Source organism: Gorilla gorilla, chromosome 13 (assembly GCF_029281585.2).
Source record: "Gorilla gorilla gorilla isolate KB3781 chromosome 13, NHGRI_mGorGor1-v2.1_pri, whole genome shotgun sequence".
Lineage (NCBI taxonomy): Eukaryota > Metazoa > Chordata > Mammalia > Primates > Hominidae > Gorilla > Gorilla gorilla.
In genome coordinates, this window is record NC_073237.2 from 48,094,401 (window position 1) to 48,166,489 (window position 72,089).

At 45.5% G+C, this 72,089-nt stretch overlaps 1 long non-coding RNA gene across 1 annotated transcript; it reads right to left on the bottom strand.

The window, feature by feature from the left end:
- Window positions 1-9,254: 9,254 nt before the first annotated feature.
- On the bottom strand, window positions 9,255-18,355 carry LOC129524648 (uncharacterized). The gene is made up of 5 exons (XR_008668534.2): window positions 18,267-18,355; window positions 13,978-14,079; window positions 12,202-12,327; window positions 9,724-9,873; window positions 9,255-9,453 (listed from the first exon to the last, which is right to left on the bottom strand). It is a non-coding gene; the product is annotated as an uncharacterized lncRNA (long non-coding RNA).
- Between the last annotated feature and the right edge of the window lie 53,734 nt (window positions 18,356-72,089).

Genomic DNA, 72,089 nt, shown 5'->3' on the forward strand with positions numbered 1-72,089 from the left:
CTTGGGTGTGTTTTTTTACTTACATTTGACCGTGGGTGTGTCTGATGTTCTGGGAATTCACATCATTTCAAACAAAAGCCCAAAGCCACACACTGAGAAGATTGTCTCTGGAGGTTTGGGAAAACTGCTCAGTTTCCCTGAGCTGCCCCCAGCGCAGCTCCTCCCCAATTTCATTTGCTGTTTGAAAAGCATTTTCACAGATATCCTTTCATTAGCTCCTTACAACTCCCCCACTGCCTCAAAGCAGATGGAAAAATACCATTATCCTTATTTTTACAGAGTTCTCAGAGCCTCACTGTCATTAAAATTCTTGCCTGGGGTCAAATAGCCATAGGTGAGGGCACCTGGCCTAATTCTGGCCCTGTTATTCACTACATCCCCTTCCCTAGTGGGGTGGCCAGTCCTGGCCGCTCCTAAGGTCATCCCTAGTTCTGAACATCCTGCCTGGGCTGGGACTGGGGCTCTGTTTATTCTGGAAGGGTGGTCGGGTACCTGTGAGCATTGTGTGTGAGGTTTGTTTGCACAATGTCATTATTTTCATCTCCCTTTCTGGTGGGCCTTAAATTTTTCCAGAGTCTTGGACCAAGCAATTCCATTTGTAGAGGTTTGTTTTTAGGGTGTATTCAGACCCATTTACAAAGATAGAAGTCTAAAGTGTTCATCTATAGATAGTTGTCTATAGAGTCAGTCATAAAAGGAACACATTGAAAATAGCCTGGATATCCAAGAAGGAGTTCTTTTACATAAATTACTGTATATTGAATCAATGTCATATTTTCAGTGCTTAAAAACTCATATAGAAGGAAATTGAATGGCATGGAGGGATGTTCCTGGTCCATTGTTAAATAAGCAAAACAGGTGATGTAAAAAGTGTTTCAGAATGGTTCCATTTTGCTTTAACAAATATTTATATCTCTGTAGACATGTTGACAAATACCCAGAAGGCTATATACCGAAACCATAATGGCAGCTGTTTCTTGTTGCCAAGATTCTGGATGATTTGTATTTCCTTCTCTTTGATTATCTATACTTCTTAAGAACTCTACATCAAGCATGAATTCATTTTATAATGTGAGAAAACTATTTGCAAGATAGCAATGAAGGATTAGCTCTATGGTTCTGGCCATTCATTAATTCATCACTCAGCTTTTCTTGTTTAATGTGTTCAGTGCTGGAGATTTGGAAATGAATTCAGAATTCGGTGTGTAGTCCCTGTGCCATTGCCCATTTCCAGATGCACAAGGTCAACCCTTTAGAAGGAAGCCAACATTTACTGAGCATTTACTCTAGGCCAGGTATTTTTTTTCACATGATACATCTCATTTAATCCCCAGTGCTGTTCTGCAAGACAGGTATTATGATTCCTGTTTTAAAAATGGGACTTAAAACGTTAACTAACTTGGTTAAAGTTGTGCAGCTTGTAAATGGTGGAGCTGGAATTTGGCCACAGGTCTGCTTGAATCCACCACCCCTGCTTCAAGCTCTGGTTGCCTGGCACCAGGCTCGGCTGCCTCTTGGCTGCCTGTCTTTCAGAAGGACTGATCGAGTGGGCATGAATGGTTTCTGATGCTTGCTCCCTGGTTGGAATTTAGGCGAGTGTCTGCAGGACCTGAAGAGGTGGCTAAATTGCCAGGAGCAAACCCGATGACCTGGTTCCCTGAGTTCTCCCTCACCTAGGAGAAGCCAAGCCAATGACAAGACACAGGGACCCACATCATGCCTGTTCTTCCCCACTTGCTTCCCTGGCATGGTGTGCCCTGATCACACACTGCTATGTGTTAGGACTCATGATTCCCTACAATCACACTGGAGTGGAGCAAGGACCTTTTGCTGAAAAAGGAATTTTCCAGTTGGCATTTAAAAGTTTGAGATCCAAAGGAAGGCATAAAAGAAACAAAAACCAAAAACAAAATAAAAATCCACCAGCAGGCTGAGCTCTGGGGATCAAATATTCTCTTTGTATTGTGCAGAGAGAGGCGTTCTGCAGCCTGGGCTGGAGTTTTCAGTTGGCCATGCAGAAAATGCTCCTGGGTACTCCCTTTAAAAACTAAATCAACATTGTTTTAATTTGTGTTCCCTGCTTCCTCCTTCACCATGGAGGAGAAGGTGCGAGGCTGAGAAAGAGCATATTTCTCTCACAAGTTAACTTAACATGCAATATGCAGGGGATTACTCTGCACTCACTCAATACCACAGCCCAGAGCTTTATAGAATTCTATTGATCTTAGCTAAAGCTGTTTAATTTTTTTTGCTTTAATTTTCTTTCCTTATTTGTTCATTAAGTTGAGGTGAGGAAGGGGCGGGGGACTGATGGCAGGCGATGTTCCTTGGATTTAAGATTGGTCTGGAGGACCAGGGAACCAGTTTGCTTGTAGTCACTGGCAGCAAGCAATGGCAGCATTTTGTCCCCTGTGGCTTGGGGTGGGGAGAGGCCACAGGGAAAGGGGAAATAGAATGTCTGGTACCCCCAGATATTTTCTCCTGCAAATTCTCAGAATAAGGACTCTGCACAAGATGGAGGCAGAGCTGGGGTGAATCTGACACTGATATGGCCCACAGGGAGCTTACCATCTAGTAGCAGAGAGAAGCACACTAATCCCAACTGGCACACCCATGTGTCGGCATAACCGAACAAGATATTCATGTTTGCTATTGTAGGAGGCTCAAAAGGATGAGAACCTAATTTCTCCCATCAACCCCTAAGTCTTTTAACTAGGGTGTGATCCCCACATAGGACCATCAAGGACTTAAGTGGGGCTTGCCCAGGAGGGGAAAGCATGGCTAGAGCTTGGGCAGGAAGTGTGGGAGGTGGCAAGAGGGGAGGAAGTAGAATTGATGGTCTAAGGGTCAGAAACTCTGCCCTCCTCCCTTGCTTTCCTTCCTGGGCCAGGTGGTAAGACTTCTAAAAGGGCAGCCCCTGTGTTTCTGGGTTGTGGATTAGGCTCCTGTGCTCCAGGAGCTCAGGGTGGGGAGTGGGCTGTGGCTACACTGAGTCCTGTGGGATGCACTTCTGGAATATGCCCCCTGTAGCGGAGCCCAGCCCGTGGCAGAGGGCTCCTGCTCCCCTGTGGCACCCTATAGTAGAGGAACCACAATGACCACCACCAAAGATGAAGGAAATGGACCACTTCTTATTTCCTTGGTATAATTTAAGTCCTAACAGTCTCATAGGACCAAACATAGAGCTAAAGGAAAATACAATAATACTAATAATAAATGTCATCTGTGGAACTTTACTACATGCCAGGCACTGTGCTAAGTCCCTTTTGTAGATTATTTTAGTGAATCTCTCACACAGGTCCCATTATCATTCCCTTTTTTATAGATGATGATATTGAGATGATGATGCTGCCACTTAAAATACCATCAATAAGAAATAAGTCAGATCCCTTGCTCAGGGTCTTATGGGTGGTAAGTAGCCAAGGTGGAATTTGAGGCTTGTCGTGCTGGCTGCCGGACTCCTTGCCCCAAACCGTTGTACCAGTGCCACCTCTTCCAAGGCCTATCTGTCCAGAGATGCATCCCTTAGTGGTCATTAGTAGAGTTTGTTTGGGGGAAAGAAGATTGAAGCAGAATGTTATTTGCAGCCTAGCATTGTGGGACAAATTCACATCTGATGCGAAATAAATACAACAGAGAGAATGCTATGGGAGTTTAGAGCCCAAACAGCTTACTTCTGAGGGAGAAAATGTGTGTTTAGTGGGGCTGTGAATGCACAAGTGAACATGCAAAAAAGGAGGAGTTTTTTGGACAGGGTGACTGAAAATGAGGGATTTACCTGGAGACAGTTGGTAGTTCCATTTGACTATGGCATGGGATAAGGAAATGGCAGGCAATGAAGTGGGAAGTGGAGGTTGCATCCAGATTATAAAGGGTTGAGGGATCAGACTATGCTGAAGTGTTTCATGCAAAAATATTTCATCTCACGGGCTGTGTGGGATTGGTAGTGGCTTTCTGGACTGTTCTGCATGAAGCATACAGAGTCATTTAAGAGAGTGGAGCAAGTAGCTATGTGCACCATAGGCTGAGACTTACCGATCTCACTTCTTGTCCTGGGGTTCAACAAAGGACTATGAAAGAGGACAGTGAGGTTTGAACCTGATGGGGACGTATTCATGCCCCACACTGTTACCAAATATGCGGTATTTCTGGGGTACAGAGAATGGTTCCTTTATTTTGTCAATTATTCCTTCTTTCTCTTCCCTTAACACCAATTTTATTGGGAATGCCTGGAAATGGTGAAAGCAAATATGTTTGGGGTTGGATGGGGAGCTCTGGTTGTGTGTGCCTCTGATCTGGACCTGCTGGGAGTCTGATACAAAGTGCAGAATGCTGTATGGAATTCTAGAACACCAAGTTCTAAGCTGGGCTCTGCCAATAACTGCTGGGGCACTTTAGGTCCACACTTGAACCTCCCCAAAGTAGTCCTACAACACAAAGTTTCAGTGACAGCAAAGGAAGTAACTGTGATACATCCTTGAAAAAACCACAATAACTAAAATATGCCTTTCTTGTTTAATGCAATCAAAGAAAACATGCCATTGCTTATAGGATATTTTATCATTTTGTGTATCACTGAGATGGAAAAAATCCTGCCAGTTACAATACCCCATCCACTGTCAATCACATTCTATACAGCATTTTAGAATCAATTAAATGTAGTAGATTTTGACAAAACTCCTGCTTTCCCTAACTAGGCATGGTGACTCATGCCTGTAATTCTAGCACTTTGAGAGGCTGAGGCAGGAGGATTGCTTGAGGCCAGGAGTTCAAGACTAGATTGGGTAACAGTGAGATCTTGTCTCTTAAAAAAAAATCCAGCTCATAGTTACTAACCCCTATTTACACAAGTTAAAATGTGTTTGCTAGGATTCCAGTTTAGGTTCCTGAAGCATGAATTTCCATATTCAAAACAACTCATATTGTGTAACACAAAAATCTGGTCTCCCGTTTTTTTACTTTGTAGCTCAAAGTTGGAGAGATACCATTCTTAAGGGGAGACTGTCCCAATTTACAATGACTATGAAAACATTAGTTTGACGGCTGGTTCAGATATAACTGTCTCTAAATCATATGGGCTGCCAAACAGCCCTGATTAAGCACTTGCTAGAAATATTCCAAGGTCAGGGAGCCCTGTGATTCTGTTGTGTGACACAGTAAAGCTGTGCTAGACAGTCCGGGGCTGGCAGTGGGAGAGTGTGGGGCCCAAGCTGATGTTCACAAGCCTGTAATCTGCCCCTGATCTTCATTTAATTATTTGTGCACTCCTTGAGAATAAGCTGTGTGAACACAGACTATCACCTAACCAAGCAGGCCCCCTTGGGGAATGTATATGAAATATTCCTGGGAGCCTCAGGTTAGTCTGCTTATTTGAGTTTACACAAACCTGGGGATCTTTTGGTGAAAGAGTTTTGAGAAACGGTAGAAGCATTTACAAGTCTTCCCTTTGCAAAAAGTCTTCTCTTTGCAAGTGACAGAAACTCAACTTCAATTGGCAATAGGAGGATTATAAAAGGTCTAAGAGACACCTTGAAACCTGGGGAGATGATGCTGCCAGGTCTACTTTTGTGTCCTTTGTCTCTGCCTCCCTCTGTGTTGACTTCACCTCCTCCTCTGCAGACTGGCTGCCTTCACCCAGCTGGGAATGCAGCTGTTGACGGCTCCCAGGACTGTATAGAACAACTTCACCACCAAGGAGGGCCTGAAATGCTTTCTCTAGCTCCAGTTTGAAAAGCCCTAGAAAGAAATCTGATTGGCCCACTTTGGATCATATGTGACCCCTAGACCACTCAATTGTAGCAAGAGACTAGAGTGCTATAATTTTAGACCCCAACCACAAATGGATGATTGGACAAAGAAAAAGGAACAACTTCCCCAAAGGGGTAGCCTGATATCCAAGAGGGAAGGAAAGTGCTGGCAGACAAATAATAGGTGCATTTCAATGATCACATTTATTCTTAGAAAAGCCCTTTCATTTCATGACGGGAAAAGGAAAATACCTTAGAGGTACGGCTGACGACAAAATAATTTTATCATAATAAGAGTCAGGCAATGTTACCTTATTAAGGTAACCATTAATAATGGAGTACCGGGGTCTCCACAAAAAACATGGCCTTCTTGGTGAGGGCTTCACCCCCTTTTCTGCAGAGGATATACTTTGAAAGGCAGTGTGTGTCCATACTACAGAAATTCCTGACCTTCAAAGTATTGTCATTGGAGAACTCAGTCAAGTTCTATCTGTTCAACTGCACGTGTGCTTTGTGGAAGAGTAAATGTGTATGGGCTAATATGCTTAGAAGGACTAGGTCTGATTCAACTACCCAAACATACAAATAGAATTTGAAAGTTTCTTAGGAAGCCAGTCACGTGTGTGTTCTTGACAGAAAACTTGGTCTCATCATCTCATAAGACACAGACTATGAAACTCATTGCCCTGATCAAAGATGCTGCAGAAGATGGCATTTATTATTCCCAGGGATGCTCAGGAGAGCTATTTTATTGTCTTGGCATCAGGAATGGCTATGTTGCTTCTCTGAACACCTGGCTTATTTTTACTTTACAAACTCTACATCTCATGACCTTTCATGTTTCTCTCTTTATAGTGACTGCTAGGAAGCTCAGAGCCAACTTTATGACCCGCCTGTAGTCCAACCTTGAATTCCTAATGGCAGACATTTAGGGACTAAAACTACCTCTTTACTCCATCTTGCTTCCTTGATCTTATTTTCCCTTATTTTGAAACTTATATAAGAGTTATTTAATTTCATGATAACATTTGTATCTTAGCTAACATAAATCTTTTTTTTTAAGATTAAATTGTGGAAATAAGTAATTATTTAACCTTGGACTCAGAGGTTTTGAAGGTGCTTTCTGGCAGAAACCATCTTGGTGGAGTGAGTATTTATGGTGCCGCTCCTCCTGGAACCCAGGTGAAGTCTCAGGGACATCCTTGATATGTTGTCCCTTAGCAGAGATCCTAAAGTCACCTTTTAGATAAACTACATTGTAAATTTGATTTTGATTCCAAAGAAAACAGAATGTTATCTTGTGCTCTTTTCCAAGACTTGGGAGGTAAATTCAATACCACTTCCTTGTGATCATGAATTCCAAAGGAGATTCAGTTTCATTCTCTACTGTACTATTATTCCTTGTTCAAAAATATCTTCAAGCTGCCACAAGTCTGTCGTTGCTGAGAGATATATAGTTAACAATGAATCTCAGATATTTAGCCTTCAGGCATTTAAAATGCCAGCAATAATGATAACAAAACTAAAGCAATTGCTGTCTGTAATAATGATCCATACCAATAATTTTTAGAATAATATTTGATTTTCCCCCATGATTGGGGAGTAGGGTTGAGAGCCTGCTGAAGTCCACCAGATTTAAGAGTGGAAAATTGGATAATCTAAATGAGCCACTCATTTCTCAGGGATGTGGCAAACACTCCTCTGGGAGACGGGCTGGTTCTTTTCCGTCATTTGCTGCAGTTTTCTTCTGGGAGTATTTTAAAGCTTACATTCAAGGTGTACATCCATACGGGCCCTATTTTTCTGAAGTTTCTCCAATGACATGAAAATGAGGCAAACTTTTTCAAAGTAATCTGCATCATATTCTTCTTTGTGCAAGTTCATATTTTGGTTGAAATGATAACTATAAATATTTAACATCCTAAAAGCTGTGGCTTTCCAGCCCCAACCATCTGATGGGAGACAATGTTGCAGACATTAATTTGCAACCCACTTTCATTTCAAGCTGATCGATAATATTTCATAAGGTAGGAAACCAGACAGCGTGATTCTGGTGGAAAGAGGAAAAGAGAAGAGGGTGCTTAAAGACCTAAAGACCAAATTCTGAGAGCAGGAATGGAAGTTGCTTTGTGTTTGAGACTCACTTTTTGTTTTTTCTTAATCATAACAAAAGTTTGATTTTCTCAAACTGAAGAAAGTAATGGTATCATTTTGAGAGGAAGAAGAGGTGAAGGCACTTTTTCTTGGGCTGACTCCACCCCTGCCATCTCTGTCTGTCTGCCCCCCACATCTCTCTCTCTCTCTCTTGCTCACTCTCACACGCACACACACCACAGAGCAGAGTATGTCTGAATGAGGGGTACTGCTGCTCCAGGGACCAACAGCAAGAAAGAAGGAGGGGCTCTGTCCACCAAGGCTGGTCACCGTGTGTCTATGCATTTGACGCAGTTGAACAAAGGTGTTGTTTTGAAAAATGACCTCACGCTTGACATTTACATGATACTGAATGATCTATTTGAATGTCATTATTTAAGTGATTGCTTTTCCAGCTTGCAGACAGTCTAATTCCCATCAATTCCACCTTTAATCTAGAAGAAAAATGTTAACCAATGTTGAGAAGAAGAAGAAGAAGGAAATCACCCCCAATAGAGGCTTGTGTCCTTAAGTTCCAGGGTGGTTTTTCATTCAGAGTGTTTTCTGCAAATGTGATTTTGAATAAACCACAAACTGACAAGTAGACGGTTGGGTAGAAATAAATTCTTCCTTTTTAGTGGAGATTGTAGAAAAACAGGTGACTAATAAAATATTCTAATTATGAAAGCACTACCGTAGGATCTGTTAAAATACATAAATATAAAGTCGGTCACATGAAAGTAATTGTATATCTATATGCTGATGTGTGAACCAGCCACTTTCACTCCAGATAACTGAGTGGCTATTGATTTTTTATTTTATATGTGTAATAACATGCTCCTAAGTTCAAAAGAATCAAAATACTAATGTTCAGCGATTTTCACCTTCAAAGACCTTTACCAGTGTAACTAATTAAAGCTCAGGCATCATTGCCCAGTGCCTCAGTGAGATCCAGATGCTGAAAGCAGAGCTCCAGGCTAGCAGCCCAGAGCCAACCATCCTGTGGGACTGACTCTTTTCTGCTTCTTTTCCTCCCGAACTGAAAGTCTCACACTAGGGTAATGGCAGCAGAGGCACAAAGCTACATCATGTGCCCATAGTTAGGACACATATGGACTCTGGGCTGGGCCTAGAGTCTGAGTCTGTTGTTTCTGGCATATGTTGAGACCAAAGGCCCCTGAATCTCCATTTTCCCCTCAAAGAACTGTTAGTCAGGACTTGTGTTATGGAAAATGACTAAAACAATCAGTTAGACAATGAAGAAAATGTATTTGTTCACATAACTGAAGAGTCCAGTAGTCAGACAGACCTCAGGTCAGACTTGGTCCAGTGCCTCAAAGGATACCCCAGGACCTGGTTTCTCACCATCTCGCTCGTCTGCCTTTTGTGGTGTTGACTTCATTCCTGGACTGCTCAGAGTGGCCCCTCAGCAGCTGCAGTTTCTTATCTGGTGGTTACAAAATCACTCTAGCTGGTCAGATTTCACACCCTCATGCCTCTCCTCATGCAGAAGGGAGAGGGTCCTCCTGCAGCTCCTACAAGTCCTGGGCGTCTCTCTCTTTTGCTCCTGTCACTGGGGAGATAGGATAAGCTGCTTGAGTTCAGCCAATCAGGACCCACCCCTGGAACTGGGGGTGTGGTCATTCCCACCCATGCCCACTTGGAACCAGAGTGGAAGAGAATGGAAGAGGGGTAAATTGCTGAAACTCAAGGTACCATTGAAGGGGGAAGATGGAGGCTGCAGATGAAAACAGCAATTGTTCACTATGACAACTTTGTGGCTTCTTCGAAAGGAATGCCTTTTACTGGACATCTTGATCTTATTTGTGCTTGCCACAGTTACCTGAGGAAGTTGAAGTCAGGTTGCAGGCTGGATTAGGACTCAGATGATCCTTTGATGTTCATCTCCAAGTATTGGTCCTGTGTCTCCAGACCAAGGGGCTGGCAGTGACGGCAGACACCTGGCACACAGCCCCCACATTCCCCTCTCATCCTATGGCAGACATCATCAATCCATCATAGGGCTTCTCCCTGTGCAGTCCAGATGTGGCCCCAGAGACCTCCTTAAAACAGTCCTCTGGAGCGCCCCTACCAATGCATTGGTGTTGACAAGTGAGATAAAACGTACTTGCCATTTCTGGAAAGGATTGCTCACCAGCGACCCAAACTACCAATGCATTTCCCTCATACACTAAGAGCGTTCACAATCACATACTCACACCACCCTAGTGTTTGTCAAAATGCGGCTTACAGATCTCTCACATCAGAATCTCCTTCAAAGACCTTTAAAATGTCTTTTTTTAAAAAGACCTTTGTATTAAAATGTGAATTCGTGAGACCCACTCTAGAGCTATAGAATCAGAATTTCCAGAGCTAGAGTTGTACAAACACCCTGGGAGTGGTTTCCAAACCATATTCTCAAAATAGCAGGCTTAAAGACACAATAGGCTAATACATGCAATCAAATGGGAAGCTTCAGTCATGCTAGGTCCCTGAGATACTGGCTTATTCTTCATATATTCTTTCAGCAGAAGTTTATTGAGCTACTACGTATGGCACTGGGCTAGCTCCTATGAAAGTGGTGAGAGTGGTGCAGTTAAAGATGTCCTAGAATTGCTCAGTGAAACACACCAAAAAACTGCTCTGTGTAAGGGGTTAATTGACACAAGAAAGGATGAGGGCTGTGGGACTTCACATAAGGGCAAGATTTCATCTACATGATGGGGCTACAAAGAGAGAACTTGTCATGGAGAACTTGGCCCTGGAGTCTTTGACGTCAGGAACAGCTGGGATGTGGGATGAGGAGAGTCGAGCCTTCTGGGAAGAGTAAGTGGTAATGGAGAGGGGTGACAATGTGCAGTGAGGGATCATGGACAGGGAGTCATTTAATTCAGGAATTTAAGAAAAGAAGGTGGAAAGACAGCATTCAGTTTTCATCACGGAGGGTTTTGTGGGGCTGGCTTCAGTGTTTAAATTTTATTTTGCAGCCTATTGAGAGCCAGTTTAGGCAAGAGAGTGACATGATATTAAGCCATGCTTGAGGGTGTGGAATTGGAAAATGACATTTCTACATGGGGGAAGAAATAGAGCAGGACAGCTGATGGAATGTTAGCGTAATCATACCATTGAGAAGTTGGGGTCCAAACAGGAATCTTGGCCATTGAAATGAAGGGGAATAGATGCAAAAGACATTTGGGAAGGAGAGCCTTTGTTTGTTTGATAGCTTGGCCAGACTATTAAGGGTGCATTAATCAGATGTGCTGGGCCATGCTGTGATAACAAATTAATCTTGGAATCTCAGTATTTATCATGATAAAAATTGAGTTGCTCATGTTTTACATCCAAGACTGGTTAGCAAGAGGCCCCACATCATGCTCAGGGACTCAGGTTGAAAGAGGCTCTGTGGTCTTTTAGCAGCACCATTTGAAACACATGGCCTCATGGGATGCTGAAGTACCGGAAGAGAGGGAGGGAAGATACACACAAAGACTTTTAACTGACTTGACCCAAAAGTGACCAACACCACTCATAGTCTGTTGGCTTGAACTAATCACATGGCCCCAGTACGACCATACCCATGTGTCAGAAGTCACATATCCACATTGCCCCTAAGAACATAGAAGCTGCTAAGAAAGTAGTGGAAGGAAGAGACTGGAGAATAATTTATGTAACCCACCCAATCACTCCCAAGGTTGGTGTTGTGATTTCAGGCTTGTGGGTCGTGGTATATATGAACCTGATTGGTTCTGACTTAGGGTTTTCGTCTTTAGGAGTCAGTCAAATGAGCCTGACTATGATTATCTGTAGTAGTGAACACACTTCACATAAGACAAACAAGAAACAGTGCTCACACCCACATGTACACACACACTCCTGGGTTTTAATTAATCTATTTTTGCATAAAACAAAAACAAACCCCTCAATTCCAAATGTATTTATTTTCCTCAAAAACCTTAGAGGTTTTTTAGAAAACACAAATATTTTTGTGGCATAAGAAGTCTTTGGTGGCTCCCAGTTCCTATTTTCTTTGAAAGTACTCTGAGAGAAAACCCCTCCCTCCTGAATCTGCAGCAGCATTTCCTCCAAAGAAATCATGGCTATTGTCAAACAGACACATGCATGGAGGACATATACATTTTCCATGTGCCCATGGAGTCCCTGGCACTCTTCTCGGCCCTGGGAATACAATGGCGGGGATGTTGCCTTTCTGGAACTTATATTCACCTGGGGAGATACAGAGCTACTCAGTACACAGCTGGCACTTTGACGGAAACTTGAGACTCCAAATCCTCTGCCCTAGCATGTCATGCTAAAGACTCACCTGTTCTTCAGAGAAGTCTTCCAGCTTTCTGTCACTGCCACCTCCTAAAGCGTTAGCACTTTTCCAGTCCTCCTGAAAAATCACAAACTGGCCCAAGCATATTGAGCAGGATGCCAGGCTGTGGTGCTATGAGGGATGCAAAGATAAAGAAAGCTTTCTCATTACTTTCAGAGGGGCTCCTGCTCTCACTTTGGGGTACCAATCTTTTTCTGACATGTCCCCTGAATTCCCATTACTGATCTTTGTTTTAATCAGATTTCAGTGCCATGCAAGAGCAGTTAAGCAACCATGACAGCAGCATGGCCAGGAAAGTGAAGACCTCTTTCTGCCCTCCTTAGGAAGGGTAGGGAGATGTTCAGGGATGGGATGGGGGTGCCCTTCACCCCTGCACCACTACCAGAACCATTCTGTTCATTTAATAGATGCGTTTCCAGGGAAAATCCAAAACCATCTTCTTTTTGCTCCTGGGGACAGCGGCTCTACCAGAAAATACTTGGAGTCATTGGGGCAGAAAATAGAAGGCTCTCTGGAAACATTGTGCCTCTGATCCCATTCCTTTCATGCCCCAGGAAAAGAAAAGAGGCCCATGCGAAAACCCCTCCTGGGGCTTCCCAACCAGTTAAACACCAGGGAGAGAGAGAAAAGGGGAAAAAATTCTAAATAAAAGCAAAGTCTTTGAAAAACTTCAAAGAAACCTTTCTCCTGTTCAGAAGTCAAGAGCACATCTGGCTGGCGGTAAAAAGAGAAGTGGTGTCATCTGAGCAAAAATGTTCTCTTCAAATATGTCCTTTAAGGAAAGCAAGAGAGGAGAGCGCGAGAGCTGGAGAGGAGAGAAATAATGCAAGGAGGGAAAGGAAGTCAAAGGGAAAAAGAAGAAAGGAAAAAAAATCCCTCCTAAATCTTGTAATGTTTTAGGAGGGCTTACTAGAGCGAAAATTAAGTGTCATACAGAGCTCTGCTCCAGTATTGATGGCTTTTATTCAAAGAGCCATCACCCTGTAAACTCACTTTAACAACTCCCTTCAGATGAAATATAAAAATTAAAGACATTTACAACACAGCTTAGTAGCAGATGTAGTCGTCCTGTTGGGGCTTAGATCAAATAGTGATGTAAACCCCAGCAGGGTAACAGGTCTTATGAAAAAGTCCTTAACAACAGCCCCCAAAAATCTTGGAAATCTTACAAAACATGTTTCCCATTCTCTCCCAACCTCAAGTCCCCCGCTTCTTTTTCCTCAACCACCTCCCCTGATCTGCTAGAGTCCTTTTCCATCGTCATCTTTGTCTGGAGTTCCTATGAGTCACTCTAGACTTAGCAATTCGAAGAAAAAAAAAAAAAAAGCCTGGTTGGGCTCCTGGTTATCTTCTCCATGTAGTCATCTTCCCTTGTTTCCCGAGGGAGTGCCTGGGTAGGGAAGCACTGAGCAGTCTGGGAAAAGGACTGAAGTGTGCATAGAGCTCATGTGGGCATGAAGGTCTGACCTTCACCTTGGTCAGTTCTTCCCTACTTGCCTCTCCTCCTCCTTCAGCTCTCATCTACCCACCCCGAGGAGCCTGAAAGGAGTTTCTAATTTGATTTGAAGGCTGGGACATTCAATAGGGTGGGAAACATTGATATCTGTTATAATGTAACAAACACAGGTCACGGGCTTCTCCACACTTCACCCTTTCCAAAGAAGATTTTCTTGAGGATTTATTCTGGGAAACATCCTCATTCACACAGTCACCCACCCATTCATTCATTCATTATTTCAAAAACTATGCTTGTGTGCTTACAACAGACCAGGCCCTCAGCAAAGTGTTGGAGCAAGGGCATGACCATCGCCTTGGGCAGAGTTCTCTTTGCTCCTGAGTCCTTGACAAGTCCATAGACTGCCTCTGGAAAGAGAACAAGGTTGGGGGATGAAAGTGGAGGGGGTATAAATAAGTTCTATCTGAGAATTTCTGGTTGTTGGTCTAGTTTCTCAATTTCCTTGGCTCTTAAAAATGAAGCCCGTGACCTTTCTTGCCCTCTCAGTGTATGAGAAGAGTCAAGTTGCCCCCAGGCCCAAGTTTTTGTTCCTGAGCTCCTCTTTTCTGGCAGACGAACATTTAGCCAGTAATTTGGGAGTGGCAGTGTTAGATGTTTGGCTGTAGCTTGGCCCTTGGACCAGGCAGAGGCCAAGAGCCTGGAAAATAAGAAAGAATCCGAAGGGCCTTCAAGAACAAGGGAGCAAGCCCCAACTTGTAATGAGCTCCACTCTGAGGCTGGATTGGGGCCCTGCTCCGTTGGGAGCAACCTGATAAAAATCTAAACAAAACAAAATAAGATGTTATCACCTCAACTGCCTAAACAAAGGCCAGTGAGAAAATTGTCCTAGAAAGCTCTGAAAGCAGCAAATGAGAGGCGAACTTGGATGCCACATAGAGCTTAAAGAGGCTGGAGACTTTCCAGGGCTAAGTGGTGGCCTTCTAAGGTCATGCAGTCTAGAGTTTTCCAACGCCCAAGCCAACAGTTACAGCTTGAACTCATGACCTCCCTGCCCTCTTGCTTTACCCAGGAAATCTGTAGTATGATTGAGTTACAAATATTGTCGGGTCCATCCTAAAACCTCCCGGCAGGCACGGCTGGATTTTGTTTCACACATGCTCTAATTTGAAAACAAATGCTGAACATCATCTGATAAATTGGGAGGCCAAGTTGATATGTCCAATGACCAAGGAAAGTCCTCTCTCTGGATCCCTGCACGAAACGACTTCAAAGGTAGCTTCCTCACTCACACTCACATGCATATCCTCCCAGTCACACACGCATCCGAGCACATATTCACGGACACTCGCACACGCACACAGATACAGACAGCCTCAATCCCACTGGATCACTTCACGACTTTCTGGGCTATTTGGCCAAGAAGGAGGCAGCATTTACCTCTGCTAATGCAAGGTCTGATCTGTGAAGAAAATGTGTGCTTATGTAAAAAAAATCAAAGAAGATAATAGTTACAGCCTATGTCACAGGCGTGGGCTAATCTTTGATTAAATAATGGTATTCAGATGACATTTCTTGGCAACTGGCAGACCAGCTGGAAAAATAAGTCAGAATTTCCACAGAGAATAGACTGTTTTGCCATCCAAAGCTGGCCAAGTACAAACAGCAAAGGTTCTAAATACATAGGAATAAAAGGTCCCAGCATTCAGCTTGCAAAAGGGCTCCCTTTTCTCTATGCACAGATACCGCACACACTGGTGTGCAGATGTGTGTAAAGTGCAGATGTAAATTTAATATCTACTGGTATACACTGTTCTGTTTCTCCTGGGATAGCTGACCTTTGAAACCCTCTAATTCAGCTCCTCATTTTTCAGATGAGGAAACTGAAGTCAAGAGAGCTGGGGAGCTGGAGGGACTTGCCCAAGGTCACACAGCAAGACCTTGCTTCACTCTCCCTCCAGGGCTCTTTCAAGTATATTCTGATCTCTACAGAGCTGAGGGGTGGAACGTGGAAGTGCCTGTCATGGGATGTGTGTATGTGCACAGAAAGAAGCTGGAGTGGCTGAGACTGCTTGTGAAAAATACACACTTGTGTGTAACATGGTGTGATGGGAAAACGTGCACTTCGGCTCCAGACAGACCTGGTCTATTGTCAGTATCCCAACGGGGAAAAGATGGTGACCCTAACACGGGAGCTATGTACACAGAGGTGGGTGGGGTCAAGAAAAGCTGTAAGGGATGGTCAGGGACCATGTGAGCACCAGCAAGGAGCTGTTTGCATCCTTAGACTTGAGGGAGGGTAGTGGAGGGAGAAGCTCTCCAACCCAGGGAGATTAAGGTTGATCTTTGGTGCTGCCACTCAGACAACCAGGGTGACCTGCCAGGGAAGAAGCTGGGAAATCAATAGTGTGTTCTTATCCTTCCCTATTCACAACTCCTGCTCATGCCTCCCAGTGGGTGAATCCAACAGGAGCCGGAGGCAAGGGGGCCATGATGTGGTCCATAATAAGCCTCCCAGGGGAAGAGAGGGGCAATTGCATCTGGAGGGGCAAGCAGAATACCCAGCACATCTGGGCTCTGATCTCAAGTAGCTTTGCTACTTCCCAGTGCTATAACTCAGGACAAGTGACCCAACTCACTGACTCTGGCTTCCTCGTCTGTAAGATGGTTGTAATGCCATATACCCTGAGAGGTGCAGTGACTCTTAGAGCCTATGTGTGTGAAGCTCCAAGCTTAATGCACAGCACATTTGATCAGTTCCAACACCATAGGCCTGAGACTATTAGGCACTATCAACCAGAAGGCTTACACTTTTGCAGACCTTTGAATCCAGCAATTCTGCTTCTAGGGACGAATCTCAATGAACAAATCAGGCAAATGCACAAAATTATAACATTGCTCACCACACCGCTACTTAAAATGTGAGAAATGAAGAACAGCTTTACTGTCTGTATCCATCAGGATAGTTGCAATCAATAAAAACTGGGTTAAGTAGAAAAAGAATTTTTTGAAGGATTGCCGGGTGACTCATAACTGCCAGAAGAGGCTGGAGAACCCAGCTCAGAAAAGGCCCAACAATAGTAGATAGGCCAAAATATGATGGTGTTCCCCTAGCATGGACTGTATTACATTTGTGTTGAAGATCTAATAATGTAGAAAGATATTAAATAATGTAGGCATGATACAACTAAAAAGTGTTGGTCACCATAGAAAGACATCTGAAAAGGTACATGCTGAAATATTGACAGTGGTTCTCCCTGGATTGGAGAAAAATGATTTTTTTTTTGCCTTTGTATTCTAATGGTATTCAGTGAACACATACAGCTTTCATAATAAGAATGAAATATCTAAAACAGCAAAATGACTTTGGATATTTGGAAGACGTAGAAATCTCCATTCTGGGCCGGGCGCGGTGGCTCATGCGTGTAATCCCAGCACTTTGGGAGGCCGAGGCGGGCGGATCATGAGGTCAGGAGATCGAGATCATCCTGGCTAACATGGTGAAACCCCGTCCCTACTAAAAATACAAAAAATTAGCCGGGCATGGTGGTCGGCACCTGTAGTCCAAGCTAGTCAGGAGGCTGAGGCAGGAGAATGGCGTGAACCTGGGGAACGAAGCTTGCAGTGAGCCGAGATTGCACCACTGCACTCCAGCCTGGGCAACAGAGCAAGACTCCGTCTCAAAAAAAAAAAAAAAAAATCTCCATTCTGGGCGGTGACTTCTTGCCTTCTTCCTTCTTTGAAGGGCCAGTGGCTTCCTATCCCTTGAGTGTCCAAAGTCCCAGCTATAACCTAGGGCCCTGACACAGATCTAGGAGTGGCATGGCCAAATCACCTGAACACCAGCACACCCTGAGAAGCAGGGATGGGTGTGTGATGAGACACCTAGAGTTAGAGAGAGGGAATGGGAGACTAGGGGTGGGCTAAGTTGTTATCTCACACACAACTCTGGGAAGCTCTTTATATAAATTGCCAGAAACAAACAAACAAAACTGACTGATGCTGTATTTGGGGCTGGGTAGGGGACAACGAGACCCCTAGGACAGAGTTTTAAAATACTATATTTTACTTCCCTGCTTTCTCACTTGAAGCTAATTTCCTAAAATTAAAAAATACTGCTTTCCACCAAAGTGACTCCGAACTGCAAAGGGAAGGCTGTGAGCACATGTACACAGATGCACACATATACATGCACATGCATACATGTACGTATACATGCATGCTCATGCATAAGCATGCAATACATGCAGATGTATACACATATACATGCATACACACATGCTTGCACACATGCACACATAAACTCATTACAAAAGAAGAAGATCCTACAGCTTCCCTGAACACTTTCTCTCAATCTCTAACACCCAGCAGTTGCTTGGGAGCTAAATTCCTGGTTCCCCCTTGAATTCCACTCCTGCCCCTCCAGGCTTCCTGGGTGGGTGGGAGGAATTGACCTTTTCTTACATACTTGAATTTGTGGCTGATAACTGGTGGATGTTGGTGTATAAATCATGACCCCAGAAAGCCGGGGTGCCAAATAGTTTTGGGCAAATCAACTTGCTTCTACCACCCAAAGTTGTGTTTTGTGGACACATACCTGATGCCCAAACAAGATGGGGGAGACATGGCTCAGCACCACCACAGGACAAGACTAAGAGGGGTGGATCCACCCCATTGGACCCCTGCCCATGCATGTGGTTTCACACTGAGGTTCTGCAAGGAACCTGTTAGCTCACCTTTGTTCACAAGAATGTCCTTTCAGAGGTCACAGATAGACCAAAGTGATGTCAGGGGAACGTGGATCTGATGCTGGCCCTTCTGACTCTTATCTGCCTGTAACTGTCCATGTTGAGGCCCCACTCAGATCCCCTTTCTGGGGCCAGTGCACCTGAGACTTTTGGCTGCTGACAGCTCCCAGCTGTCACCTTCTTTGTTAAGCTGACTGCGGAAGCTGCCTGGCCGGGGCTAAGTTTATTCCTCCCCAGACCCCTGAGGGTCAGGAGGACAAGACCTTACCTGAGACCGTATCCTGGCTCTACTCTTTCTCCTTCTGTGACTTTCTTTCCTCCCTCCCTCTGTGGTTTTCCCTGAAGAACGCTCCCTTGATAAATCAGGTGCACTCAGTCCATATCTCAAGCTCTGCTTCTAGGGCAATGGATCCAAGCCACCTCCTGATACAGACTCATGCCCGGTCTGGAGCTCATTTTGTATGTTCATCTGGGCCTTGGCCTCTGCCCTCTGCCTTTTTGTTTCCAGTCTTTATTCTGTTTCTAAGTGCAGTGTGATAGTGAAAGACAAGAAGTGTACAGTGCTGAGGGCAGGACTGGGGTTCACTCAGGGCCACCATTTTGCTTTACCCTCTCACAGGAGCCAGTTCTGTGTGATCAGACTGGGGTGCCTCTCCCTCCTCTGAGCCCCCCAGAACCCTGTGTCTACTTCTGTTGTTACTATATTATAATCTGCCATTTTCTTGTCTTTCTCCCTGAAAAGACCAGAGCACTAGAGCTAGGCAGAGACTTGGTGCCTGCTCTCAAGAAATGGAAGATGGAATGATTGCCATTATTGATGGGCACACAGGTCATCTTTGTCAAATGAGTGAAAGAAACTCCAGAGGACGAGTTTCCTCCCACTCATTGTCACCCTTTGGGGAGAGTGGATTTACCCAAGAGGCAGGCTGCGTTATCAGGGTAGCCCATAGATCAGTTTAGACTGAGAAAAGAATGAGCACAGATTCTCATTACGTAGAAGTTATTAAGCTGTGATTAGGAAAAGGGAGCAGGGAAGAGATGAACATTTGTAAAGGGATACAACATCTGTATTTCTGTGTACACAGATACCACACGGGACCACCTGGCTACCTTTAGTGAACAACATACATTTCCGTGGACCGTATTTGTGTACCTGCTTTGTGCTAGGTGCTAGATGACATAAAGACTGTCAGTTGAGGTCTCTCTCCCCAAGGACCTCAGAATTTCATTGGGAAGATAGACAAAGAGGCAGCCATAATAATGGATAATATTTATTGAGTGTTCACTATGTACCAGGCATGGTTCTAGACATTTCATATATATTAATTCATTTAACCCTCACTGCAACACTCTGAGGGTTATTTTACAAACGTAGAAACTGAGGCACAGAGCGGTTGATCAACTTGCTCAGAGTGACAAGCTGTGTTTCCTAGGTGGAAAAGCCAAGATTTGAACCCATAGCCTTTTAGCTCTAGTGCACTTACCTCACATCTCTGTAACACTCACTGTGAAGTAAATGCCAGAGGAAGCCCACCCTTCTTCCTGAAAGTCTTTTCCTGCCAGCACACATACCCACAAAAGGAAGCATGTCTTCTGTCTCTAATCGTTTCCCCCTTCTCCACCATCTGGCCAACCTTGTCTATATACATGCAATATGATCCTGTTATTTCAAAGGAATCTCAGAGCTGTCCTTACTCCATCTCCTGTATCCCCTGTAACTCTACCTGGTAGTTCAATCTGCTGAATTCTGTATTGGATAAAACTCCATAACTCACCCCCTTCTCCCTGTTTTCTTGGCCCCAGGCCTAGTTCAGGCCCTTCACGTCTTGGTTGGATCATTGCAGTAGTCTCTGACAGGTTTCCTGATTCTTGCTCATTCACCTTTCCATACACTTTTCACACTAATGCCACTCTTCACCAGGTTCACGTTAGCCATATCGTAAGCCTTCAGGAAGGGACTTAGACTTTGGTCAAACCCGTCATGGTAGGCTTGGGTTCTACCTTTATAAGAATGATTATGGCTGGAATTAGGAAGTTACTCATATCCCCAGGACAGAGAAAGAAAGGCTAACTGTGTGCACTAGAAATCACAGTGTGTCACAAACCTTAATGCCCATATGAGTCACCTGGGAATCTGGTGAAAGTGCAGATTCTGATTCAGCAGGGCTGGGGTGGGGCCTGGGATTCTGCATTTCTAATGAATTGCCAAGTGAGGCTGATCCTGCTGCTCCATAGTCTGAATAGTAGGGTATCAGAGAGCAGCTTCAAGGACAAAGGCAGGGATTTATCCAGCCACAGTCTTAGGCCAGGACAAGGGGAGCTGTAGAATAAAGTTAAACAAACACAACACTTTATTGAGCACTAGCTATGGGTTAGATGCCATGCTAAATGTTTGTTTTACATCGTCTCACTTAATCTTTCCAATAACCCCAGAGGCTTCATGGCATTATTATTTATACTTCCTATATTAGAGAATAGAGGCTTAGCAAGATGAAGGAACTTTGCTCAAAGTTACCCAGGGCTGGGAGTCCAAGATCAAGCCCGTTAACAACTATGGAGTTCAACCATGAGTCCCTAGTTTGAGATGACAGGATGGTATTGCATTTATATAGACAAGGTTGGCCAAAGGAGAAGGGGGAGATGATCAGGGAAAGAAGGCATGCTTTCCACTTTGGACACCTGGGCTGCTGTGGTCCATACAGCCCTTGCAGAGGCCTACCTGGAGTAGGCAAGGCCAGAATCAGGAATTCTTGCCCTAAACAGAGACTGCCAGTAGAGTTACACTCAATGTAGACTCTCAACAGAACTGAGAGTTCTCACCCTGGTTCTAGAGCAAAGGACCAGTGTGATCCTGAGCAGCCATTTTCCCTTTCTGGGCCTTTTTTTTTTTTTTTTAAATCTGTAAGGCCATGCGCAGGGCTGGCTATATAATTTGCAGGGCCCAGTGTACAATAAATATACGGGCCTCTTGTTAAAAATAAATTCTGAATTTCAAGATGGCGACAGGAGAGCTTTTAATGAAGAGTAGGTTCTCCCAAGTGTGGGGCCCTGTGTGAGTGAATGGGTCACATGTCCCTGAAGCCAGTCCCGGAGACAGGGTGAGTCCATGCGATATTTAATGTCCTTCAAGCTCTATTATTCAATAAAATTGGTTTCCTTTTGTTTTCTGCTATTATTCCCTCCTTACTGGTTTATTCTTAGGTCACCATGAAAATATTTGAGACAGCCTTTCCACCTGACCGTGTCTCTCTGGCATCTCATAGAATCATCTCTCTCCCTGTTCTGTCTGCTCAGCCATCCAGATACCTTGTAAGGACCACTGTGTCCTGAATGCATGAAACCCTCCAAGATCTGTTGGCATCTTAGAAGGGACAAGGAGCAGCTGGCTTGGAGGAAGGAGAACATGTTATTTTGTGGTCCTGAAACTCAGCCTTTTCAGATAGCTTCTTCATTTCCCAATTCTTTCCCAACTTTTCAAGTATCAGAACGGAGAGGCAGTGAGAATGAGTCAGCAGCTCATGCCCTGTCCTTGGCCAGCACCCCCAACCCCAGGGAGTGAATACCTCAGTTCCCAAACTCTCTGAGTCAGGGAGGTCACTCTGAGGACATCTGCCTGTTTGTCTAAACCATGCCAAGCAAGCAACAGCTGCTGAATGAGCCCAGGAGGCATCACTTCCTGTCAGCCAGGGGACCAGACCAGGTGGCCTCCTTGCCCTCCTCCCTGACTCCTGCCACACTGCCCAGGTATCCCAGTACGGGGAGGGCATTTGTTTTCCTGTCCCATTCCAGAGATTCAGCCTAGGGACCAGGAGCATCTTCTCCTGGGATGCCGAGCATTAGGTTTATCCAAGAGTGGAGGCAACCCCCTGGACAACCCAAACCCTGGAGAGACAGACAGAGCGCAAGCTCAGTGTCTGGAGTCCTGGGGTCTCTCTTGGGCTTTACCACTGACCTTAAGCAAATCTTATCACCTTGACCATTGACATGGTTAGGCTTTGTGTCCCCATCCAACTCCCATCTTGAATTATAATCCCTGTAATTTCCAAGTGTCAAGGGAGAGACCAAGTGGAGGTAATTGAATCATGGGGGCTGTTTCCCCCATGCTGTTCTCATGATAGTGAGAGAATTCTCACAAGACCTGATGGCTTTATAATGGGCTTTTTCCCCTTCACTTGGCACTTCTCCTTCCTGCCACCTTGTGAAGAAGATGCCTTGCTTCCCCTTCACTTTCTGCCACGATTGTAAGTTTCCTGAGGCCTCACCAGCCATGCTGAACTGTGAGTCAATTAAACCTCTTTCCTTTATAAATTACCCAGTCTTGGGCAGTTTTTTACAGCAGTATGAAAACAGACTAATACAGACTAAACAGTTTCGTCATCTGTAAAGTGAGAAATCTTCTTTGTCCCCTTCCCCAGGTGGAATGAATTGGTCATTTTCTGGGAGCCCAAAACATATGACACATGACTTGATCTGGGCACTTAACCCATTGTAATCTGGTTGGCTAATTATGTATCTGACTCTCCATCCAGAATATCAGCTCCTTAAGGACAAGGAGCACCTTTAAGTCTTCCCCTGGTGCCCCATTTAGCTCTAGCCCTCCATCATTCTGTATCGTACATGCTTAGACTGCATTGAGAGGGGCTGCTAGTGTAGAGGAAACAACTGCATTTCACACATTTATTAAGGTGACATTATGACATCACTGCATATCCACCCCCTGCAATGCTTGAGGATAGATTCAAACAAAGAGAAACCCATGATCTCTAGTCACGATGCAGGACCAAATAACCGTAGTTATAAACATGCCCCATCCCATCACTCTCTGTCCCATGCCGGCCACTCACCTGTGCTGAGTTTTTGATCTTCTGTTATCTGATGACTAAAGTCCTGTGTTCCATGGACACATGTCTTGGGGTAAAGACAGATGCTACAGTGCATTGGCTAAGGACCGGCTCTATGGGAGAAGCGGAAATGACAAGGTGCCAGCCATTCTCCACTGCGTCCGTGCAGAGGTGTGCTGATTTTGTGAGGGTTTTCATCCCCACAGGGGGATAGGATCCCCCTCCTTATAGGGTGAGCAAGAGAGAGATCTTGTCAGAGGGGGCAGTCATTAGACCACTTAGTGTAAGACAGGCTGGCATTTACCAGAGTTGTCTGGGAACACCAGCTTCCAGCACCTGGAGCCTTGGGACCCATGTGGTGCTGCAGTCTTCCTGCAGAGGGAGGACACTCAGTCCCATGAGCAGGAGAACTCGGCTACAGACTACCTTCCCCTACTCCCCGACAAACCCTAGGGAAATTTGGGGCCTTTGGTTCCAGCAAGATCATTGTCCAGGTAACCCAGAGTGTGCACCAGGGTCATTCCAGATAATCCAGGTATTTTTGTTTAGGCCTGGACCAGAGTAGATGGGAGAACGATACTTCCCTAGGGTCAGGCTGGTGGGAATGGGATGCAAAGGCAGCAAACCCAAGAGAAGGCCTCTCTCAGGGAGAGCACGGCCATGTGATCAGCTGCCCCTCCACGTCAGGAGACTTTCCGTCCTGGGGCTGATTTGGAAGACTATAGATTTCATTCTCATTAAGGGAAGTGGCTTCCTTCCACAGGGTAGACAGATGAAGGAACGAGATGACCATGGCGGGACATGATGTACCTCCAGGCTAATGAGCCCCGTGGTTTCACGTGCTCCTGAGATTGCAGTGGCATCCTCTTTGGGGGAAGACAGTCATTGAGTGGGGACGAGGAACTGTGATTCTCATCTGTTTGGGCGAGAAGTCCAGTTTGGCTGCCAGACGGGAGTCGTGCCAGCATTCTCAGCCAAAGCTTTCTTGGGTGGGTAGGATGTGCCCAGGCTCTTTTCTTCCCCATCTTTGGCCGCCTTGTTTGGCCCAGTGAGGGCTTGGGATGTGAAACATATTTGCTTGTGCTGGGCTTTGCTTTTCTCCACAGACCTTGGTAGCTAGAATGAGTACCGCCTGTAGTGTGTGTGTGCACACAGTGGTACACATGCATGTGCGTCTGTGCATGTGCTGGCTCTGGAGCCAAACGGAATAGAGACAGGATAAACCTGGTGGGGCAGGCTGCCAGGTATGTCCAAAATCTCCACCTGCGGCCCCAGATCAGGGTCCACCTTGCAGCAGAGCTTCAGCCAGAGCTCAGACTGCCTGTAGTGAAGGCTCACACCTGGGGCTTCAGAGGGCCGCAGATGGTATGCAGTCCTGTCTGGAGTCTCTGAGAGGCCACTGGTCCTGCAGTGCTACAGAGGCATTACCCCACGCTCAGCACACCTGCCTTCCTTCTCTGTACACCTCTTTAACACATTCAGCCTCCTGTCTTTCAAAGCCCAACTCAGACACCCCCAATCAGTCATCTCAGCTGACAGTGAACTCTCTCTTCAAAATTCCTTTTTTTTTTTAAAGAGACAGGATTTCACTCCATCACCCACGCTGGAGTGCAGTGGCACAATCACAGCTAACTGCAGCCTTGACCTCCTGGGCTTAAGCGATCCTTCCATTTCAGTCTCCTGAGTAGCTGGGACTACAAGTCTGTGCCAACACGACTGGCTAATTTTTGTAATTTTTTTTTTTTTTCCTGTAGAGGCAGGGTTTCACCATGTTGCCCAGGCTGGTCTCAAACTCCTGGGCTCAAGCAATCTGCCTGCCTTGGCCTTGCAAAGTGCTGGGATTACAGGCGTGAGCCACCACGCCTGGCCCAGAATTCTTAAAACAAGTAGCACCAAACTCCTGGCACATGCCACGGACAGCACCCATGTGAATTGTAGTCCTGTAAGTATATGTTTACTTCCCCTGCTGAACTGGGTCTTGTTGGGGGGCAGGTGAAGACACTGGCAGAAGCATTTCTTGCTCCACATGGTGGCTCTCCCATGTACTGTCCAGCTAATGTGTGTTGCTCTGTCAGGGACTCTCTGCCTCTCACATCATAGTCTTCCTCTAGTGCTGACCACCTGCCCTGCTCCTCTGGCTCCCATCACCCGAAGGGGTTTGTCTCTATTGGTGCCTGCTCTGGAGCCTGACCATGAGCTTCCAGGCTGACTGCTCCCCTCCAGCTCCCTGGTAGGTCTGACTCTATTGGAAGCGAGCAGAGAAAGCAAAAAAAAATCACCCATGGATTTATGTAGTTTCACCACTGTCTGTCCTCCCTCCACCCTGGGCAATGGTTCAGCTTTGGTAGATTTCTTGGTCACTGTCTTAGTTAAATCAGGTGTCCATAACAGAATAACAGACTGGACAGCTTATAAATGATAGAATTTATTTCTCACAGTTCTGGAGGCTGGGAAGTCCAAGATCAAGATGCCAGCGGCTTGTTCTTGTGGTGTCCTTGCATGGCAGAAGTGGGGAGGGAGCTCTCCCGGGTCCCGTTTATAAGGGCACTACTCCCACTTATGGGGGCTCAACCCTTACAACCCAGTCATCTCACAGAGGCCTCACTTCCAAACACCATTACACTGGGGGTTTCAACATTTGAATTTGGGGAGGAACAAAAACAATCTATAGCAGTTACTTCCCTCTAATATTACTTTCAAAATAAATGTTAAAAAGTCCAGTCCCATCTAACACCAAAGCTTCACTCTCTCACCCAATTTAAGGGCTTCCCTTATTCCCAGCCTAGCCCCGATTCAGGGCAAGGGGCTGTGGTTGACTTCTTTGCTGCTTTCCCTTTGCTTCCCTTTTCTACTGACTATGGAGTTTGTGCAGCCTCCAGGTTGGAGCAGGGGACAAGAGACAAATGGCAGAGAAGGTGTTTCTTGCCTGGCCTCTCGTAATCTGGCCCTGGGCACCCCAGGCCGGGGCAAGTTCCTTTTCTTGTGATGAGCTTTTGTGGATCCTCCTGGGGCCCTCTGCTCTGCTTTTCCTCGGCATGGGAGACAGTCTGTTCTTGATATCTGATAACCCTCCCACCTCTACATTCTCTGGACCGCCTCCAGCCGTGTTTGTGGGGGCTGTCTTGCTCCTGCCAGAAAGTCCTCTTGTCTGGAAACCTTGATCAAGACAAAATCAAACCTGCTGGCTTCTGTAGGTCTGCTTGGTCCAAAGAAAATTGCCTGTGTCCTCTTTCTGCCTTTGGTGGAAGCACAGCTTGTTCCCGTCGTCACCTTCTCTCTGTCTCCTGCTTTGGACTATGTTTCTCCAGTCACTCATCTTGAGAATTCTCTAAGTAAGAGTCCAGCATCAGCCCAGTGTTCCCCACTCCAGGGGATTCATGACAGGCTGTATTAACAGAGCCTTTCATTACTGGTGACACCAGGGCACAGACTGGTATAGCTCAGAAAGCATCTGGCCAGAGGGCTGAGGTCACTTTCTCCTCATGAGAAACTTTCTAATTCTGTGTGTATGGTTCCCTTGAAGGCCCCCTCATCTGGCTGGAGTTAGGGGAACCTCTCTCTTCCTGGCCCAGGAACAAGAGCAGCATTGCTAATGACTCTCCCTCCAAGGAAATTGCTTCCATCAGTCACTACTGATCAGTCCTCTTCTCTGCCTTGGAGAATATGTGTGACTAAGGGAATGATCTTCAAATTTGTTGTTTGAGGACCTCCCAAAAGGATTTTGGAAAACTAGTCAGCCTCTTGAGCGTTAGTTGACATTGAAAAAATTTTCATTATAAGTTTAGTTACCAAAAAAACATGATTCCTGGTGTATTGACTATGACATAATATGATATATGTGCTTTAAATATTTAGAATCCTGAAGCTTTAGATTTGGGCCATTCAATTTATAGGAGATATCCACTGTATCACATCATTGGCCAAACCAAACAGATAAATCAGAACTTTTTATAAAAAAGGGAAGATTCTGATTTCACTTTTCACTATGAATATACATTTTCATATATACTTGAAACATTTGTATTCTGATCCCAAGAAAGACACATAGGCAGGCAGGGGAGGTGCAGAGTTTTGCAACGAGCTTGTCGCTCATGGTAAATATTTTTTACTTGGATTTTTACTGGACTTTTTCTTAGAGTCCTATGTTTGCTGCCCTGAGGATTTTATATCCAGGGGAGATCTAGCACAGCCAGATTCAAGATGGGTAAAACCTTTCTTTGTTTTGTAGGAAAACTGGAGACCATCCGTTTATGCTCAGACAAATTGATTTTAGAAAAGAATGCCTGGATTGGAGGGGCTGGAAAGTGACGTCCCTAACACTCTGTATGCTGCGTATTCTTGGGAAAGTCTCCATGTGTCCCCAGGGGTGCCGAGTTGGAAGGCTGCTGTGCTAACTGCTGGATCTTTTGTGGTCACCCCTTAGCAGGTTTGGCACAGGTGGTTTGACACCCCGAGTTACCATGTGGGTGCATTAACACCCTCTGTCTCAGAATCGAGGTCTCATCTGAAATGGGAATGACAGGCAAGTCCCATTTGAACATCCTGCTTGACTCATGAGGGGTTTAGTCCATGGTGGGTGCCCAGTGAGGGTCAGAGGGCCAATGTCCAATGTCAGTGGAGGGTCAGCCCCCAGAGTCCCTGCTGCCACTATCCCTGCCTCCTGCCCCACCCTGCGTGGGAAGGGGTGTGATGGGGGAATTCTGGGCTGAGCAGCCATTTCCGTGTGGTCAGGCCTTTGGTGTGGGCGGCAGTGGGAGACACAGCTGGTCGGCAGGGGCTGGGGATGCCTCTGGGGGATGAGGCCTGGGCCAGGGCAGAGTGTGTCAGCCAAGTGGAATCCCCGTGGTCCCATTTTCAAAGCCATTTGCAAGGCTGAGCTATTCCTTTGTCTGTGTCTGAGGACCCCCCACTTGCGGCCACAGCCTGGGAAAATGTGTGCAGTCAGGGCCACTGTGGCCTCTAGAAGCAGCAGAAGTAGTGCAGGCAGCTGTTCTGCATCCAGCCCCCAAGGAATCCGTCTGTCTGGCCCATCACCAGCCTTATGCTAGAGTTGGCCTCTGCCTGGGTGGTGAGATTAGAGGACACAAGGATGTGCTTGATCCAAATATCTCCCACACCAGTCTGTCACGGTGCCTGACAGCCCACCATCAGAGAGATGAGAGAGAGACAGAGAGAGAAAGTAAGTAAGTCTTGGGGTTGACACATATCACTCCCTTTGTTTGTTCTTCAAATACTTGTCCCTGGGTAAGCCTCCATGCCTTTCCAAGCCTCAACCTTCTCTCTGTAAAATGGGCCTGGAATACAGGGTTGAATGGATAAAATGAGATCAAGAACATGGAGGAATCTGGCACACAGCACGTGGCCAGTAAAGTCCTGCTTTTCAGAGATGTCCATTAAATCCCCGAGATCTCTTGGGCCTGCAAAAACCTAGAGTACTAAGGCCTGGACTCCCTGACCATAGCCTACTGTGCTGTGGCGTCCCCTCTGCCTAGACGTGCCAACTCATAGGCTGCCCTGAACCAGTCAGATTTGCTTTCTTGGGGTCTTGGAATGAAGAGAAACGAGGAGGAGGGAGCTGAGGTGTGGGAATAGTTGGAAACTAGGAGAGTCTGAGACCTCTAGTGCTGAGCCCCTCACCCACATATGGCCTAACACAGGAATTGTCACACTGTAGTGGAGGGCTTGGAGCGAGGCTTATTCCTGGGCCCCACCCCAAGGATCAGGAGGCCAGCTCTGTGGACTGGGGCAGGGAGGTGGTCTAGGTCCTTGGAAGCAGATCCCTGTCTTAAACTCAACACCTTGGCTTCTCCTCAGACCGAGACTGCTAGAGGCTTGGGCAGGAGCAGGTTGAACATGATAAGGCTGTCCTCCAAAAATGGCACTATCCAGATAAGAGCATCTCATGATGGGCCCATCCCTGAAGGGGGACGAGGGTTCTGGGGACTCAAGATAGGGAGAGGAATGGGAGGAGGAGAATTGTGGATTAAATGCTGGAGGAGAGAGCAGGAGATATGACCTGCATCTGGGCCTTTGCTGGAGGAATGTCCAGTACTCAGCCTGATCTTGGGGCTCAGTTGAGTTTTCCTCTGCATTGAAGGGTGGTGGTAGCTGACTCATCTCTTTTGGGTGGCGGGGAGATCACTGCTCACTCTGGTCTGTAGTGCCGGCCTAGACTCCAGTTTTGACCACACACAGCTCCTAGTGGGGAAACAGTCACCCAAAAGACAAATTGTTGCAGACTCAGCTTCTTTGATTCCCCTGACTTAGGCGCAGTCTGAGGACTAGAGCGCTGGGCCAAGAGTGGCTGAAAATGGGCAATAGCACATCTGAAGGCCCCATTTTTCTTCTTCTTTTTATCCAGGGCTAGATCAAATGCCTCCTCCAGGAAGCCTTCCCTAGTTACTCCCTCCTCTACCGCCCCCTTGTGCCTCAGTTTACCAATCAAGCCATTCTGCCTTGTGTCATGATTCTGTCTCCCTGAGGGCACCTGTGCATCAGTAGGGACTCTGTCCTCCCTGACCTGGGCTAGGATGGAGAAGTCTGTCTGGTCCTAGGAGGTCGGATAATGATGTAACAATTAACATCTCTGCTTTAGGGCCTGAGAGACCTAGACTCAAATCAAATTCTGCCAAGATGAAACCCTGGGGGAAGTCATTTAACTTCACCGAGCCTCAGTTTTCCAACTGTATAAATGGAGGAAATAAGCATTCTTACCACATATGGTTCGTTGTGAGGATTGAAAGACATAAAGAGGTGAACCCTATACAGTATCAGCACTTTACACTTGGAACACTTACAACATACTTGGAGCTCAATAAACGCAAATTATTTCATTAATGTTCACTCCACTCCCTCTTCCAAGGTTACATGTCTGCCATCTGTCAAGGGCTGAGCCATTTCAGGGGACAGCAGGGTGAACAAGAAACCTCCCCATCATAGGACAACTCGAGTGATGTGTTATCATACAGATATGGCCGGAAGACTCAGAAAGCTGGAAGAGGGGTTGCTCTTACTAGGCTGAACTGAGATTCAGTGCAGGGTGGCTTCTGTTAGGGGGGGTGACAGGAGGCTGTGACTCTGCACAGGGTGCACAGCTTTTTGTAAAGCTGAGGATAAGGAAGACAGGCATTCCAGGCAGAGGAGAGAATACAAACAGAAGGAGCTCTTCTCAGAAGGGAATTCCCAGCCACACCAGGGGAGGAACAGAAGAGGAGGGAGAGGCTGAAAACTAATTCAGGGAACACCCTTCCGTTTGCCTCCCACTGGAATACAACAATTCAGTCCCTTTAATGCTGGTTCAAACCTGTGCGCCAGACCTGGGGAAGGCTTCCATGGAGGGGCCCTGAAATGTCAGGCGAGGCTCAAGGAACTTGGGGCAGACAAGAACAGAATGGGCAGAGTGAATATCTTTCAAATGACAAGGCCATCCCTAAGGCCCCCACATACAAAGAACCAGGTTCCCAGCACAGAGCCCATCTGTGGACCTCCAACTGGACAGACAGAAGGCCACCTATGTATCATAGAAGAATGGCTGTTATGGGGACATGTGGAGGCTCAGGTCACACACGGGGAACTGGGCTTTTCTCCCACTTTGTACCTCTGGTCCTGTAGGCCAGGACTGGCTCTGCCTAGAAGCGGCTGCAGCCACAAACATGTCAGGCAGCCCTTGCCATCCCAAAAGTGTGTCTTATTATTAAAGCTCATACATCACACACTGAAGCAAATACCCGACGTGGGGGAATTGGAATCATTCAGCGTGGACCCAGATCCATCACCTTCTAAATCAGGTAGATCAGCCCGTGAATCAAACGCATCACCTCTGGATCCATTGGACTCCCAGTCGGATTAGATGCATCACCTATTGAATCAAATGCAACTCTGATTGAATCAGAAAATGCACCTCACCTAGTAAATCATCTAAATATTACCCACATTACAGGTTTGGAATGGCTGCCTCACCAATACATTTGAACAGACGACATGTTAAAGCTGCCGTAACATTTAAACAATTACCTGCAGAAACGAACTCAATATATCCGTCACTTGGGCTGGCGGATCAGCATTTCCAGAGCAGAAGTCGTCACCCAGATGCATGGGCTTTCCTTTCCCCTCCTTCTCCCAGCCACCCTCCTTCCCCACTGGCATCCTTTCTCCTCCAGAGACCAGCTGAGGTAGGGCAGGTGGGAGAGGTGGGGGCGCTCCACCACAGTCCCAAGGAGGCTGGCATGGAACCTAAGGCAGCAGAACAGATGTGGGCCCAGCCGGCTGCAGACAGAATTTGCTTAACCTGCACAGTGCTTAAAAAACCGTGAATGCTTCAAAATCAGAAGATTCACCATAAAAACTTGGATTTCTCGGCTTCTCTTAACAAAGTGAGATATGGTAATAATAAATCTGCATGCCCACTATCAGCTGAACCTAGCCAGAGTAACTATTGGCAGGCGTGGTTTCACATACATTTCTGTATCCTATCACACGCAATGCTCAAAGCAGCCTTATCAGAGTTTAGCGTAATAGACTATTACTATTTCCATTTGAGGAAACCACAGGCGCAGAGTGGGGCAAGTGACTTGCCCAAACGCACAGCTGGGCAATGGTAGAGGCAGGTGCACAGCAGCCCACTGAGAGTGTTGTGGAGCCGTGGCTGCTGTGTGCTGCCAGGAAATGCACTGCTTGGTTCACCTTGGTCCCAGCAGTCCTGGACAGTGAGGCCTAGTGTCGGGGCCTGTTCTTTGAGAACAGATTTACATCCTCCTGGTTTCCTCTGGGACATCACCTAGCTGGCCCTTGTGGGCATTTGTGTTTGTGACCCCATGTACAGATGGCAGGAAGAAAAGGTACCCTCATTCTCTGCCTTTGGGCTCATTCTGAGCAAGCCCTGGAGCACCTCGGCTCTCTTGCCCACAAGTGAGATCCTGCATCAGTGAAGAAATGAAAAACAAATCCCACAAAACACCATTCTTTATATCATGCATCTGGTTCTCAAATGATGGGTCATGACCTATTAGCTGGTGGTGAAGTTAATTTAGTGGGTTGAGGCCAGCATTAAAAAGTTGAGTGAATAAGAGAAGGGAAAGTGGAAGAAGGAGTTGAGTGCTGAGGGGCATCTGCTGAGGACAGGCCAGGAGCGCCTGCGGTTCCAGAGCTGGGGACGGGTGGGAGACAGAATCAGACCAGGGCATGTGCAGAGCCATGTGCAGATGATGGGTCCAGGGAGGGGTGGCCTGCAGATCCTGGACTGAAACAGGGACAAAGGACATGATGGGGCTGAGCCTCCATGAGGCTGTGCCTTATGTCCTGATCCCAGGTGTCACCCGCCATCACATGGACCACAGTCTATTCTGTAAATTAGGCTCCGCTGTCTGAAGGCAGCAATATCAAAGGCTTTGTGGGCATAAAAGTGGACATTTTGGAAGCCACCGCTTAGCTGTGCCTGTGGTGATGTGAGGCCCTGGACATTTCACAGACAGGACTCACACAGTCGGGTTCGCATTTTTTGAAAACTCACTGGCCAGCCACATGGAGATTAGGCTGAAGAGAGGAAAGGTGGGGGTTGGGGGAACGTCAAGGGAGCGGGGAAAGGGAGGCTGGCCTCGCTAAACCCCCATGCCGTTGTGTTCCACCCACCTCTCCGGCAGCCAAAGTCCCTTCCCCATGGTAGTGCCTATCAGAGAGGGCCTCAGCTCCAGACCCGTGTGTTATCTACAAGAAAATATGAGGCTGTACTGGCAGAACTGGAAGAAATGTTCATTGCACCGTTTTAAAGTTGCATCCTATGTACTATATTACCTTGAATATGGTGTCATATCATTCAATATGTAAATTTAAAAATACTGTCTTGCATTGTAAATGATACAATTACACTCTGTTGTATTTCTGTGAATATGTCAAGTGTTAATCTCTTAAAAGTTAACACTAAAAAAGGATAGCAATAGCACGGTGTTTGAAACCTTGCTTTGTCTTTCTTTCTTTTTTTTTTTTTTTTTAAATGTACCAGAAGCTTGAGCAGGGAAGTGGCCCAGCCTTCTGCTCCCAAGAGGCCCTGCTTGGGCATTGTCGTGGTCAAGGCTGCCACCCTGGGCTCATCGCGACTGCGTGTCCTCTCTGTTAGGAGCATCTATGCTCCTGCCCCCACCCATTCCCAGCCTTTGGACTACAAACCAAGTAAAATAAAGGTGACAGTTCTAGACTGCATGGTCTTTGCATATCATCTAGCTCTGGAAAACTTAGTAGAGATGACAGGTGGGTTTCCGAAGGAGGGCCTAGGAGAGGCCAGGCTGTATGTCCAGGGAAGCTCAGGAGCATCCCGGGGCTCTGTGGGGACTGCCCTGCAAGTCCCTGGGAGCTTTGGCTGCCAATGCTGATTGCTGTGAGGCCACAGACAGGATGGGACCAGACCAGGGGCAGCATCCAGGCCATAAGCCCAGCCCGAGGGCTCCCCTAGACTGACCAGGAAGCAAAAGAAAAGTCTCCTGCATTCTCTGCAGGAAGCTTTACAAACTATGGTGGTGATGTCCAGTGTTCAGGCCGCAGAGCTGGACATCTCGCCCATGGCCAGGACACTTCTCCCCCAGCAAGCAGACACTGGCTGCTCCCCTCCCCTTCCTTTTTCCTCAGCTTGGGGGCCTGGTTGAGAGGGTGGGGACACTCCCTTGAAAACTACACTCATCCTAGGCCACACCTTTTCTTGCTCTACTATATGCACTTTGCATGATGGGTCCCTGCAAAGCTGGAACTCCCTCTGCAAAGAACCCCTTCCATCCCTTATCGGGCACGGAAGGATTTCATGGGAGGGGCAATGCCTCAATGCTTTCCATTAAGTGAATGCTTTGTAAGCTTCAAAACTTCTTTCTTAGACCACTAGCTCCACTTCCCTTTTCCTCATCCTTACATTGATATAATAGGAGTTAGACTTTGAATATTTGTTATGAGAAGAGGCAAACTGATCCAAAAGCTGCCCGGGGTGAAAGAGTGCATATCCTTAGTAATGGCAGCACCTGCATTCCTTCAAAGGCAACTGCACAGATGAGCAGGACCTGCATGATCCTGCCTGGACACTGCGGGTGAGTGTTGGGCTTGGCTGTCCTTTGCGGTCAGTTGGAGAACCCAAGTCCAGAGACTTCCTTGGGAATCAGGGGCAGCTCATTGAGGTGTTTGTTTTGTTTTCTTTTTCATCTGGCATTCCTCCTGGCCAAAGAAAGTCAAAATGCTCTAATTCACAATCTCACTCCTCCAAACCAGCTTATTCCCCCTCCTACCACTTTGCCTCAGTGTCCTCGACTTTGGAAAAAGGCTCAGGAGCAATGTCTGTCCACTTCTACATTTCCATAGATAATGGATGGCAGGGAGAGCCTGTGAAAGTCATGCCAAGGAATGCTTGTGGCTGTGGCTGGAGGCAGGGCCCATGGAAAGCCTCTGGAAGCTTCTCCGTGGGTGCAGTGTCAGGAAAGAGGCCTCAGGTGTTTGGGCCTCTCCCATGCAGAGGCTTCAGTTTTGTGGAGGTCCGGCTGTCACTCGGGGTTGCCCTGGCAGGTGGTTGCTCAGTCTTGACATTGGGTTTAAGCTGGGGTCTTGTCCTCAGCCCAGTGCTGCTCCAGTCCCAAGGTCCTCAAGGAGACCCTAGGAGAGGGCTGCTCCCAAAAGTCGTGCAAATGCATGCAGGGGGTGTGTCCCAGACATGGGCGCTGGTGAACGACACACAGGCCAGCAGGAAGGACAGACAGGAGTGCTGGACAGTAAGGACAGTTAGCCGTGCAGGGGCCCAGCACTGGGGAGGACGCTGCGGGGGTTGGCAGGAGAAGCAGCAGGCAGGGCCACTGGCCAACATCAGTGAAGAGGAAACAGACTTAGGGGAGCAATCTTCATCCTAATGAAGATTAGGATCTTCATCCTAACGATCTTCATCCTAATGATTGAATGATCCTTCATCCTAATGATTAGGATCTTCATCCCAACGATCTTCATCCTAATGATTGAATGTAGTAGAGTCAGGCATGTCCTAAGTTCTTCTTGTGTATTATCTTATCCAATTCCTACACCCCAAAGATATTGCTATTATTTTTATTTTTACTTTATTTATTTATTTTGAGACAGAGTCTCGCTCTGTCACCCAGGCTGGAGTGCAGTGGCAAGACCTCGGCTCACTGCAACCTCCACCTCCCAGGTTCGAGTGATTCTCCTGCCTTAGCCTCCTGAGTAGCTGGGATTACAGGTGTGCACCACCACGCCCGGCTAATTTTTGTATTTTTGGTAGAGATGGGGTTTCACTATTTTGGCCAAGCTGGTCTTGAACTCCTGACTTCAAGTGATCTGCCTGGCTCAGCCTCCCAAACTGCTGGGATTACAGGCATGAGCCACTACGCCCAGCCTTTTACTTTTATGCATGAGATAACTAAAACACCGGCAACTTAAATAACTTGTTCTCATTTTACAGGGTAAAAAAACTGAGGCTCAAAGTTATTTTCTTGTCTAACCAAGATCCCAGAGTTATCAGAGTGGTGAAGATGGGGTTTAAAATCCAAACATGTGGCCGGGCGCGGTGGCTCACGCCTGTAATCCCAGCATTTTGGGAGGCCAAGGCGGGTGGGTCACGCGGTCAAGAGATTGAGACCATCCTGGCTAACACGGTGAAACCCCGTCTCTATTAAAAATACAAAACTTAGCTGGACGTGGTGGTGCGTGCCTGTAGTCCCAGCTACCAGGGAGGCTGGGGCAGAAGAATTGCTTGAACCAGGGAGTCGGAGGTTGCAGTGAGCCAAGATCGCACCACTGCACTCCAGCATGGGCGACCGAGCAAGTCTCCATCTAAAAAAAAAAAAAAATCCAGACATGTTTGACTCCCCACCCTGTGCCCTTCAAGATCCTGGCAATGAGTGTGAGCTTGTGTGGTTGGTGCCAGTTGTGTCACGGACATGGCCGAGGAGGGTGTGGACAGGCTGTGACTAATACCCAGGAGGAGGAGCATTTGGTTCCACTTCTAGGAAGAGGCTGTGCTACTTCCCACATTACTTACTCCACCCTGAACACCCCCAATTTTTATTATACCTGGAACTTTCAGGTGGAAACTCATGCCTGTGAGTGCCTGGAATTGGCTCTGGTTGGTTCTGGGCAAACAGGGTTGCTCTGGCATCTTTCATGCCAATGCAGTTTGCAGTTCCCTCTGAGCAGCCCAGGGAAGATGCAGTGGATGCAGCTGGAGGCTGGAGTGAGGTCTGCCCCCAGGCCTCTTTGTGCCACACAGCCACTGCCCGGCCCCCACTCACTCTGCCTGCTCTCTGCAATTAGTAGCTCGGCAGCTCAGCCACTCAGCTGACAGCCTGAACTTTTCTGCCCACAGTAGCCTTCAATGCCTGAGGTCCCCAGAGATTCTCAAAGGTCACAAGAAAAGAAATGCTTCTGTGGGCTCCTTCTTATTGGATGAAAATATTCCTGGCTTAACATTGCCCTGTTTGTATTCAAGGACCTTCACTCTTTAAGGCCATGAGTGTGTGATTAGAGGGACATTGAAAGACCCCTGTCCCTATCTGAAATGCCCCAATTTGCCACTGCTGTAGGCTAAGTAGTTTTCAAACTTTCTTTAGCTGCAGAATTTTTTGTTCAAATATCTTATACAGAAGACCAGTTGATAAAATAGAGAAAAGTAGAGTATCCCTGATTGAATAAGGGTATGCACTGGGGGACCTGGAGTCCTTGTCTGTTGGGCCCTCCCTCACCCCAAAAGCAAGACTAGCCAGGCTTCCCAGCACAGTTTGAAAACCTGTAATCTAGTCCATGTCGTTTGATTTGCCGGAAAGGAAATTCAAGTCCAGAGAGGTGATGTGACTTGTCTGCTACTTCAACAGAAAATATAGAGCTGGCATAGTTTATACTAAGTTTGGTTACCCAAGTTTATTTGGCAGAGTATGATAGCCTGGTTAGAATCCATTATTCTCTCTCTTCCTATAAACTAATTATCAGCTATTGAAAACACTGTTGGAAGCAGATATGCAGGTGATTTAAGCTTAATAAGCAGTTAGTAAGTGCCTTGTGGCCACGTTCAGGGCACTGTGCGGCAAGAAAAAGTGTAATGGCTGCCTTAAGGAATGGGAAGAAAGAGACCCTCAAGCAGATCATTCCAGTACCTTGTGGAGTACAAGGGCAGCATGCACAGAGTGCTGTCGGAATGCAGACCACCTCAGTCCAGCCTGAGTGTTTGGGGGGCTTCCCAGCTTGAGTGGAGCAGTGAGAATGGGAAGACTCCGCTGGTGAGGGCAGGAGGCAAAGGGCATTCCAGGCAGCTCCAAGGCCGAGAAGGGAGGACGAGTATGGTATGTGCTGTGAATGGCCCAGTGTCACCAGAAGGAGGGATACAAAGTGGAGAGGCAGGAAAGGGTGCTGGGGCCTGGGAGGCCATCTTCAGCATCTGCTGGGGCCTGGGAGGCCGTCTTCAGGATCTGCTGGGGCCTGGGAGGCCGTCTTCAGGATCTGCTGGGGCCTGGGAGGCCGTCTTCAGCATCTGCTGGGGCCTGGGAGGCCGTCTTCAGCATCTGCTGGGGCCTGGGAGGCCGTCTTCAGCACCTGGGAGGCCGTCTTCAGCATCTGCTGGGGCCTGGGAGGCCATCTTCAGGATCTGCTGGGGCCTGGGAGGCCGTCTTCAGGATCTGCTGGGGCCTGGGAGGTCGTCTTCAGCATCTGCTGGGGCCTGGGAGGCCGTCTTCAGCATCTGCTGGGGCCTGGGAGGCCGTCTTCAGGATCTGCCGGGGCCTGGGAGGTCATATTCAGCATCTGTTGGGGCCTGGGAGGCCATCTTCAGGATCTTGGGCTTCATCATCAGCGAATAAAGATCAAAGGTTTTCAACTGGGGCAAAGCAGTTTAGGATAGGGGCATCTTGTTGCTGTGTAATGATGGATCTGAGGGGAGGAGGTACAAAGGGAGGCCCGCTTAGGGCATTGTTACAATGGTCTAGCTGAGTTGTAATGAGGGGCCTGGGGTGAGGCTATCTGGTAGAAGTTTCTGGAATGTTTGGGAGATATTTTAGGGAGGTGAGTGATTGGATTTAGGGAAGGGGTGCTGAGGGACAGGGAGGAACTTAGAATATTTGGTAAGTGACCTAGAAGGGCCTGGAAAGAATAGGCCATGTGCTAGACCAGTGCTCTTGAAAGTCTGGAACATGGATAGGTCAGGGAGGCCCGTGGTTGGGGCAGGTACCACCATGAGAGGCTTTGTGTGATCAGCAGGCTTCTTGGGCAACAGAAGGTCCCCCGCTGCCCCACCCCCTGCCAGCTCCCTGGCACACCTGTGGAAGCCTTTCTAACTTAGGCAAGCTTTCTTTCCCCCCACAGTGAGAACCTGTGGAAAAGTCCAGGAACTGAGGGTGAGCTGGAGGTGAGGCTGTGCTCTGTGTTCACCATCTCAGTGTCTCCCGAATGCTGCTCTTTGTGGTCTCCAGATGACTCTCGAATGTGTGTCTACTGGAACACCTTTTGTGCTGCTGTAACAGAACGCCATAGATGGGGTGGCTTATCCACAAAAGAAATGGATTGCTTAGAGTTCCGGGGGCTGGGAAGTCCAAGATCAAGGTGCTGGCAGATTCATTGTCTGGTGAGGGCCTGCTTTCTGATTTATAGACAGTGCCTGCTCACTGTGTCCTCTCCTGGTAGAAAGGGAGAGAGAGCTCTCTGGGGCCTCTTTGATAAGAGCACTGATCCCAATGACGAGGATAATGGCCTGATCACCTCCCAAAGACCCCACCTGCAAACACCAGCACATCGTGGATTAGGTTTCAACATGGGAATCTGGGGGGACACAAGCTTGCAAACCCTGGTGTGGAGCAAGCAGAGAAAAAGCAAACTCAGGCCCAGATCTCTAAAACCAGGTGTGATGCAGGAGGCAGCACCCTCGGCACCAGCAGCCCGGCGAAGAAACTGCTGAGGTCACATCGCCCGCCATCACCCTCTCACAGCAAGGGGTTAAACATTTCTTTAAAAACCCTACGGTGCCTTGGAAATCAGCTGAATGGCCTTTCTGAACAGCTCCAAATGTCCCGGGTGCACTCCTTGGCTTTCTGATGAGATATAAACGGTGGATTTTATGGGCAGCGGCATGGGCCAGTGGGCTAAGGACAGGCCGGGGAGTCAGCGAGGACGCCACTTCCGTGCCTGGTGACCGCTTGACTCAAGGTGTGACCTTGGGCTGGCTGCTTAACCTGTTTACACCTTAGTTTCCTTGGCTGAAAAATGGGAGTCCTGATACCACGGGGCCTCACAGGGGGGCCGTGAGCGGCAGCTAATTGATGGTTGAAGTGCACCCTGGATGTCTGCAGCGCTAGTAAACTGCTAAGTAATTATGCGGCGCCTCGGCGTGCTGACAGCCAACACGCAGGGCACTCTTCCCAGGCCAGGGGCCCGGGTAGCAGGCTGAGAATGCCTGGCTCAGCTAAACGCCAGCCATTCACCTCCCTGGTGAGCCCCTCCGCAAGGTCGTTCTTCATCTCCTGAAAATCTTTCTCCTCAGGGCTCTGACATCTCTTCCCTCTCAGACCTGCTTTTAACCTTCTTTTCTGCAAGATGGGGCTTTTTCTTTAATTGACAGTCTTGTGAACAATCCTGTTTGTTGAGCAGCCACTATATGCAGGACGCTGTGCTAGGTGCTTCCCATGTCTTCTCTCACTGAGGCCTCCTCACAGGAAGAATCTGGGGGATCCTATTGTTCCCATTTAACAGATGCAGAAACCGAGGCTCAGAGAATTTAGGCACTCTGCGTATTCGTTCAGTGGAGCCTGTCCATCACTGTGTCCATTTAAGGGACGAGGCTGCACAGTCCCAAAGAGTCACGAGAAGGGTTCAAAACTAGAGTTTTCTGGTTTCGGAGACCTTCCCATCACTCTGCACAGCCCTCCCTGTTAGCTCTTTATTTCAGGTAGTGGAGCAGGGGATGGAACAGGAGCATCACTGCACTGAGGTGCAGGGAACCTGGATAATCTTTCCCTGTCTCTACTGCAAAACTATTGTGAGGCGTGGGGCAAGTCGCTTGACCTTTCTGAATCCATTCCGTCCCTGTGACATCCCTTTTGGCTCTAATATGTAACAGCTTGACACTGCAGATATGTATCACATTCACAGATACCTACTCTCTGCTTGTTCTAAAATTTAACAGATAATATATTTGCTCTGCCTGGCTAGGCTAAGTGATCCTTGTGGTCAGAGATGGTACTCGTATCCAGTTGCCTGTAGTAAAATGCACACACAGAATGTGCCAGGAGGTGTGTTAGGAGTGAGAGTGTGTCCCTGCCCTGAGGAGAAGAGTCTAGTCAATAAGACAGATGCATGAGCAGGAGGTTCCAGGAAAATATACCCCAACAGCGGTGGCTTTCCTTCTTCTTGGGTCCACCTGGTCTGACTTGTCAGTGGGCAAGAGCTGTGGAGCTAGCCCCTGAGGGGCTGCTCCTTGAGAAACCAAGTGATTCCCATCAGCTCATCTGGGAAGGGGGAAGTGTGTGAAGAAAGAGTTGAGTCTGCGTGACACCTCTCTTACAGGGAGGTTTGGCTCTGGGGGCTGCGTTGATAGAGACCTCGTCCATTGGATGCACAAGGATACTATGGAAAGCCAGTGGTCCTCCCCTCCTGGGACTGATCAATAATACCAAATCCCCAACTGCCCCAGAGGAGCACTCATGGGTCACAAAGAATAAGGAACAATGCCGTCATCAGTTTGAGCTGGCACAGTGATGGTGGCACTGTTTAATTTTGTATTTCTTAAACTGTTGACAAAGCTGTGGAACATTTCACCAGCCCAGGCCTCAGACTGCCAAAATCCAGGCAGGCTGACCGCCCCCTCCCTCTTTGGGCATGCTCAGAATAACTGCATCGATACCCTGCATGCCTGCTCCTCCTGCGTCTCTGCCCCTCTGTGAAGGCTCTGCCGGCTGGCCCTTTTCAGCCTTCCCAATATTTTCCCTGTTCTCTCCCTTCCTGGTCTGAATAAAGGATTGGCAAAAATAGCATAATCCTTGGTACCCGCAGGGCCAGCTGCCAGCCGCCAGTCCCACCGTCCCTACCCCTCCTCCTCCCCAAATCACAAGTCCCTTCTGCATTTCGGTCCCCATTTCTCACCCCTGAGCCTCAGCTCCCAGGAGAAGGGCCAGAAGAATGTGAGCTTCCTTTAAATCCTGCTTTCCCGGATGTTTCCAAGTAAATGGGATCAACCATCACTTCCTATTAGCACAACTTGGCCTTTCCAGCAGTGATGGGCAGCCCCGGGCTGCTCTGCAATCACTTAGAGTCATAAAAACCACTGCATGGGCTACCCCTGCATCATGGAGGGCTCTGGGGGGCAGCTGAGGGAAGGGGATGGGGGAGCAGAACACTGATAGCTCTGAATCTTTCACTAAGGCCATCTGCCAGGCTCTCCCCGCCCAGCCGGCTCTGTCCCTTTCATTGGATGGCACTGGGAACTCACCAGGGACAAGGATATGGAGCTACAGCAGGTAACATGAGTGGCTGCAACCCTCGGCACCTGTGCCAGGAACTGTTCTCAGGTCTCCTGCAATCCTGGCATAAAGTCTATGATACATTTAAACACAAGGCTCAAAGAGATTGACTCGCTCAAGAAGGGGAAGAACTGGGATTCTACTGTCATACTCCTTCTCCTTCCCCAAGGGGCCTTTCACTTGCCTGCAAGGGAGGACCCTATAATGTAACTCAGCTCAGAGTAAGCTGTGCCCCTTATAGGAGACACTTCCTTCCAGAAGGGCCGCATCAGAGCGGAACAACCAGAGTTAGCTGTCTGGAAGTCACAGGGACCACCTCTTCAGGGCCCACCCAGGCACTCAGTGGTTAAAAGTGAACATGTAGGATTTATCCCTCTGCCTCCAGATGTATGGGGACACTGCTTCCCTCCAGGGAACAGACCCCAGGGCTGAAATTCCAGCTCCAAATTTTCCAGTAGCTCATCTGACTCCCCTGCATAGAGCATGTGGTATGGACAACAAGGCTGGAGATTTTTTTAAACAATGAAACATAACTGAAAAAATCCTGATGTGGAGCTGCTGTGAACCTGGTGTAAAAGCAAGCATGTGAGAAACAGCTTCAGATCAGTCCTCTCACTGGGCTCTGAAACTCCTTCACCAGTCCATTTCCCAGGGTGGCCGGTGGTGGGGCCCCAAGGCAGAAGTGCATTACTGTGGTGGAGGATTCCCGGCTTGGCCTGCATCCCATCCGTCCTTCCCAGAATGACCCTTCACTCCTTCATTCTTTTCATACAAGTTTCTGCCAAAGGAACCCAGATGGAGAGAGAAAAATCAGGGCTGGGTTTAGATAGGGGAAAAACATTCTCAGAATGCCAATATGTTCATCCTGGATGAAAAACTTAAAACAATTAACAAATCATTTTAGGGTTTGTGTGGCAACATGCACACACACACACACACACACACACACACACACACGTGTACAGAAAATGATGGTTTGGTTCTCATGTCATGCTTCTTTGAGCTATTTCTAGAAAATGAAGGTGCTCGCTGGAGAACATTGCAGAGGTGTAGGGCTAGCTTTCAGGCTTTTCTTCCATTTCAGTCCTCAGGGCCTCTCCTGAACCTCTTGCTTTTTGTTCTTTCCCCCTGCCCCTCCTTTTCCTCTCTGTCCCCTCAAGTCCTCAAGTTCTCCTCTCCCTCTCCCAACAAAAACTAGCTTTGCAGAAAGACTCTCACTCATTTACTCCACAGGGAAAAGGACTGACATAAAGTGTCCCCTTCCTGGAGGTTTTGCATTTCCAGGGACAAATGGCTGCGAAAGTGTGGAGTCTCAGAAGCACTGAGCGGGGGGTGCGGAAGGCACACTGAGTTGAGGGCTGCTGACTCCTGCTCACCTCAAAGGCCTGCTCTGAGGATAAGGTCTTGTCTGCTGCCCCTTGCTGTTTGGAATCACCCCTACAGGCTCTGAAGGTGCTTGGTAGATAGAAAGAAGTCTTGGTTTTTTGTTTTTGTTTTTGTTTTTGTTTTTGTTTTGAGATGGAGTCTCTGTCGCCCAGGCTGGAGTGCAGTGGTGCAATCTTGGCTCATTGCAACCTCCGCTTCCTGGGTTCGAGTGATTCTCCTGCCTCAGCCTCCCCAGTAGCTAGGATTACTTAACATGCGTTTCTTCTTCACATTCCAAGCAGCATTCCCACCCTCCAAATAGAGGCACATTGAGAATGAGCATAGATTCGGCTGTGGCTAACTGCGTTTGCAGGGACTAGACCTACTAACCTGGCTGAGGATGGTCTAGTTTGGCAGGCGCTGCCCCGGAGGTGCCCAGAGCTCGGGTTGGAGGGCTCTGCCTGATAAACAGTGCTCTGGCAGCACTGAAAGGGCAGAGGGAAGGCTCAGGCCAGATGCTGAAGGGAACTGACAGTAGAAGCATGCCTTTGCCCTTTCTTCTCCTGAGTGACAGGGGCCTGGAATTTGAAAACCCCTAAATGTGACATGGCCCGACCTTTGGCATCTGGGTTTTGGGAACTGGTAACATGACAAGAGAAGCTGCTTGGACTGAAGCCCGTCCTAAAGTGGACAGGGCTTTGCTCACACCATCTCATTAGGTCCTCAAGAGTGATGTGGGCAGATTTCTCACTAACCAAAGCATCAGGCTTTCCTTCTAGGGAATGGGATGAGGGTCTGCCAAGGTCACCAGATGTGTGAGTGACAGAACCAGGACTAGAACTCAGGTCTTCTAACTCCCAAGGGTCATCCTGCTGATTTTTCCACAGGTGTGAGAAGTAATCCTACAGGTCAGGGCAAAGTTCAACAACAAATAGCATGCCAGTTCCATATATATGTATGTAATGTATACATTACAGAGAGATTTATACATAACAAAGCAACACTTTCTAGCAACTCATGGTCATTTGATCTTCTCACACTAACTTAGTTTTCATAAAATTTCCTCTTTGTTCTCATTATATCATCTGTTTATGAACATTTTGTTAAATTACTTATTGCAATAAGCTTATTTTTGCAATAGGAACAAAGATCCACAGGTCTTAGTAGGCATGCCTTCACCTTAGGATCAAAACATCACACTGTACCCCATAAATATACACATTATTATTTGTCAATTAAAAACAAATCTAAAAAGGATTGGGGAAAAAGGAAGACATCAAAAATGATTCTTCATTCAGATTACTTAGCAAGTGTACATTTTTGTATCACTTTAAGGAAATGGAAGCTGGAAATGCCAGGGATGGTTTGCTCAGGAAAGACAGCTGGACACGCCCATCCATGGACCCATACTCAAAGGAAAGGTGTTGTGCCTAGATCTAAGGACTGTGAAAGGATGTACGTTTATGTTTTAAGTTAAAATGTTGAAGGTGTGTCATATAATTTTCTCCGATTTGTCTTTTTGAACAACTTTTTCCATTAGCTGACCAACAGCAGGCCATATTGTATCAGATAAAAGGGACCCTGATCTAATAGCTAACAGTTATTGAGCAATTATTCGGTGCGAGATGCTATGCTTAAGTGCCTTTTATGTAACAGCTCTTTTAATCCTCACAATCTACCCAGGAGTTAGATACTAGTATTTCCTATGGTGGGACATGGGCCAATTTTAACAGATCTTCGTCTCTCCTGCCTCCCATCCACTCTCCCTTCTCTTGCCAGCTGGTAGCCCATTGCTGAACTGCATCCCTATAAACCAGTACTCTGCCTCTCACAGCCTTGTGTTAGAAGGTGCTGAAGTCCTCGGATCTTTGGAAGGACTAGCCCCTGATGGATCCATGGGGAAGGGGTATGGTGGCTTCCAAATGGCCCAACCCAGGTTCCAGGTTTCATGGACAGACATGAAGAAGCAGACAAGTAAATCCATGGGGTGGGAGCTGTGGAATAGAAAAACCAGTGGAATGTGCTCAAAAAGGATAAAGCCCAGCTCTGGCCCTTTCCTGTGAAGTAAGGTGAAGGGCCAGAGTGGAACGTTCAGCAGCGAAACCCTGGGAAAGCCAGTCCGAGGTGTTCAGGTGGCATGGGGTTGTGGTGAGAAGGACTGGAAGCTGGGGAAGTATTCCTGGCGGCATGTGGACCAGGGGACAGAGCTTCCTGCTTCAAAATGGAGTCTAGAAATGGGGCAATAACAGCAGCAACAAGAACCACTGAAGGAAGAACAAAGAACAGTGCCTCCTTCAATGAGGGACATCATGGAACCCATGACTCCTGCAGCTCATGAAGCTGCAATCAGACATATTTAGTGAACTGTTGTAGTTGAGTCAAAACTCCAGGGTCCATTCAGGTCCATAAGGTTGGATGAGCAGGATGCTAGGGGGAGAATGTGTCAAGAGCTGTGTACTGGGAAGAGAGACAATCCTTGTGACACACACACCTGATGAAGCACTCATATCCAGGATACATACAGAACTCTTACAACACAAAAAGAAGAAGACAAATAGCCCAATTAGAAATAGGTGAAAGATTTGAGTAGACACATCACAGAATAAGACATGCAAGTGGCCGATAAGTCCAGCTTCATCAGTTGCCAGGGAAAGGCAAATTCAAGCCACAGTAAAATAGCACCGTGAAGACAATAAGGTAGCTAATGTCTAAGGCTGTCGACCAACCGTGGGTGAGCAGTGGTGTGCCCAGGGTGGGGCAAGCAGGCTGAATAAGGGGGTGTGTTTTCTGTAGAGAATTTTCAAACAATAGTAAAACCGCAAAGACAATCTGCTTTTTATTATCACCATGCAACTGCAATTCTAAACAATGTCAGTGATAAGATATTCCTCCCCGGCTAGGGCAGACCTCTCCCACAGCCCCCTCCCTTGGCACCCCACTTCTCTTGGCCAGGATGTGGAGCCACATCCCAGTGGGATATGTGTGTGTGTGTGAGATGTAGTACAGCCACCTCGGAGAATTACTTGGCAGTTTCTTTTAAAATTGTGGAAATTGCACTTCTACATATTTACCCAAGAGAAATGAAAACACATGAAATGCATGTTTATAGAAGCTTTATTTATAATAATCCCCAAATGGAAACAATCTAAATGTTCATCAATAGGTGAACGGATAAACAACATGTGGTATATCCATACAATGAAATGCCACTCAGCAACTGAAAAAGAATAAAGCCCAATGCTCGCAACCAGTAATGAATCTTAGTAACATTATGCTGAGCAAAAGAAGCCAGACACAGAAGAAATCACACTGTTTGATTCCATTTACTTGAAGACCAAGAACAGGCAAATCTAATCTATAGTGACAGAAAGCAGAACAATGGTTGCCTAGGGCTGAGGGTGGGGCAAGTATTGCCTGGGAAGGGCTACAGGGGAACTTTCTGGTATGCAGGTAATATTCATTAGATTGATTGCCCTGGTGGCTAGATGGGTGAACGTATTGGCCAAAACTCATCAAAACTGCGTACCTAAAATGTGTGCACTTTATTGTGTGTAAATTACACTTTAATGAGTTTGATATGAAACCAAAGTTTGAAACAAAGGAGAAAAAAACCCTAGGGTTGGGACCAGGACAGATATTGATTAATTCAATAATATGTCCCAGGCTTTTTGTGGTTATTCCTGAGTGGAACCCCATCAACAACATTCCAGAGTTGTGCCTGTAGACCACACTTGCAGTGTTCAATCTGGAAGTGCATTTACATTAACCATTATGGGGAGCTCTGCATGTTTGAACCCATATAAGTTTATATTTCTTCCCTCTAAAGTGTTTTTATGTGTCTCTCAAGTTCCAATATTTTTAACTGCTTCAGGAGTAGGTAAAAACTGCCGTTTGAATTACAATGATAGTGATGATAATAACAGTGAACGTTTATTGAACACATACTGGGGCCAGATACTGGGCTCTGTAATTTACCTGCATTGTTTTATGTTATCTTCACATAACCCTGACCCTATGAGGCATGGTCTCCGATTTTTAGAAAAGGATGGCGGTTCAGAGAGGTGAAAGCTCTTGTCAAGAGCACACAGCTTGTCAGACCAGCACTGACGTTCAAGTATGTTGGATTAGGTTGCTGTGTTCTTGTCACTGCACTCCAGGGCTTCCTACCCTGGGCCAGGCTGACCCCTCCTTCTGCCGTGGGAGGGCACAAGGCATGCCTGCTGCTGCGGAGCACACATGGTTGCTCTGCTGCCAGCGTCTTCAGGAAAGCTTCCCCGTCCCGGAGGAGCCCTCTGTAGCTCAGGCTTCCCTGCAGTCACCGCGGTGCCTGGCAGATAGACTTACACTGTGTGACGAGTTCTTGTTAGCATCATTCATGGACTGCAACCAACTGCAAAGTTGAATTGCCTTGTCCTCATGGGCTTTCCGGGTGGGAGGAAAATTCCTCCCTGACCTTCTACTCCTGCCCCGAGCTGTACGTTCTCCCTCTCTTCCCTCCCCTAGGATTCTGTGAAGTTTATTCTTTTGAACTGTGACCGTGACTGTGTATATCTCTGGGTGTCTTCTAACAGGAACCTGTGTTCCTTCCACCGCTGAGCTGGCTAGAAAGAGGTTATGCAGGGCCCAGGGGAGTCCTGGAGGAATTTGTTCAAGTCTGCTGGGGTCTGCATCCTGACACTCAAGTGCATAAGTGCGGCCGAGCCTGTTTGACAATCAAACCCAGGCATGAACAAGAGGGGGGAGGCGCTGGGGGGCGGTAGGGACCCCAGGCTGAGCCAACAGCTTGTGTGAGGAGGCCTGTCTGGAAGCCTGGTAGGGGACATGACAGGGAAGAGGGGCCCCAGCTGGGGAGGGGATACATTCGGAGAAGAGAGAAGATAATGGAATCCAATAGAGCTCCTGAAAACGTGTCATCTTGCACCGCCGAAACCCTTTGAATACACTAAATCCTTAATCAGAGTAGCCTAAAACTGCGATGACTACATGGAGACATGTTAGTCCAGATAAATCCTTGCAGGTTTCAAAGATCTGAAGGGCCCGGGCACTTCCCTGTGCAGCGGCTGCCCTCTGCCCTCTCCTCCATGATGTCATTATTGAAGTTGCGCTCTCACCGCGCATGGTGTGAGTTGACATTGACAGTTGTAGCACTCTCACGCCGACTCTGGAGGATTATTAGCTTTGAAGCTATTTGGCCTTGAGCGTTGAATTCCTTTTTGAGCTCACACTGGCTTATAATATCTGAGAAGGCTTGCTCCACTCTGGCCCCAGCTTGAATTAGGAGAAGAGGCCGCTTTCCAACTTGGAACTGATCCCAGCAGGAACAGAACAGGGAATATTATCCATTTCTGATGGGCAACAAAGTTAGTGTTCTCGAATCCCCCAGAGGCCTTCACACCGAGTTTCCATTTAAACATCAGAGTTGGAGCCGCGGCCTGGGCTACGTTTGCCGGTAATCGCGGCGCAGTCTTGCAGCTCGCAGCTGGACCCAGAGGGGGACTCGAGGAGTACACGCTCCTCTGGCCTCTAATCTGTTTGTTATTAGGCTGTTGGAAACCCCTCAGTGGGGCTGGAAGCTGATGTCAGAAGAGTATAATTCAAGTGAATGTTTGGAAAAAAATAGCAGGGGGAAAAAAAAGCGCCCTTCTGTGATAATTTGCATGTGGTGAATGTAAGTGTCTGGGGGGATTAATTAGCTGAACAAAGCTGAGGAAGGGACTGCCAGTGAATGGGCAAACAGTGACCCGAAGAGCTTGTGACCTGCCCTTAATTTCTTCCCAGGATTTAAGCTAAGGTCTTGCAAAGCTTATTCCGGGGAAAAGGGACCCCTCCCCAATCCCTAGTGCCTCTCCCCATCCCCAGGCTTAGCCTATGACGGCTTTTCCGAAAAGAGAAAAAGTGTGCTCATCACTCTCCACAAACTGTGCCAATGTGCACAAAAGCAGCTTGGGGAATGTGACATGGTGGCCTCAGTTTCATTAGGGACCAGCAGCTGGGGTACATGATGGTCTACGGAGGAATTACGCACAGCTCTCTGGTGAAAGAAAGGAAGAACTCCCAAGTTTTGGGGTTGCTAATTTAGAGACAAGAAAAGTTTTCTTGAGATTATAACTTATTTATCTACATGTTCTTGTTTGTCTCACAGTTATCACTTATTTATCTGTCTGTGTGAAGGTCAATCTTCCACAATACTATTTATGTCCATAATTTATAGACTGGCTTTCTCTTGATGCAACTGGTTTTTGGATGTACCAGCCTTGGAGCTTAAAAAAAAAAAAACAAACTGGATGCCTTCAGATTAGAGCTGGCCCCCATTTTTTCAGTTGGCTAGAAAAAAACTCAGCACCACTGCCAAACATCAAAGCTGAAGAAGTAAATGTGTCCAGGAAAAGATGCTAATAGAGGTGAAAGTACAGCCTTCCTGAAAACGGGGAACCCAGACCACAGCTGGAGGGGATGGGTTAAGTTACAGGACACAGACATACCTAACAAACCCAAGCACATCCCTCTTTGCAGTGGTTCAGTTGAATAAACCCCTTACATGTTATTTCTGTGATGCTCAGGCAAGTAAACAATGCATTTCCGGGCCGGGTGTAGTGGCCCACGCCTGTAATCCGAGCACTTTGGGAGGCCGATACAGGTGGATCACTTGAGGTCAGGAGTTCGAGACCAGCCTGGCCAACATGGTGAAACCCCGTCTCTACTAAAAATACAAAAATTAGCTAGGCGTGGTGACCGGCGCTTGTAATCCCAGCTCCTCAGGAGGCTGAGGCAGGAGAATCACTTGAACCCAGAGGCAGAGGTTGCAGTGAGCCGAGATCACGCCATTGCACTCCAGTCTGGGCCACATAGTGAGATTCCATTTCAAAACAAAAACAAAAACAAAAACAAAAAACAAAGCATTTCTGTAACTCTAATGGATGCTCCCCACCCAGTCTTCACCATTTCTGAAATTGAGACATCTTACAGTTGACATGTGCATTAGATGTATCAGTTTCCACCAAAAGGTGATATTAACATGATATGTCTTAGAGTGTGTGCAACAAGGAAATATGGTAGGAAAAAAAGTATTTAATATTTAAAAAGTGACAATGAGACTTGTAATCATTACTTTCACAGTCTAACTTGTAAAAATGATTTGGATATACACTGAGGTGAGAGTCTGTGAACTGGCTTTGTTTACCTGTGTGATATCCAGACAACGAATGGGTGGTTCCGATGCTGACATTCCCATTATTGACTTATTTATGAAATTGATGGGTGCTCACCTTATCAAGGTTTACTTATTTCAGCAAAATGATAAATTGCACTCTTTTTTTTCTGCCTCAAGGCAAGTTGGTGAGCTTTTTTTTTTTTTTTTTTTTAAATCTTTTTCAGGTCTGTTAATAATTTCCAAAGAAAAGAGCAGTGAATGGTTGAATAAATAAACCATTCTTGATGACAATTTAAGCACTGGAGTGACAATATATGTGCATGTGTGTGCTTGTGTGTGTGTGTGAACACACAAAAGTGCAATCTATTTCTGATTAATCCTATTAATTTGGGAAGTACTATAGTAGCTGATTCTGTGTTTAAGTGTGTGCAGTTACATATGCACATGTAATATCTTGCAGAGAAGAGTTTAAAAATAGATAGCTAGTGTCCAGGGTTAGCTAATGACAGATAATTAACCAAAAACAAAGCATGAGAAATTTCCAAGAGTAATTTAGTAATTTATAGCCACAGTTTCAAAGGTAGGGTGGGCTGCCTTAGGAGGTAGTAAGTTTCTGGTCACTGGATGTGCTTGAGTTACAAGTGTTGAAGGACCACTTGATGAGAATGTTTTGGTTGGAGTTCTTTTATCAGATGTGGGGAATTGGATGTGGTGAATATTTTAGCCCTTTTCAATGAGAGAATCTGTAATTCTGTGACATAGAATATACAATATCATCTTAAGTGAGAGTGCATTGAAGTCAGGGATTACATCTTATTTTGGCATAGTCCGTGTATATAAGATCAATGTATGGAAACATGAATGGATGGAACTAGATGATTTCTGATATGCCTTCCAGCACAAAGATGGCAGTTGAATTAATGTATGTCAGCCTATGCCAATAATGTATATGTGGCACGACTTTCTTGATGCATGACTTTCTTCCTCAGGAGTGTATTTTACTGAATCTCTGGTTCTCTCTCTTTTGCTGTCTGTGCTCTTTGAACCTGAATTTTTGGTGGCACGTGTGATGGAGTTAAGTTATATCCACAGACATTTGACTATTCACTTGCCTGCCCTACAGTGCTGAGTTGCCTTGGAATAGACTTGTTGACTGCCTGGGTCACACACTGTTCTACTTTCCTGAGGAGGGGTATCTCATGTCCCAGTGAACACCCTGTACCCTAGGCACCAGCTTCTCCTTCAGCCTCACCTCTTACACATCCTCACATGCAGGAGACCCCCCTCCACCCTCGTGCAGGGCTGGTTCAGCTTGCCTCCACCTGACGGACATCACCTGAACAGAATATGTCCCTGTTTCACCAGGAATCAGTTTTACACTAAGCCTGAAATCTGGTGGCACACTGCTGAAAAGCAAGAGAACCGTTATTCTGAATGTTTCTGTACTGTGGAATACCTAGTGTTCAGTGATTAAACAGACCGGGTCATACTTTAATCCTCAATGCTCAAGTCATCCAGTCACCTTGAGTATGAACTTTTCCGATGCTCCGTGTTTTTTGTAAGAAGTTGAGCTTCTCCTGTACTGGGCATGATTTTCAGAAACTGCTGAAAATCAATGAGGGTTGGCAGAGCCAGGGTAGAGCAGCTTCTAAGCATGGGTAGCTCCATAAAAACAATCGGTGACAATAGAGTAGGCTTTCAACAGCAGTTTAGCAGTTTAGCACCCTGGAGCTGACTTAAGTCATACAACTGTTTTTCTGACTGTGTCCCCCAGATTCAGCTTTGCTCCTTTTCTTTTCTTTTCTTTTCTTTTTTGAGATGGAGTCTCACTCTGTTGCCCAGGCTGTAGCTTTGCTCTTGAAGTTTAGCTTTCTGATGTCCTTGAAAGGGTCCTTGGGCTATGCCTGGGCCACATATGTATGTGTCTACTAAGCAGTGCCCTGCGCAACTGGGGAGTGGAGGTGGTAGAATAGATAGATGTGGATTTAGATGGAGCCGTGTTCACCAACTGTTGCTAGCTACCTCTCCCCACTAATTTTATCCTTTCTTCTTGTGCAAAACTGAGTTTGCCTAGTTTGCTTCACCACATTGTAGGTTCAATGGAGACTATAAAGGAGATAGGCTCTTGTGATTTTTCGGTTCATGTCTTCCATTTCCTCCCAACAGTTGGCAACACTATTTTCCCCGCAGAAGAATGCTGACCTCCAGTTTCACATGGAACACACTGGGGCTCAGCAAGTCTTCCCAGCAGCTTTGATTTTAATTCTAGTGATGTGAGCATTGAGGACTTCTCAAGAGGATATCTTGCAAACTTCAAATTGCTATTGCCTTTTTGGGACTTTAAAGCAAGTTTCTTGTGCCCCTAGGCTTCCCCGAGGACACTTCCAAACACCAAATTTGCTTTGACTTAAAGAAAGTCGACAAGTGCACATGCAATAGAATGGTAAGGAGCCTTGAGGAATAAAGATGTAACAGAGTTGCGAATTCACTCACACTCACTCAGATGTGCAATATTGTGTAGTTTCTGTGTTTCCTAAACCTGAGCTGGTCTTCCTTAGATACTCCCCTACTTGCCAATTAACACTATAGCAGTCTCCTCCAAGTTAAATGTTCTTATTTTAATTTAAATAGTTTATTAATCAGATGTTCAATCCTTTCCCAAGGCTGGTTTAAATGTTCCCTTTTAGAACTCTCCTCCTCTTTAGGTAAAGCTCATTCTCCATCCCAAGGTGATTTCAGGGTGGTTAAGGAGGCTCGCTTATTATTTGGTGGAGAGGAGAAAGGGGATCATGTGAGATCCTCCAGATTCTTGCTGGTCTTTGCTGCAAAGTGGCCAGTCTAGCCTGCTTCCTGTACTGGTAATCACTGCCTACCTGGAGTTCTGGGGTAACATGCTGGCACCCACTTCTGACCATGTTTTCTGATCTCAGGGCTGCTTCTGGCCTCTTCATTTTGACCATGGTTTTCATCCTTCCCACCAGTCTTTTTAGTACCTTCACATCTCTATACTCTAGTTCCCCATTGTGCCATCCCTAGGGCAGTAGGGACCTAGGAGCATTGTTCTGGGCTCACTTGCTGGTTACCTTCTCCCTCCATTGTTGCCCCATTGCCTTGCACCATGCTGGCAGTGACCACTCACAGGACTTCTCCTTAAGGCTTGTAGCCTTCCACTAGAATCCCCAGATATGCATGACAAGAAGTGCTTCATTACTCTCCTGACATTTGCAGCCTTCCCCTCTGTCTATCTAACATGCCCCCCTCTTTCCAGGATGCAGGACTGGAGAGAAGAATTGGGGACCTAACTGGCTTCCCTTGACTCCGCTGCCCTCTGTCTTCTTCATCCAATCCCTCAGGCTGAAAGCAGCCAGCTTTCCACTCCTCCACATCCTATCCTGATGGCATATAGTAAATCTCTATGATCTATTCCACCAGGTATGGCTCTTGATACACTAATGGGAGCTAAAGGAATTTAGAAAATCCCTTTCCTTCTCAACAATGCCTGGCTTTGAAGACTATTTTCTCGCTTAAGAGGTCAAGAAAGTCAGCTCTGAGATTCAAACTGATCAATGGCCTCTTTGTTCTAGGCAGTATCCCTGGGGCCATAAGCCTCGTGCCTCAGCCTTGGAGGTGGAAGACGGCAGGGGAAGGTGATTTAAGAGGAAACTGAAAAGTTAGAAGTGTAATATTTGCAAAATATTATCCTTGTTACAGAAATATGGTTCTTAGCTTTCATGAAGCACCGTTAAACACTCCCCTTCTAGGAAATGTCCATTTATACAATTTTCCTGTTGGAAACATCTATAATTTTCGACTTCCTTCCTAAAACACTTTCCCCAGAGTCATATGTTCTTTGAAAGACTGTCTTTGAAGGATTTCATTCCACATCCTTTCTCTATTTTTCTGGCTAACAAACAACACTGAATCAGCAATATGTGTTATTTTTACCTATTTGCTCTTTCTCTGCAACCGGAGACTGTCTCCTCATTTAGCACCCTTTTCATTTGTAGGAGCTCTTAAGCCAGGAGGGCATTGTACAGAACAAAATTACAAACCTTGTGGCTGGAAGAAAGTAGGATGGTTTGGTAGCAGTATGCTGGGTGGTTGCTGTGATCATTACTAAGAAAGAACTGCCAATTTGCTTTTCATTTGGGGAATAAACTCTAGTTGTTCTTTGCATGCCATCTCCACGATAATGGACATGACCCCAAAGAAAATGGACACAGCACGGAGAGGAGTACCTTTTCCTTATGCTTGTCAAAGCATGTCAGTGTTCTCCCATGGAATGTAGTACTATTCTCCTAATGCAATTAAGCAGCGCCTTCTTTTTCCATGGAAATGCACTTACAAATGTCAGACTGGCTTGCGGTCACCAGTCTGGGAAGAACTTTTGTTATGGAACCTGAAACCTGGCCTGATTACATGTTTTGCACAAAACCCCAAAGTTCACATGAACTTTTCAACTGGTGAGTTTGGCCAGGGGTTCATCGTGGATTCACTTGAGTTTTGGGGCAGAGGATTTTGACTCAGTGATGCTCAGTATGATATTGAGTTTCTGGTGTCTTCTTGTTACCGGAAAGAAGGTCCCGATCCAGACCCCAAGACAGGGCTCTTGGATCTTGCACAAGAAAGAATTCAAGGCGAATCCATAGAGTAAAGTGAAAGCAAGTTTATTAGGAAAGTAAAGGAATAAAAGAACGGCCACCCTATAGGCAGAGCAGCCCTGAGGGCTACTGGTTGGCCATTTTTATGGTTATTTCTTGATTATATGCTAAACAAGGGGTGGATTATTCATAAGTTTTCTGGGAAAGGGGTGGGCAATTCCCAGAGCTGAGGGTCCTTCCCCTTGTTAGACCATATAGGGTAACTTCCTGACATTGCCATAGCATTTGTAAACTGCCATGGCGCTTGTGGGAGTGTCTTTTAGCCTGCTAATGCATTATAGTTAGCATATAATGAGTAGTGAGGAGGACCAGAGGTCACTTTCATGGCCATCTTGATTTTGGCGGGTTTTGGCTGGCTTCTTTACCTTAACCTGTTATATAAGTAAGGTCTTTGTGACGTGTACCTTGTGCCAACCTCCTATCTCATCCTGTGACTAAGAATGCCTAACCTCCTGGTAATGCAGCCCAGTTGGTCTCAGCCTAATTTTACCCAGCCCTTATTCAAGATGGAGTCACTGTTTTTCAAACACCGCTGACATTGTCACTCTTCCCAAATCTTCCAGGGAGTGCTTTCATCCCCATTCTTTGGATGTCACAAAAAGCCACTTTTCCTTCACAAAACTCAGTGGAAGGTATGCCATCTCCATGAGATGCTTCAAGTTAGAAAACAGCTCATCTCTGCTCATCAACAAATCACCAGCCCTGCCCCTTGACTCCTCCCATAAGTTTGGTTACACCTGGCCTGCAACGACAGTCTTGCCCTTCATTGGGAGCATATATGCAATAAAAATCACAAGTCTTTACATGAGTACTGATATGTAACAGTTGCTCAACATGTTCACATACTCTATATCAGTTAATTCTCATAGACACCTGCACTGCCCCCACACTGCTGCTGAAGAAACTGAGGCTTGAAATTGAAGTTCAAGGCCATGGCCAGAGAATTACGTGGCAGAGACAGGATATAGCATAATGGTGGTCCATACAGCCCTTCTTACCATTGTATATCAGTGGTTATGAGAATGGGACTTACCTTGTGGGTGCAATATGATATAGCACCTAATAGCACCAGCTATAGAACTTCCTTTCCAAGTCCACCTACATTTGTGGGGCCCAGTGCAAAATGAAAATGCAGGTCCCTTTTTTAGAAAGCAGGAAAAAATGCCACTAATGCTATAGAAATATAAAGCTTTTTCCTTTCCTCTGTAGTCTCTCTCTAGACTTACCATGGGTTTTAAAATTTGCTTTTTAATGCCATTTACATGAAAAAATGAAAAATCTTGAATTATTAGCGTACCTTTTACATTCAGCTTTATATTGCAAAAGGCCAGTTTTAAATGCAGACATTAGAGCATTTAAGTGATGTGGAGTCATCAAAATTACACAATTTGTATTTCGTAGCTTGCACACATATCTCATTGTTACTAGAATGGTGGAAATGCTCCACAAAACCGACCCAACTGTTTTATTTCAGTTCTTGATATGCATGCATTCTACCAACACTCTCTACCTTCAGCTAACTGCTGAGTAAGGAAAAGGAGCTATGGGCTGTCCTATCTCTTCTGTTCCCTTATCATTTTCAGTGTAAGTGGTTGGCTAATAAAGGGAAGTAATAACAGCAAGAAAGGATGTTTATATTTCCTAGAATGCCATTGCCCTCTTTCTATGTTCAAAGCAAATTCTAGTTCAAATGAGGACGAAGCCTCTCAGGGCTCTCAGCACCGCCCAGGGCACCCACCCCCCCCAGCCTATTCACTTAATTTGCAGACATAACACACTTACCTTGTACTCACTTTGAGTCTTGTCCATGGGTTTCTAACATTCTCTGCCATGGGGCAAATGCTCTATGTGAAGGGGATGGCAAGGGACTGCAGATACTCATACTGTGCCTGTCTCCTCTGCTCACATGTTGTGCTGCATGGTCCTATCAGACTTCACTTACAAAACCCAAGTTCAAAGATATTATGTGACAGAAGCCCTGCCTCATATGGGCCTGATTAGGGCCATTTACCCCTGTTCGGATGGGTTACTTCCCTTCTTGCCTGAAGGCCTCTTGTCTCCAGAAGCCTGAAGTGACTAGGAGGTTCCTGTAGCTTCAAGTTTAATGGGACTCTTGCTGGGAAGCAAGGTGTCAATAACTTCCAGCAACAGTCATCCAATTCTGTAATCCTTATATTTCCCCAAAACCTCTTAAAAGTCTGAGATATGAAAATACCAGCACATTCCCTTCCACCACTATCCCACCTCAGTTCACCATAAATGACAAGGATCATATCTTACAAACCACCATATTCCCATTGCCTTGCCCAGGAGCTCGGAAACAGTTGGTGCTGCCTATTTCTTCAGTCACGTGTAGACACATAGAAGGTGCCATTTATGAGAAACAGGCCCTTATCAGACACTGAATCTGCTGCCACTTTGATCTTGGACCTCCCAACTTCTAGAACTGTGAGCAACAAATTTCTGTTGTTTGTAAATTACCCAGTCTAAGATATTTTGTTATAGCAGCACAAATGAACCAAGACAATAAGGCACTAGTGATATGGTGGTGAGCAAAACTGATATTGTCTCTGTCTACATAAAGCTTATAGATTAAGAGGGGACACAGACTTTAAGCAATAATTATGAGGAGGGCCATGAAGACACATTACAGGGAGCCCTGAGATTATACAAGTCCTGAACTAGTCTAGGGGGTTAGAGTAGATTTCCCTGGAGAGCTGATCTTAGGAATCTGAGGGTTTTTAAAAAAATTAATTTATTTTAATTTTATTTGTCCATAAGCTATTGGGTTACAGGTGGTATTTGGTTACATGAGTAAGTTCTTTAGTGGTGATTTGTGAGATTTTGGTGTACCCATCACCCAAGCAGTATACACTGCACCATATTTGTAGTCTCTTATCTCTTACCTCCCTCTCACTCTTCCCATCAAGTCCCCAAAGTCCATTGTATCATTCTGATGCCTTTGTATCCTCATAGCTTAGCTCCCACATATCAGTGAGAACATGCAATGTTTGATTTTCCACTCCTGAGTTTCTTCACTTAGAATAATAGTCTTCAATCTCGTCCAGGTCACTGGAAATGCAGTGGTATATATATACCACAGTTTCTTTATCCACTCTTTGATTGATGGGCATTTAGGTTGGTTCCACAATTTTGCAATTGTGAATTGTGCTGCTATAAACATGTGTCTGCAAGTGTCTTTTTCAAATAATGATTTCTTTTCCTCTGGGTAGATACCCAGTAGTGGGATTCCTTGATCAAATGGTAGTTCTACTTTTAGTTCTTTAAGGAATCTCTACACTGTTTTCCACAATGGCTGTACTAGTTTACATTTCCAGTAGCAATGTAGAAGTGTTGTTCCCTGTTTGCCGCATCCATGTCAACATCTACTGTTTTTTGATTTTTTGATTATGGCTATTCTTGCAGCAGTAAGGTGGTATCACATTTTGATTTTGATTTGCATTTCCCTGATTATTAGTGATGTTGAGCATTTTTTCATATGTTTATTGGCCATTTGTATATCTTCTTTTGAGAATTGTCTATTCATGTCCTTGGCCCACTTTTTGATGGGATTATTTATTTTTTCCTTATTGATTTGTTTGAGTTGTTGTAGATTCTGGATATCAGTCCTTTGTCAGATGTATAGATTGCAAAGATTTTCTCTCACTCTGTGGGTTGTCTGTTTACTCTGCTGACTGTTCCTTTTGCCATGCAAAAGCTCTTTAGTTTAATCAGGTCCCAGCTGTTTATCTTTGTTTTTATTGCATTTGCTTTTGGGTTCTTGATTATGAAATCTTTGCCTAAGCCAATGTCTAGAAAGGTTTTTCCGATGTTATCTTCTAGAATTTTTATAGTTTCAGGTCTTAGGTTTAGGTCTTTAACCCATCTTGAGTTGATTTTTGTATGAGGTGAGAGAAGAGGATCCAGTTTCGTTCTCCTACATGTGGCTAGCTAATTAGCCCAGCACCACTTGTTGAAAGGGTTGTCCTTTCTCCACTTTATGTTTTTGTTTGCTTTGTTGAAGATCAGTTGGCTGTAAGTATTTCGGTTTATTTCTGGGTTTTCCATTCTGTTTGATTGGTCTATGTGCCTATTTTTATACCAGTACACACTGTTTTGGTGGCGATGGCCTTACAGTATAGTTTGAAATCAGGTGGTGTGATGCCTCCAGATTTGTTCTTTTTGCTTAGTCTTGCTTTGTCTATGTGGACTCTTTTTTGGTTTCATATGAATTTTAGAATTGTTTTTCTCTAATTCTGTGGAGAATGATGGTGGTATCTTGACGGGGATTGCATTGAATTTGTAGATTGCTTATGGCAGTATGGTCATTTTCACAATATTGATTCTACCCATCCATGAGCATGGGATGTGTTTCCTTTTGTTTGTGTCATCTATGATTTCTTTCAGCAGTGTTTTGCAGTTTTCCTTGTAGAGGTCTTTCAACTCCTTTGTTAGGTATATTCCTAAGTATTTTAATTTTTTTGCAGGTATTGTAAAAGGGGTTGAGTTTTTTATTTGATTCTCTGCTTGGTCACTGTTGGTGTATAGAAGAGCTACTGATTTGTGTACATTAATCTTGTGTCTGGAAACTTTTAACTGATAAAAGAACTGAATTCTTTTATCAGTTCTAGGAGCTTTCTGGAAGAGTCCTTAGGATTTTCAAGATAAACGATCATATCTTCAGCAAACAGTGACATTTTGACTTCCTCTTTACCAATTTGGATGCCCTTTATTTCTTTTTCTTGCCTGATTGCTCTGGCTAGGACCTTCAGTACTGTGTTGAAGAGGAGTGGTGAGAGTGGGCATCCTCACCTTGTTCCAGTTCTCAGAGGGAATGCTTTCAAATTTTCCCCATTCAGTATTAAGTTGGCTGTGGGTTTGTCATAGATGGCTTTTATTACATTAAGGTATATCCCTTGTATGCCAATTTTGCTGAGAGTTTTAATCAAAAAGGGATGCTGGATTTTTGTCAAATGCTTTTTCTGCATCTATTGAGATGATCATGTGATTTTTGTTTTTAATTCTGTTTATGTGGTGTATCACATTTATTGACTTGCATATGTTAAAAAATCCCTGCATCCTGGTATGAAAGCCACTTGATCATGGTGGAATATCTTTTTGATATGTTGTTAGATTCGATTAGCTAGTATTTTGTTAAGGATTTTAACATCTATGTTCATCAAGGATACCCATCTGTAGTTTTCTTTTTTGGTTGTGTCCTTTCCTGGTTTTGGCATTAGGGTGATGCTGGCTTCATAGAATGAGTTAGGGAGGGTTCCTTCTTTATCTTGTGGAATAGTGTCAAAAGGATTAGTACCAATTCTTCTTTGAAAGTTTGGTAGAATTCTGCTGTGAATCTGTTTGGTCCTGGATTTTTGTTGTTGTTGGTAATTTTTAAATTACCATTTCAGTCTTGCCTGTTATTGGTTTGTTCAGGGTATCTAATTCTTCCGGATTTAAGCTAAGAGGGTTGTATTTTTCTAGGAATTTATCCATCTCTTCTAGGTTTTCTAGTTTATGTGTGTAAAGGTGTTCATAGTAGCCTTTCTTTTCTATTTCAGTGGTGTCAGTTATAATATCTCCTATTTTGTTTCTTAGTGAGGTTATTTGGATTTTCTCTCTTCTTTTCTCGATTAATCTTGCTAATGTTCTGTCAATTTTATTTGTCTTTTCAAAGAACCAGGTTTTGTTTCATTTATCTTTTGTATTTTTTGTTTGTTAAATTTTATTTAGTTCTGCTCTGATCTTGGTTGTTTCCTTTCTTTTTCTGGGTTTGGGTTTGGTTTGTTATTGTTTCTCTTGTTGCTTAAGGTGTGACCTTAGATTGTCTGTTTGTGTTCTTTCAGACTTTTTGATGCAGGCATTTAGGGCTATGAACTTTCCTCTTAGCATCGCCTTTGCTGTATCCCAGAGGTTCTGATAGGCTGTGTCATTATTGTCATTCAGTTCAAAGAATTTTTAAATTTCCATCTTGATTTTGTTTTTGACCCAATGCTCATTCATGAGCAGGTCATTTAATTTCCATGTATTTGCATGGCTTTGAAGGTTCCTTTTGGAGTTGATTTCCAGTTTTATTCCATTGTGGTCTGAAGGAGTGCTTGATAGAATTTCGATTTTCTTAAATTTATTGAGGCTCATTTTATGGCCTATCATATGGTGTATCTTGGAGACAGTTCCATGCACTGTTGACTAGAATGTGTATTCTGAGGTTGTTGGATGAAATGTTCTGTATATTTCTGTTAAGTCCATTTGTACCAAGGTGTAGTTTAAATCCATTGTTTCTTTGTTGCTTTTCTGTCTTGATGACCTGTCTAGTGTTGTCAGTGGAGTACTGAAGTCCCCCACTATTATTGTGTTGCTGTCTATCTCATTTCTTGGGTCTATTAGTAATTGCTTTATAAATAAATTTGGGAGCTCCAGTGTCAGGTGCATATATGTTTAGGATTGTGATATTTTCCTGTTCGACAAGGCCTTTTACCATTATATACTGCCTCTCTTTGTCTCTTTTAATCGCTGTTGCTTTAAAGTTTGTTTTGTCTGATATAAGAATAGCTACCCCTGCTCACTTTTGGTGTCCATTTGCATGAAATGTCTTTTTCTACCCCTTTACTTTAAGGTTTTGTGAGTCCTTATGTATTAGATGAGTCTCCTGAAGGCAGCAGATGGTTGGTGAGTTCTTATCCATTCTGCAGTTTTGTATCTTTTAAGTGGAGCATTTAGGCCATTTACATTCAATGTTTGTACTGAAAGGTGAGGTACCATTGCACTCATCATGCTCTTTGTTGCCTGTGTACTTTGGTATTTTTTTTGTTTTTTTGCTTTTGCTTTTTAGCTTGTATTTTTGTTTTACAGGTCTCATGTGATTTATGCTTCAAAAGGGTTCTGTTTTGACATGTTGCCAGGATTCGTTTCAAGATTTAGTGCTCCTTTTAGCAGTTCTTATGGTGGTAGCTTGGTAATGGCGAATTCTCTCAGCATTTGCTTGTCAGAAAACAGCTTTATCTTCCCTTCATATATGATGCCTAGTTTGGCTGGATACAAAATTCTTTGCTGATAGTTGTTTTGTTTGAGGAGGCTGAAGATAGGGCCCCAATCCCTTCTAGCTTGTAGGGTTTCTGCTGAGAAATATGCTGTTAATCTGATAGGTTTTCTCTCATAGGTTACCTGGTGCTTCTGTCTCACAGTTCTTAAGATTCTTTCCTTTGTCTTAACTTTGGATAACCTGATGACAATGTGCCTAGGTGAAGATCTTTTTGCGATGATTTTCCCAGGTGGTCTTTGTGCTTCTTGTATTTGTATGTCTAGGTCTCTAGCTAGGCTGGGGAAGTTTTCCTCAGTTATTCCCCCAAATGTGTTTTCCAAGTTTTAGAATTCTCTTCTTCCTCAGGAACAACAATTATTCTTAGGTTTGGTCGTTTAACATAATCCCAGACTTCTTGGAGGCTTTGTCCATATTTTCTTATTCTTTTTTCTTTGCCTTTGCTGGATTGGGTTAATTCAAAGACCTTGTCTTTGAGCTCTGAATTTCTTTCTTCTACTTGTTCAGTTGTATTGCTGAGACTTTCCAGAGCATTTCACATTTCTAAAAGTGTGTCCAACGTTTCCTGAATTTTTGATTGTTTTTTCTTTAAGCTATCTATTTCATTGAATATTTCTCCCTTTACTTCTTGTATCATGTTTTGGATTTCCTTGCACTGGGCTTCGCCTTTCTCCTGTCCCTCCCTGATTAGCTTAATAACTAATTTCCTGAACTCTTTTTTAGGTAAATCAGGAATTTTTTCTTGGTTTGGATCCATTGCTGGTGAACTAGTGTGATTTTTTTGGGGGTGTTGAAGAGTCTTGCTTTGTCATATTACCAGGGTTGGTTTTCTGGTTCCTTCTCATTTGAGTAGGCTCTGTCAGAGTGACGGTCTAGAGCTGAAGCTGTAGTTCAGATTCTTTTGTCTCATGGGACATTCCTTAATGTAGTACTCTCCCCTTTTTCCTATGGCTGCGGCTTCCTGTGAGCCGAACTGCAGTGATTGTTATCTCTCTTCTGGGTCTAGCCACCCAGCCAGTCTACCTGGTTCTGGGCTTGTACTGGGGGCTGTCTGCACAGAGTCCTGTGATGTGAACCGTCTATTGGTCTCTCAGTCATGGACGCCAGCACCTGTTCTGGTGGAGGTGGCAGGGGGTGCAATGGACTCCGTGAGAGTTCTTAGCTTTGGTGGTTTAATGCTCTATTTTTGTGCTGGTTGGCCTCCTGCCAGGAGGTGGCACTTTCCAGAGAGCATCAGCTGTAGTAGTGTGGAGCGGGATCAGCAGTGGGCGGGGCCCGAGAACTCCCAAGATTATGTGTTCTTTGTCTTCTGCTACCTGGGTGGGTAGAGAAGGACCATCGAGTGGGGGCAGGGCTAGGTGTGTGTGAGTTCAGACTCTCTTTGGGCGAATCTCGCTGCAGCTGCCGTGGGGGATGGGGGTAAGACTCCCAGGTCACTGGAGTTGTGTACCTATGATTATGGCTGCCTCTACAGTGTCATGCAGGTTGTCAGGGAAGTGGGGGTAAGCCAGCAGTCACAGGCCCCACCCAGCTCCCACGCAAACCAAAGGGCCAGTCTCACTCCCACAGTGCCGCACCAACAGCCCTGAATCCGTTTCCAGGTGGAGGGCGAGAGGGGCTTGAAAACTTGCCCAAGGCAATCTGCCTTCCAGCTGTGAAAGAAAAAAAGAAAAGGGCTTTAGTTCTTCCCCTGATTTCTGGCCAGGAGGCTTCTTGCCCCATACAAATTGTTATAAAGTTTGGCTAGAGAATTCCTTCTCCCTGTGGAGTTTCACCCCCCACCCCTCCTCTGGCCACCCTCCCGGTGGATTCCTGTGGTGCCAGGCAGGAATGGGCTGCTTGGGGATCCAGTGAGCTCCCAGGGCCTTTCTGCTGCTTCCTGTACCCCTGTATTTCACTCAGCTCTCTAACTTGACTCAGATCCGGGTAAAGTTGGAAGTTTCTCCTGCAAACATACCTTCAGCTTCTCCAGTAGGGGTGTGTGTTCAGGAGAGGAGGGTCTCCCTTTCCCACTTCTGCAGCTGGGGCACTCACAGTACTTGGGGTATCTCCCAGGTCCTGCAGGAGCAGTCTGCTTCTTTCAGAGGGTCTGTGGGTCCCCTTGGGTTTGCTGGTTTGTTCTTGTAGTCAACCTGGAGCTAAAATTCACGACGCAAGCCGCCAGATGCTGCTCTTCCTGGAGCTGCAATCTAGTCCTGCCTCCCGTCCGCCATGATCCCCTCAAACTTGAATCTGAGGTCTTAAAGGAGAAACAATGGCCAACTAGGCAGTAAATCCAAGGTTCTTTCCAGTTTTTATGTCTGTGAGAATTACTTGATCCTAAAACTATTAAAGAGAAATTAACATTTTATCTTAAGAATTAGGACTAACTGGACTAGGTTAGCAATGAGAAAGTTCATTCCTTCTTGATTCTTTGGGCACATTTGCTCTTTTCTGTGTCCCAGAGTGTGAGTGTGTGAATTTGGGAGGATCCCAGCATTGCTGGCGGAGTCCTGGGGTGATTGAGGGGCGGAACAATTCACCACATTATTCCGGGTAAGAGAGTCAATACTTCTGCTTTCTGTCAGATCATAGCTAGAATCCCAGATAGCCAAATGGACAGTGGAAGCCAAAGCCTTTTCTACTTAGTGGCTTTCTGGTGACAGCCCCCAAAACTTTCACAGGCTATTTTAAGTGAGTGCCAAAAGCACTGCTGCACTACAGAATGCCCTGCTGGCTAAGTGAGTGTGCAGGCGACCGCTTGTACATCAGAGTCTAAAACAAGAATTGAAAAACTCCTCATCTCCTATCCGTCTGCTTTCTAGGGGCATGAGATCCTCACTGCCTCAGTCCCTTTGGACTGCTATAATAAAGTGCAGTAGACTGGATGGCTTATAAACAACAGAATTTTATTTCTCAAAGTTCTGGGTCTGTAAGTTTGAGATGAGGGTGCCAGCATGATTGGGTTCTGGTGAGAGCCCTCTTTTGGTTGCAGACTGCTAACTTCTCATTTGCTCCTCACATGGTGGAAGGAGGGTGAGAGAGCTCTCATGCCTCGCCTTGTAAGAACACTAATGCCTTTCACGAGGGCTCCACCTTCATGACTTAAGTATCTCCCAAAGGCCCCACCTCTTAACACCATCACATTGGGAGTTAGGATTTCAACATATGAATTTTGGGGGGCACAAACATTCAGACCATAACACACACATTTTCTGAGGCCCTACTGTGTGCTGGGGGCTCCCATGGGCTTTACCTCATTCTATCCTGCAAATCCATTTATTTTTTCAGATGAGGAAACATGTTCATAGGTGTCTAGTTAATTAGCTGGGTTTCAGATCCTAATCTGTAAAGCCCACCTTTCTCCTAGCATGCCATGCATGCATTGTCTATTCTGATGTTTGGACTATTAGAAAAGCTGATACCAAAGCATCCTTCAGTCTTCTTCGTTCCACTATGCTCCCAGTCACATGGGCCAAAGCCCTTGAGAACATTCTTGATTTCTTGATATGAGAAAATATCACATGTTCAATCCATCATCAATAGATAAAATAACAATAGCCATTTATGTATACATAAATACCATTTACATAATTATCAGTTATTATGTGCCCAAGTACTGTGTTAAGTGCTTTGCCTTTATTATCTCATTTAATGCTCACAAAACCCCGTGAGATAGGCACTAAGTCCTATTTTTCAGATGAGGACATTAAGGTTCAGAGAAGTTTAATAACTTGTTCAAGCTCATATGGCTAGCATGTGGTAGATGAAAGATTTGAACTTAGGAAGTTTGTACCCAGGGCCTATGCTCCTAAATCATTACATTTTAAGTATGTCTAATTGACCCTACCCTCCAAAATCTGCCTTGAATTTGTTTTATCTGACTCAATAGCTACCATATAGTTCAAACTACCTTTACTTTATGCCTGGACTTTAGCAACTGTCTTGTTAATAGTCTCTTTGCTTTCATTCTACATTTCCCCTGCAATTCCTTCTTCACAAAGAAGTCAGAGAGGGCTTTTGAAATATAAACCACATTCTGCAACCCCCCAGCAAGAGCCTTCCATACGCATCACCATGACCTGTAAGGTTCTGTGGCCTGCTTTCCTCTCTGATCTCACTCCATGCTGTCTCCCAACATTCGTTAGCCTCCAACTCCATTGGCCTCCTTGCATTTCTTGAATGCACAATTTCTGCCACAGGGCCATTGCACAAGCCAGTATGCTTTTGTGCCAAAGTTTTAGGTAGCTCAGTCTCTGCCTTTTTTCAGATCTTTGTTCAAATGTCATCTCCATAAAAAAGCTGTCCCTGACTACCCTGGCTGTGGTAGGCAATATTCTAAGATGGCCTTTATGATCCCTGCCCACTGGTGTAATGCCCTCGTGCAAGTGGAAATGATGATTCAAGGGGATATAACCCCTGTCATGAGGTTACTATTCACTTGACTTTGAGTCATTGAAAAGAAAGACTATCCTGAGTGGGCCTGACCCGATCAGGTGAGCCCTTGGATGAGAAAGAAGCAGTAGCAGACATTCTTCTCCTGCCCTTAGCGGCACAGCCTCCATGAGTCCTCCAGCTGCAAGGAAATAAGTTCTTCCAACAAGCCCATGAGTTTGGAAGAGAACCCCAAGCCTTGGATGAGACCCCAGCTCTGACTGATCCTGTGATTACAGCCTTGGGAGACCTAACCAGCGAACCCAAGGAACCTAGGCCTTGATTCCTGACCCATGGAGTGAGATAACAAATGTATCTCCTTGTCAGCCACTAAGTTTGTGGTCATTTGTTAGGCAACAATAGAAAATGAATACGCCATCTAAAATACCTCCCTTGACAATTTTTCCATCCCTTTGCCTGCATTATTTTTCTTTATAGCATTCTTTTGCTATCTGAAAATATATTATGCAGTTATTTACTTGTTTAGTCTGACTGTCCCACTGTACTACAGTCACCATGAAGGCAGGGACTTTGGCTCATTTACTGTAGCTCTCAGCTTCTCAGAGCGCTGTCTGGCACACAGTGGGTACTCAATAAATGTATGTTTGAATAAACTAATAAATAAATGTTTACCTAATTTAAAAAATGGTTCTTACAGGTAAACTTCAATTTAGAGAAACTTGGCATGCAGAATCTCAATTTATATATAAAAAAGAGGTTAGTACTGATTTTTATTTCCTAAAAGGACACAGAATATGAAACAACTCACCAAAAATGTTGCCACAACTTTGTAGGAGCATATGTATTGCATAAAGCAGGCTAAGCCTGGCTGTTGGACAGCCTCATTACTGTTTCTTTTGACAAATGCCAGTGTATTTTACCGTTAAACATATAGGAACAGGACAGAAGACAGGCAACCTTGACAACACGTACTTGTTGAAAGACATTTCAGTTAGGAAGGCAATTGAATGGATGGAACATATGATAAAAGTGCTGTCAATAATGTATTTGCCTTAAAAATATTACAATGATGGCAGTGCCCAGGACAATTTAATGGTTTATTTAAAATTGTTACAATGGTGAAATGCTTGATGAATTAAAAATTCATAATCAAACAAAAATGGGAAAAATAAACTTGCTAATATCCAATACTCTCCCTTCTTTGTTCATTTGTAAAGATAGATGATACACTGAGATACATTTGGACTTGTTTTTCATTTTTCAAGGAAGGGAATTTTAACATTTGAAACAGAAAGAGATGTTTGCAGGCTCTTAGAACGAGATGCTTCTGATCGTGGTGGAGCCAAAGTGAGCTCCTCATGCAGGCTTTCTGCTCTGTGCTTCCTGGTGTCACTGCTATTGGAGGGGTGGAGGACTCACAGGTGGGAGTGCTCAAACAGGCCACCAGGTATGTCTCCTCTGCCTTCTGCAGTGCACCAGAAACAATGCTGGGGAAGCATGGGTTTGTTTTGAAACTCTGAGATGCTTCTCAAACAGAGGGGAACTTTAGAAAAGCATTAGTTCTGAGAGTGTGGAATCACGTCTGACTTTGTGGGCTACATTGCTTTGCCTGTAGCCATAAGTTTTTTGTTCACACCTCCAGTAGGGGGAGAGTGGCGTCTGACTGTGAGAGGCAGCCTTGGGGCTGGAGAACATCTTGGTAGTCCTGACTGTGAACACTCATCCTGTTTCCATACACAAAATAAAATGACTTCTTTTTTCTTGAAGAAAACGTCTGATAAAAGAACAAAGCATCCTGCAAACTTACCAGTAGGGAAGACAGTGTTGCTTTTCTTGAGCAAAACCTTTTCTTCCATATAGATGAGGGTCCCAGTGGGTTTAATCTGCGTGTCTCCTGGGACTCTAGGATCTGAAGGCAGGCCTGGGTCAGCTTGCACCTGACATACTGTCAGGGTTACCTTCTTAATGATGCACCTATCCAGCTCCCCTAGCCTTCTTCGCTGGCTCTGCTTCCGTTCTGGTCCTCAGTAGCTCTCCCCTGGATCGCCACAAAGTTCTCTAACTGCTTTTCATACTTCCAGTTTTGTTACTCACCCAGAGGAAGCTTCCTCTGGGGCCCCTCCCTAGGGATCAGCTACACTGAACTTGTTGTCCTCAGACTGTTCTAGGTTGTTTCATGCCACATGGTTGTTGCTCACTCTGATCCCCCTTGCTTGCGTGGGACACCTTAAGTCAGCTCAAACTCTGCTATGGAGGAAGCTCTTCTTCAGACTCAGCTCCTAATGAATTTTCAGTTTAGTAGAATGCTGACTCTGGGCTAGCAGAGGGCAAAACAGTTAAGGGAGGTATGTAAAATGCCACCCCTCTCTTGTCCCCCAGGTACTCTGCAGAGAGCTTTCACAACACTTGCAGCCCTTCACTGTACTTATGTCTTCACTTCTCTGCCTTCCCTCTTAGACTGTGTGCTGCTTAAGGGTGAGCATAGTCACTAATTCATCTTGATCTTCCCAGTGCCTATACTTAGGATGCTCAACAAGGTGTGTTGATGAATAATAATAAATTACAACATCAAACACTTACAGAGGGCTTACTATATGCGAGGCTTTGTCCTGAGTGCTTTATGTCTAATAACTCACAAACCTGTGAGGTAGGTTTTGTTATTATTATCCCTATTTTTCAGATAAGGAAACTGAGGAAAGAGAGTTAATTTGCCCTAAGTCACATAGCTGAATGGCATGTGACTCTAGAGTCCCTTCTCTAAACTCTCCAGGGTTCAATGATGATGGAAAGGGGCAAACGCAGTTAGGATAGGGTAAAGCCAGGAGGCATGAGCTCCAGCTTCAAGCTCAGTTTCACCTTCAGATCTGATGCTGATGGAGGCATCAAGCACCACAAAGCCTGGTACGAGGAAACCTGCTGGCTGCCCCACCATGATCAAGACCTGTCTGATTTTCAAGGAAGGGACAATCTCATATAGGGAGGAGTGATGGGAGGTCTCCCTTGTCCCTGTTGCTTCCTTGTGGAGGTGTCCACCATCACCACAGTTCTGGGGTTCGCTGTGAAGATTTGTTCTATATCGCCAACTGGAGGATCTGTATTAGACTCTGTTAAAGAAGCTGTGACTACCCAAAAAGTTGCATAACCAGTTCCTAAGAACAGCATGGGAAGAAACATGGACATTTCACACTTCACAGCCATGAAACTGGCAGAATAAAGTTGGCTCTGGTTGGTCCATACTTTAAACCCAAGGCTTCTACTCAAGGTAAAAATGCCTTTCCTTTGGAGTAGAAGGAATTACAGTGTTCATTGGGAGCAGAGCTTGCCTGGGACAACTCCAACCACAGTGAACTGTGATGGTGGTGCAGCAACAATGGAACCAAATCTGAGCTCAACAGTGGACCTGGGGTGCAGAAGAAATGGTCCAATGGGAAAAAGTGGGCAAGGAGTAAAAAGGCAATTCACAGATGAAATACAAATGCCCTGTAAACATTGAAAAGCCATATACTTTACTCCAGAAATATTTTTTATAAAAAACCAGTTTTTAAAATCTGGTGTATTGATACAATTAAAATGATAATTTTAAGTGCTGGCAAAGGTACTCTAGAACAATACTGATACAAGTGTAAATTGGTACAAATTATTAAAATTTTTTGAGAAAGTACCCGAGGTAGCTGTCCTATAGAAATAATGAGATGCAATGGTCAACATGCACACGCAAGGGTGTTTAATTAAAGTTCTATCTATAGTACCATGAAGCTAAAAATGACATGAATATCCATTAATAGGGGAATGGTTACTAAAGATGGGTTACCTCTTCAATTACAGCTATTTTCCCATGGAGGAAAAATAAAACCTGTATGTTCTACCATGAAAAAAACCTCATTTAGTGAAAAATACAATAGTACACTCTTAATAAGAGAGCCACGACACACATTTTTTGCATGGTGAAAATTTTGAGGAATAATGAACAAATTAATAAGAGGTGTAATCTGTGGTTGTATGTGTAAATGTGCGTGTGTTTGGCAATTATTATTGACTGCCTACCTAGGGTCCACTGCCTCATTCTTACTTCCTAACAGAACCCTAACTTTACCCAGGTATCCACCCCACAAGGAAAGAGATAGTATTCCCAGCTCTGGGGTGAATCCTGATGAGTCTACACCAATCCTAGTGGTCCCATTTCCTTCCTGGTGATTGGTTAGGAACGGGCATGTGACTTGGTCTTGGCCAATGAAAGGCGATGGGGATCTACTGTGGGGCTTCTGGGAAAGGTTTCCCTGTCTTAAAAAAATGGAGTCATGCCTTCTGCTGAAGTTGTCTTGTTTGAATGTGACACTTGGAATCACTATGACCATTTGGGAACCATGAGGAGAGCTAACCCAGGGACCAAGTCCATACATTGAGAATAACAGAGAGGAAAGATAAAAGAAACCTGTGTTCTCATTGATGTGAGTTACTGAGTTAACCCACACTGGAACCATGCTGCTTTGGGACTTCCTATTATGTAAAATAATCAATGTCCTATTGCCTATATCAACAGAAGCTCCGTGTGTTCTGTTCCATTTGCCAGAGGCCTCCCAACTGTCATACTAATGAGGGTTTGGGATTTCAGGAGCAGAACGACTTCCACTTCCTAATTTATTTGTATCTTAAAAGCCGATGAGATTGTCTATAAATTTTATTTTCTCTTTTATCATTTCTCATATTTTGTAAATAAAAAGTAGAGTATAAAATTAAGTGTGGGCTACAGATAAATCTCCCTGTCTGCACCCTACACAACAGGGCAGTGCATGCGGTTTACCCTGACTCTGGGTCAGACAAACCTGGCCTCTCTTTTCTACCTATAAGACTTTGCATAGAAATCTGAGCAGTCTTCTTAGCCATAGAATCAAAGTAATCATAGCCGCTACCTCCTATGTTGCAATGAAGGTTAAATGTGTCCAAGGATGAAATCTGTCTGGCACCTTGATAAATATTATTCCTTCTGCTCCCCAAACTCCAACTCTAATTTTTCTCAGAACTTCTGTAACCCCAGAAAATGAGGTATGAATGATGATAATAAAGAAATTGGGCTTGGTAAAGAATGGAAGCTCAGGTTTCAGTCCGACCAAAATGGCCCAGGCAATAAGTTGAAAAATACATCCAATTTGAAAAAGGAGTTATCTTAAGGGCATCGGATAATGTGCTGCGTGACTAAAACATGCCCCAAATCTCTGTCAGTTACACACAACTTCCTTGAGTTTTTTTAGGCAGTGAGGAAGGCTGAAGATGAGGGGGTGCCACACCTGGAAGTGCCTGCCCCATCTTTAGACTGCTGCATGGGTACATGGATGCTGGTTGTCTGCTTTTGCAAAATTCACTTAGAACAGCTTCAGCTAAGCATGTGGCCTCCACCCACCTTTGAAATCAGTACTTTGTACAAGTTCAGAGGCAGCAAGTCCTCCACAGCTCCTGGGTCCCTCTGCTCAGTGGGCTATAAAACACAATTGCGCTCAGCAAGCCCCGGTCATCAGTAATAATGAGACGGCTTTGAAACTGCCACTATGAAACCCTAAACCAGGCACAGACCCGCATGCTGGGCCAAGGACTTGGGAAAGGTTGGCCAAGGTTCGCAAGCACTAGCCTGGGTTTGCAGAGAGCTTTCTTAGCTTGGGTTTCTTCAGGGGCTGAGTCTGTTTCAGCAGAGGCTGGTCTGGGTGGTATGTGAATGGGCTGATTTACTGGGCTTGGGCAGAAAACAGGCAAAGCCTGGGGCTGTGAGTAGTTTTCACTTTG